The 72089-nt window shown below is 43.1% G+C and overlaps 2 protein-coding genes across 8 annotated transcripts in view; one reads left to right on the top strand and one right to left on the bottom strand.

The window, feature by feature from the left end:
* Positions 1–5921, bottom strand: part of LOC142140646 (ecto-ADP-ribosyltransferase 5-like) — a 20692-nt gene extending 14771 nt beyond the window's left edge. The window contains exons 1-2 of one of the 4 annotated variants that reach the window (XR_012688551.1): positions 3946–5921; positions 3466–3557 (exon numbers count right to left, since the gene is read on the bottom strand). Coding sequence is in view for 3 of the 4 variants with exons in the window: in XM_075198382.1 (XP_075054483.1) it covers positions 3466–3729 (264 nt within the window). In the remaining variant the exon portion in view is untranslated. The other 3 variants (XM_075198384.1, XM_075198382.1, XM_075198383.1) reach the window with 3 other exon arrangements.
* Positions 5922–23931: 18010 nt separating this feature from the next.
* On the top strand, positions 23932–40718 carry LOC142140645 (uncharacterized). Of its 4 annotated transcripts, none has more exons than XM_075198378.1 (3): positions 23932–24016; positions 33766–35021; positions 38772–40718. In XM_075198378.1, exons 2-3 carry the CDS (start codon positions 34059–34061, stop codon positions 39339–39341), a joined length of 1533 nt encoding a protein of 510 aa, XP_075054479.1. In that variant the 5' UTR covers positions 23932–24016; positions 33766–34058; the 3' UTR covers positions 39342–40718. The 4 variants fall into 4 exon arrangements, with proteins under 4 accessions (XP_075054479.1, XP_075054482.1, XP_075054481.1 ...); XM_075198381.1 differs by lacking the exon at positions 23932–24016 and adding an exon at positions 24147–24310; XM_075198380.1 differs by lacking the exon at positions 23932–24016 and adding an exon at positions 24684–24745.
* Positions 40719–72089: the final 31371 nt, after the last annotated feature.

Raw genomic sequence — 72089 nt, 5'->3', positions numbered from 1 at the left:
TTATCAGTTGGAGTACCACAAGGCTCAGTACTAGATCCTCTGCTATTCTCTATCTACACCACTTCTCTTGGAAAACTAATAAGCTCCTTTGGATTTCAGTATCATCTCTATGCGGATGATACACAAATCTATCTATCCTCTCCTGATCTTTCACCATCTGTGTTGTCTCGCGTTACTGACTGTCTTTCTGCCATTTCATCTTGGATGTCTTCTCGCCAACTCAAACTCCATCTTTCAAAAACTGAATTAATAATATTCCCACCCAAAAACAGAAGTTTCCTGCCTGACATTTCTATTTCCGTTGATAATATGACCATAAATCCCACCCCGCAAGCTTGTTGCCTAGGTGTAATCCTTGATTCACAACTGTCGTTTATTCCCCACATCAACTCTATATCTAAATCATGTTACATACATCTAAAGAACATTTCCAGAATACGCACATATCTGACACAAGACACCGCAAAAACATTAATTCATGCACTCATCATCTCCCGCATCGACTATTGCAATTCCCTCCTTACTGGTCTTCCCAAAGTCAGACTTGAACCCCTACAATCTATTTTGCACGCAGCTGCTAGATTGATTTTCCTTGCAAACCTTTATTCCTCTGCTGAGCCACTCTGTCAGTCTCTACATTGGCTGCCTGTGTTTCAACGAATCCAATATAAAATTCTTCTACTAACATACAAGGCCATCAACAAAATTGCACCGACATACATTTCCTCACTTGTCTCAAAATATCTCCCCACTCGACACCTCCGTTCTGCACAAGATCTACGTCTCTCCTCCACTCTCATCACTTCCTCCCATTCTCGGTTATTATTATTATTATCATTTATTTGTTAGGCGCCACAAGGTATCCGCAGCGCCGCACACAGTACTAACAGTAGACTATACAGGGTGAAACCATACAGAACAATGAACAAAAGGTACCAATACTTCAGAAACTCCGGCCAGTCATATGCAGTAAAGACGGAGCGGAAGAACAGGTGAGGAGACAGGAGGGGAGGGGGCCCTGCTCATACGAGCTTACATCCTAAGGGAGGGTAAACAGACCAGGCACAAGAGGAGCCAGTTGAGGCAAGAGGTTATAGGATTTTTTCCGCGCTGCACATACTTTGTGGAATTCCCTCCCTCGCACAGTAAGACTTTCCTCTAGTCTTCAAACCTTCAAACGTTCACTGAAAACCCACCTTTTCAGACAAGGTTATGATATTCCTCAACCACCACCTTAATTTCCCTAGATTACCCTATTACCATCCTCTACACTGCTAACGCAAGACAACAACCCTCTGACCAACATTGCAACACACACAGTCCACTCAATACTTTTACCTTTGCATTCTAGCTGGTCCAGTGTGCAATATGATGTAGCACATGCCTTTGTGTTTCAAACTCCCATTGTCCTATAGATTGTAAGCTTGCGAGCAGGGTTCTCTTACCTCTCTGTCTGTATGTATTACCCAGTATTGTTTTATTAATGTTTGTTCTCAATTGCAAAGCGCTACGGAATTTGCTGGCGCTATATAAATAAATGTTGATGATGATGATGATGTTGCATTGGAGGGGGAGGTAAATTTAAAATGTGCAGACAGATTTATAGTTGGGGTAGGACATGTCCTATCAACTTTAAATTTCAGTGTAAAAATAAAGCTATCAGGTATTTGTGTGCTACATGAAAAAACAGCCAGTATTTCACTTATGTGCAAAATAATAAACTAATTTGCACCCCTTGTATTGTAACATGGTTTGTCCAGGAGAAAACTTATTTTTTGCCAAATCTCTAATTGCCTGTTACCTCCCTTCTCTTTCCCATATCGGACACCTTTGGACCCATCACTGATATTTTTTCATTTTATTCCTTACCATTACAGCTTATTGTATTTTAGAATTAGAATTTCATAATTTAACATTTAATATTTGACTCATTATTTTATTCTGGGGTAGCTGCGACCGTTACGTTCTTCCTTCACCATTCTGCGGATGTCATTTCATTCTTTGTTGAACGTTTATCAGATTGCGTAGCATAAAATACGCTAATATGTTCTATACATGATTGCAAAACAGGTGGCACGCAAATGTCCGTGTGCATATCTGCTGAAACCTGACACTTGCGTCTGCTCGCTCTAACGTAGGCCTAGTACAGTACGGCGTGTTCGCATAACTGCGAGCAGATGCCGATCGCAACAGAGGCGCATAGATACCTGTAAAGTCATATCAGTGGCTGGTGCAAATACACCATGATGACGATGATTGGCTGATTGTAGATTCACCACTGAAGCCGATTGCTGCTTTCTATCGCATATATTATATGGTTTGTAAGTGTATTTTAGAGATATTTTTTTGTACACAAGAAGGAGAGTTAAATCTGCTGTATTAAAGATTTTCTTTATTTTACTCACACCTAAATCAAAACAAAAGCTTAAAAATTTGGGTGTAAGTGTATCTGATATACAACTGACATAAACCTGGCATATATTATTATTATTATTATTATTATTATTATTATTATTATTATTAATCTTTATTTATAGGGCGCCACAAGGTATCCGCAGCGCCGAACAGGTTACAAACAGTGGGTCATACAGGGTAGAACCATACAGAACAATAAACAAAAATACCAGGACGTCAAAGCTCCCAACACAGCTTACACATAGCAGGAGAATAGGTAGAAAGACAGCAGGGAAGAGGGCCCTGTTCGTGGGAGCTTACATCCTAAAGAGGGGGAGCAGACAGCAGGCACAATGGGGAGATAGAGGGGATCAATTGCAGGAGAAGCGAGTGGCGAGGTAGGGAAGAGAGGTGATGGAGTCAGGCATGGGGTGCAGGTTATGTGAACGGCTGGTAGGCTTTGAGGAAGAGGTGATATTTATGCTATTGGTGCAGATCGTGCAATCTTGTGATTTTTAGTGAACGCATTTTACATCTCTGAAGTTGGACGCAAATGCGTTCAAGCTCAGCATGAGGCCCTGTATTCATACATTTACATTTTGCAGAATTTATGGTCTATGAACAGAGCTGAGACGATGATGACAAGTTGACTTCTCTACACGCTGGGGTTGGGGTACAATTGGGAACTCTTAAAGCTAAATTCTGGCGGGGAACATGTAAAATTTTCCACCCAAATAAGACAAAAGTTTTGTGGGACAGGTCTAAATATTTTGCCCATCTCTGCTAAAGAAACAAGAGCGTATGGTGGTAACTGCCATATATCAGTAATGGTGGAGCATGACACGGAGTATACAGGTCATGTGTGTGTCTTCAGATCATGACAGTAACGGTTCAGAAACCGTTCAGAGATCTAACCTCACTAGAAAACCCCGGGAGAAAGCAAAGTGAGAATGCAGCAACTGGTTTGTGAACCTAAGGTATATTTAACGAATCATTAAAACAAAGCTGTGATCAGTTAGTAACACCTCATACAGGAAATTGTTTCATAAATTACAGATATAAATATCCTACCTGCATATTTACCAAGAGGCAGAATGCCGAGAGCAGGAGACCAGTCATTGTTGACAACATCTCACCCAAATAATTCAGATACGGGGCATGATCTGTACAAAAACAACCAGGGAGAGGGCATAAGAGACAGCCAGACATACAGAGAGGGAGAGTGAGAGGCAGACAGACAGACATATAGAGAGGGAGAGGGAGACAGACAGACATACAGAGAGGGAGAAGGAGAGACAGCCAGACAGAGAGGGAGAGTGAGAGACAGCCAGACATATAGAGAGGGAGAGGGAGAGACAGCCAGACAAATAGATAGGGAGAAGGAGAGACAGCCAGACATACAGAGAGGGAGAATGAGACAGACGGACATACAGAGAGGGAGAGAGAGAGAGAGAGAGACAGATGGACATTCAGAGAGGGAGACAGACGGACATATAGAGAGGGAGAAGGAGAGACAGTCGGACATACAGAGAGGGAGACAGACAAACATACGTGGGCTCTGCCTCTGGCACGGAGCTCATATCTCATCGGTTACTTCTGTTGTTTCCTGGCTGTACAGAGAAACTGTAAGAAACAATAAGTGAACTTTCCTCTCTGTGGCTGAGACTCTATATTTAGAGCTCAGAGTAACAGCTGCTAAAGCAAAAACATGTCAGTGTACAGTCACATTGTAACACTCCAGACTGGGGCAAATATCACTGTGTCACACTAAGAATGTCATTATATTGTCACTAAATACTGGAACAGTGAACAAAAGAGTGTGAGACCGAGAGACAGACAGTGTGACAGTGGAGACAGAGACTGAGAGACAGACAGTGTGACAGTGGGCACAGAGACAGACAGTGTGACAGTGGAGACAGAGACTGAGAGACAGACAGTGTGACAGTGGAGACAGAGACTGAGAGACAGACAGTGTGACAGTGGGCACAGAGACAGACAGTGTGACAGTGGAGACAGAGACTGAGAGACAGACAGTGTGACAGTGGAGACAGAGACTGAGAGACAGACAGTGTGACAGTGGGGATAGAGACTGAGAGACAGACAGTGGAGACAGAAACCGAGAGAGAGACAGTGTGACAGTGGAGACAGAGAGACAGACAGTGTGACAGTGGAGACAGAGACTGAGAGACAGACAGTGTGAGAGTGGAGACAGTGACTGAGAGACAGACAGTGTGACAGTGGGGATAGAGACTGAGAGACAGACAGTGTGACAGTGGGCACCGAGACTTGTGACAGTGGGCACAGACACAGACAGTGTGAGAGTGGGCACAGAGACAGTGTGACAGTGGGCACAGAGACAGACAGAGTGACAGTGGGCACAGAGACAGACAGTGTGACAGTGGAGACAGACAGTGTGACAGTGGGGATAGAGACTGAGAGACAGACAGTGTGACAGTGGAGACAAAGAGACAGACAGTGTGACAGTGGGGATAGAGACTGAGAGACAGACAGTATGACAGTGGGCACAGAGACAGACAGTGTGACAGTGGAGACAGAGAGACAGACAGTGTGACAGTGGGCACAGGGACAGACAGTGTGACAGTGGGCACAGAGACAGAGAGACAGACAGTGTGACAGTGGGCACAGAGAGACAGACAGTGGGCACAGAGACAGACAACGTCAGTGAGTATCTCATCTTCGTCACACTGGGCCTTATTCTTCTAGACACATATCTGGCGATTTTGCGCGTATAATATTCACAATCACTTTGCTCGTGCCCCGCACTGGCAGACACATCTGTGAACACAGCCCTGTTCAGTGCGCCTGGGAGCACAAAGGACACTTACTACAGCCTATGATTTTGGGGAGTGACCTGGGCAGGGAAGGGGAATTTTGCCGTAGTGAATTTACAGTAAGGTTGTGCCAATCTGGAGCGCACGCAGCTACATATGAATCCAGATAAGAGCATCTGAAAGTTACTTTCTCTGCCATATCTCTTGCTGCAGCTACAGGGCTAGTCTAAGTCCTGATCCGTAATGATAACAGTCATGTATGCATGCTATAACATGTGTTTGCAATCAGGAGCAACTGTAAAAATGTATTTTATGCTCAGTAGACATTGCGATCATCCTAATAACTGCATTTCATGGGGGAAAAAACACTTTTTTTTTTATTGTTTTAACATTAATGCCTTTGGGCCTGATTCATTAGCGATTGGATCTTATCTTTCCTCATCTTAAGTTGCGATGAGTACTTTAAGAAGAAACGGGCAAGATAGGAAATTCGCAATACAATAAGGAACGGAAAGTTGAAAAACACACCCACCTCTAGTCCTTTACGCAACTGAATATAAGATGCAACGGATCTTAAGCAATTGGCTTATCTTAACATCTTAACTTCCGCTTCTTATTTAAAGATAAGAAAGTGAATTACGTAACGGCAAATGTGGGAGGTGCGATCGGTTTGTTTACACATGTAAAAACACAACCTGAGTGTATTATATAGGACTATTGTAAACTAATTCTTCGTTTCAACACTGACATGTTGATATAATCTGGGAAAAATGACTTTCAAGTGTTTTTAATGAGCTAAATCAACACACCTTCCTATTCACCTACATGAAAGATCGTGTAATGAGTTTGATTTGAATGTGGATGCAAACTCATCGCATAATAATTCGCAAAACAAACAAAAAAAGATGCATATTACACTAAACATTAGTGTATTGTAAAAGTTAATATTATTAGTGTTCCAAAATGCATAGCGCACTCTTCCGTAATAGATACATAGTAGAGTACATACAACCTCCGTGCGCTCGGTCAGCACTCTCAGCTCTCTACGAGCAAATGTGGAGGACCTTATTTTGTATCTCTACAAACTGCTCTCCAATAATCTGGTTTCCGATTGGTTCGCAAAGCACGTGTGGGAGTGCTTACGTCATGCGAGGATCTCTTTGCAAAATGTCTGCTTGTCATTCGTTCCTCGTATCCCAGAAAACAGGGGGCGGGCCAATGCAAATTGTACTCCGCTATTTGCAATTACAGGCACTTGATTTAGAAGTGTGCTCGTTTTTGTCAAAGCTAAGTTGTAAATGTAAGTGTGAGGTGCCCACGGGGGGAGGGGTGGGGGGATGTCCGAGTGCCCAAACGCCACAGGGGGAAAAGGCCCCTGACTTCGTGTACAGGGCACTCGGTTTGCTGTAAGGGAAAGGGGGGGAAATATGGGAGGGACAGCTCCACAAGGTGAGTGCACCAAGGGAACATGCCTCGCCGCGGCTATACTCACGTACGCGACTCTCCGATGATGCCCCCTTGACTTCTGGCTGCTACCTTGTCTTCCGATCAGCACCTGCAAGACAAGAAAGACAACACCACAACAGTCCTTCCCCAACACCTCTGTTACTTACCCAATCCCGAGGGAACGCTATGGAACTCACCACACCGTATCTTGCCTCAGACCAACCTCTCTCGCGTCCTGAGACGCTGTGCCCCACAGGCCTACGCCCGTGGCCCGAGCCCCGGCCGTTAAGCCCGCCTTGTTCTGGGGCTCAGGACTTAGGTGCCCTTCCGGACGGATGGAGGGGGTTCTAACCACCGCTCCAGACTCTACTTTGTACCTATGTAGGAACCGAGTGTTCCCTACGCTGCGTCAGGACCTAGCGTCCTGCTAGATCTGGGCCGAATGCCCACTGTCAACTACCAGGGCCTACGGCCCGCTCACCGTCAGGGACCTTATGTCCCTCTACCAACAAGGACCCGGAGTCCTTGCTCAGCTACAGGGCAGCCGCCCTGCTACACTTACGGAAGCCTATCGCTTCTCTACCAGAGGCCTATGCCTCTCCGCACTAGAGGGCCTTGTGCCCTGCGGGGAAGCCGAGCTCCTACCTATTCTGGCCTACAGCCAGAAGCTACTTACGGGCCTTGTGCCCTTCTAACAACTAGGGCCTTGCGCTCTACTAACGAACTAAGGCCTTGCGCCCTTCTAACGAACTAGGGCCTTGCGCCCTTCTAATGAACTAGGGCCTTGCGCCGTTCTAACGAACTAAGGCCTTGCGCCCTTCTAACGAACTAGGGCCTTGCGCCCCTCTAACGAACTAGGGCCTTGTGCCCTGCTAACAATAAAGGGCCTTGTGCCCTTTAAAGACTAGGGCCTTGTGCCCTTTAAAGACTAGGGCCTTGTGCCCTTTTGAACACCTACAATGGCCGCCCCTACCTGCGTCACAGGCCTAGTGCCTGAAGGTGTCCCCGGCCTTGTGCCCGACCTAAAAGAGTAATTGATACTCACCTGCTACGCGCACGAAACTCCACTTGTCCCGCCATCTTGATCGAAGTCTTCGGGCGGTAGGGTAGCTCACAGCCCTTACAAGGGCTCCCTGCCGCTTCAGCCGCTGGACCTCTGGACGCGACGTCCTCCTTCTTCTCCGCCGCCGGACTCTCCTCGTGTCGGCGCCCGGCGGCTTATAAAGCCGTCGGCGCGCTGACGTCATCAGCCGTCGCCGTGAGCCCTGATTGGCTCGCGGCGGCGGCGCCAGTAGTTTGAATGGCCGGAGGCGAGCCAGGATTGGCTCGCCAATCCGGCCCCTGATTGGCCAGCAGTGGGAAGTGAGCCATGATTGGCTCACCCGCCCGCTGCCACCGGACCCTGTAAAGAGAAAAGGATACTCACCGCTGGACTGGTGAGTAGCTTCTTCCGGCGTCTCCTTCTCAGTCACCTCGTCGCCGGAGCATCCCTCCACATAAGTGTAGAAATAAAGTGTAACATTTTAAGGCAACTACAAGAAAAGCATACAGTAATTTATTTATGGTTTAAAATATGTGTCTGTAATTTAAGACATAACTTGGTGATATGGTTTTGATAAGATTCCAAGTAGCACATGTTTTGGGCCCTAGTTTGCCTCAGGAATCTGCTCCTCCTATCCTCATCATAAACTTACAGACAAATTAAATTTTAACAAACACAGAGGGTATAGTTGTGTTATTCACAGTGAGTGAGATTAGAGGCCAGTTGGTGACTCTGTCATGAGGGATAAGAATGATCTCTATATAGAACATGATTTGCTTTAACTAACGTTGGGACATCTATGAGGCAAATGCAGAAAGACAGTGGTTTTCAAACGATAGTGCTGTAAGAAATAGGTGAGAAAAAGCAATGTACATTTGGGTGTGTCGGATCCAAAGTAGGCTACCAATGGACCGATGCTTGATCCATACACAAACAGAGAGGATGATATCCTTTATACAGCCGAAAAACTAGAATTACACAACGCAGTCAGTGGTTGAATATTCCGCTCTGTTTTAATGCATACCAGGTTATACATTTTTATAGTACTTTTGAGGAACTTGTTGATGTGCAAAAACAGTTGATGAATCACAAGATCAGTTTCCTGACAAGCCTGTGGTTGTACTTGTTCTAGCGTTATGGTGCAATTCTCCAAGAAGCCTTTAGGTATTACGTTATTTGTAATCAGATACTTCTGCAGATGCCATTTTTACTTCTGCTTATAACATTCTATGCAAAACTTCTTACAAATTCTAGAATATATCCCTGAGCATATTAAAATGTGAAGCATTCTTAAAGGTACACTACATATTGTATAAAATACATTATCAGGTGTCCTCGGCGTAGTGATGGTATTGAAGGCCAAATGATCAAATTAGTACCCCAACACTAGAGATGTACATTATTAAAGCACAACATTTTGCCAAAAAAGGAGCCTTGTGAGACCTCAATAGAGAGTGCGCGAGTGGAAGGGAGAGTGTGCCAGAGGTACACTACAGGAGCGGTTAGAGAGATAGCAAGTAACCCAGGAGAGAACTGTGTCTAGATGGACAATGGAGGGAAGGATGTGTAGGAGAAAAGGGTGTTCAACAGTGTCCAAAGCAGCAGAGAGTTACAGGTGAATGAGTATTGCAAAAATAAAATATTTATTTATAGACACAATTACAGTAATCAAATGCCACAAAATGAAAACAAACTAAAAATACCAACTCCTTTGTAAACTAAAAATGATAAACACACGCATGTTGGTTTCATCCCATTGGTTAGAAGTGTTGCAAGGCAGGTCATGCTGGAACCCATAATGCCTGTCTTCTTTCTCTGTTAAAAATATAAGAGAAAAAAGCAACCAACCTTAGGCCATTTTGAAATAAAAACTTAGTTGATTGTGTACTTTGTACACACCTGTACTTTCAAGCAGTAAACTCTTAAAATTGTTGCCTTAACTTTAACACAGGTCCCACAATAACCTAAAAGGAACAACTAGATACTTACATGTTGCAAAAGGAAACTCTATGTCTTGATCCTTCTGCATGAAATGAAACTTGCCAATCCTCCTTGATTGCTGAATATTTTTCAGGTGAGGCAGACATGTCCCAGCTAAGGCTTGGTAGTAGATAAAGGAAAGCCTTTCTTTTGGTCTATTTTAAACAAAACTCTACCAATCAAGCTTCATCCTTATTTTTCTAAGTGCTATTGCTCTTTAAAGTCACATCTGATAATCTCAGCAGGGGCAGAGGCAGCCCTTACAGCACAATTTCATTTTTCCAAAATTCAAAGGTACACTTTTGTTTAAGTCCAAACTATCCGATGCCTGCATTTGTATATGTTTACAAAAATTAAACAGGCCTTTGCTTTCATCACAATACAATTATTTTTTAAGGATGTCAGAGAACTCAAAAATTGTGATATAAACCATAGTAGAAAGTGTTTTACCTTGCAAATCAATGTTGAACCTGAAGTGTTCTGCCTCCACAGTTTCTGCGGATCTGTTGGATAAACATGCAACATGGAAAATTTCCAAAACCACATACGTAGTATATTAATAGATATTAGATTGAAAAGCTTCACACCACCTTTCCCCCCAAAAAAACGTAAACGTGGGTTACAATTAATAAGACAAACACACACATTTTAATGCACAATACATATGAAAATAGAGATGCACTGTTATTTGTAAGATAAAATATCTTACAAACACAAACATGTAGAGTGTCTCTAAAAGAGCAAACTAAAATCTAACTCTCAATACAAATAAAAGACCACTATACAAATCCAGAGCAGAAAAACACACTATAGAGTCCTAACCAACCTCAAGTGTGCATTAGGCAGTCTTTTATAGTGGATTGTAATGCGACAAGTATATGCAGGTGTATAGGCCCACTGAGGTATCAGATGATGAGATCTGATGCTGGGACAATGCAACGCTGTTAAGAAAATCTGTTGATTCCTTTATACTGATTTAAATATGTTTGCATTTATTTCTGGTTGCAAATTATTCTGATATGCATTAGCATGGACTTTCTTAATTACATTTTTTAAAAACAAAACATGATGCTTTATGTCTGTTACTAAGAAGGTGTGTCCAATTGTTCATTTAATTATGGTCATCAACACTTTAGGATGCCAATAGTGTCTGTGTTGTGTTGTATGGGTGTTTTAATCTGAAGTATGCCTTACTGGTTAGAGATGTGAGCTGGCAACAGCAGGGTCATGAGTTCGAAACCAGAATCATGCCTGTATCTGTGCTGATTTTGTATATCCCCATGTTTCTGTGGATGTACTCCAAAGTGTCACTTATAGAACGCTAGAGTACGCTAGTATATGATTTGCCGTTTACTATGGCTTGTGTCGTGCATATTTATGATTGCGAATTATTAGCCGTTACATCCGCATCCACGGTTATTTACAATTCAAACTTACAGATGACACATTTTTCATGCTGGAGAACAAGAGAATGTGTGTGTGTAATTCTTAGTGTTTATCTTTAAACCTTCATGTTGGCATGTGCATGTACCAAGGACCGAGGGCTCCAATTGTGCATGTACCAAGGACTGAGGGCTCCAATATTTCATTGTAGAATTTATAATAATAATAGTATAATTAATTGATTGTTACATTAATTAAAATGAATAAAGTACAACTGTTTGTTATGAGAGAAATTAATGCTCAGCTTTTCCTTCTAGTCTGTTTCATGCACATACTGTTTCCACCTGCACGTTGGCGTTGTAGTTAGCCAATCCACTTTTCATCAGTGGGTTCATGAGTTTGATTCCTGCTACATTTTGTGGAATATGGCTAAATATCATGTTGATAATTGTGTGCAGCTACAACACAGAGAAGAAGCTGTTCAAAATAACTTGATTGCAAAGACAAAGGAAATATCCACAGATGAAAGCTAAAAAAAACCTAAGTGGCCAAAAATAAACATGAAAAGACAATCACTTTCAAGTCCAATTATTATTATTATGATTAGTATTATTAGCAGTAGTAGTATACATGACTGAAATTCCATATCCAAATATTTAAACTGTGAATGTACCAATGATTTATGTCTATAATATTTAAAAGTATAATTATTGACATTAATAAAAAATAAAAAAGGAAAAAAACTTGTTATGAGAGAAGTTGATGCTCTGCTTTTCCTTCTAGTCTATTTCATGCACATATTGTTTCCACTTGCACGTTTGGCATAGTAGTTAGACCATCCATTTTTTTACAGTAGAAACCTGAGTTCGAATCCTCACAAACTCCCTTATCTCTCTGGAGTATATATATCCTTCCCATGAGTGTGTGTGGATTTCCTATGTGCCCCTTATGGTTTAAGTCCACACACATTAACCGTACAATTCTCTTGAAGTAAGCTTATATGCTTATACAAGTTAACCCGTGCATGATACTCATGCATTCTAGTCAAATCAAGCTACTTAAGGTGTTAAAAAGGTTCTTGTCATGCATTTGGGCCTAGCTCAGGCCTCCTCAGGGGAAGAGCGTTACTTCCCGACGCAAGCGCCCTTTTTTAACGTGGTTTTGTCCACATGTCACCACCTCATTATTTTTCTCCATCACCTCATCCTTCATCTTTATCGCCACATCTATCCAGATGTCTATCCAGACACAGGGATCTCTCTCAGCGGTCCTGAGTATCACACTCCTCTCGCTCTGTCACCCCCGGCAACCACCAACCACTCCCCACTGTCACCCCCGGCAACCACCAACCACTCCCAACTGTCACTTCTCCTTCAAGAAATATATATATATATATTTTTAAAATCTTTATAAACACTTTTAATAATTAACAAATTAAAAACATCTTAGTATACCAAATTTCAGCTATTTCTGAGGTTTTTTTCCCACACACACTGAGAATTTAGTAGGTCAGTGTATAACTTCGCCCAGTAGGTGGCGCTGCAGCTTGGGTTTTTTTTTCACACACAGACACACGCCACTAGGCTTTTATATAGTAGATATTATTACTAGCGTATTGTTAGCTGTTTTTAACAAATATCAGCAACTAACTGTTAATACATCAGCCACTTTACAATGCGATTTATTACAATGGTGGTTGTAATTAAAAAGAGGTTGATTCTTAAAAAAGGAACACAATGTTTAATGTTTGATATAAATCTTAAATTAAAAAAAAATGTACATTTTTTTTTCTGGTGAAGTGTATTAAGATGTGTGTTGTGCATATTAAGTTGTGAGTGTTTTAAACGAACAATGCTTTTAGAACAGTTTATTGTTGTTACTCAGTGCTGCTGCTGTAGCTGCTTTGGATTTAAACATGACCCTTTAAGTTACAGCAAGGAGTTAAGGAAAAAAACTCACAGGTTTTTTCTTAACTCTCCAACAGATCTGGAGGTAACTCTACTTAAGTCAGTACAAATAACGCCTACTCTTCTTAACTTATTTCGGATCGCCGCCCAATCCCCTCCCATTCCCAACCCTTTTTTCTTAAGTGGTCAGAAAACTTCTTAAGTGCAATTACGATGGATTTTCATCTTAATTTAAGAAATTCTTAGCATACGCAACGGAATTTCCTTCGTATCTCCCTTTTCTGGGCATGCACAGAGAAGATTTTCGTAAGATCCACAAAAAACGGCAGATCCAATCGCTAATGAATCAGGCCCTTTATTATTATCAGGTAAAAATACTGCAAGATTTTTTTTTTATTTAGGCTCACAGTCAAGATAGTTAATCAAATTTGTTTGACATGATTTCCTCTTAGTAAATCAATCCTGCTTGAAAACTGATTGAATAATTTCATGAATGGTGTTAACCAGAAACGCTCTAAGCTCTCTTAGTATCCTGGGATGTGTCCTGTCATTGACTTGTCTACTTTCAGTTTTGAGAGTTCTCTTAGGATCTTCTCCTCTTTTTACTAGCTGTGTTCGCTTCTCCTATGAATAATGGGCATATGTATGCCTGTAGGACTATACGTATATAGGTATGTATGTGTCATCATGTTGAATACAAGGAGGAAAAAGGTGGAAAAATGTTAAGGCTGTGTATAGGGTAAGTACTTTAAAGAGAATGGTATTGTGGGAAGATGCTGGGGCATGCCATGGAAAGGCATTTTGGCATGGACGGATTGGGGTAGGAGGGGGCCCAATCTTACCTAGTATCTTGCCTAGAGTTCCATGAGGTCTTAATCTGGCTCAGATTGTGACTGAAATCAAGGGGGTAAATTTTAAATGTTTTAAAATACTCCAATAATTTTCTTACACACAATGAGGTTTTCTATGGAGAGGCCGCCATCTACTGTCAGCTGACGGTAAGACCCTATGCTGGCTTTTTTTTTATTTAACATGTGTCTCATACAAATGTTTTTTAAAATAAAAAAATTAAAAAGATTTATATAAAAATAGTACAGGACTCCCACAATACAAGTATGTAAGTGACGGTGCAGCCACAAAACTTTCACACACTGTCTATACTGCGGAAACCTTGTGGCGCCTTACAAATAAACGATAATAATAATAATAATAATATACAATATAATCAGGTTTTCAGCTAATAATGGTGGTCTGAGGTCCAGCGGGGTCATTCCAGAAAGATGAAAGATCCATTTATAGATGTACAGCCTCATTCTGTAGGCTCATGTGTGTTGTAAAATTTCACAGCCAAGATACCAGGGTGTAGGGCTGCGATCCACTAAGTAACCCAGAGAGGGCTGCCATCAGAAACTGTGGAGCCCAGTACTAATTAATCTGGCGGGCCACCTCCTCGCCATACATGTGCCCCCCTCTCCACACATGTGCCCCCCTCCCCATATATGTGCCCCGCACCCTCTTCGCCATACATGTGCCCCCCTTTCCACACATGTGCCCCCCTCCCCATATATGTGCCCCCCTCCCTCTTCGCCATACATGTGCCCCCCTTTCCACACATGTGCCCCCCTCCCCATATATGTGCCCCCCTCCCTCTTCGCCATACATGTGCCCCCGATCCCTCATCACAGTACATGCCCCCCCACTCCCTCATCACAGTGAATGTTTCCCTCCCCGCGATCACAATTAATGTCCTTCCCCCCACAGTTAATGTCCCCCTCTCCCCCCCAATCACAGTTAATGCCCCCCCCACAGTTAAGGTCCCCCTCTCCCCCCCAACCACAGTTAAGGTCCCCTTCTCCCTCTCTCCTCCCAAATTAATGTCCCCCCACCTCCACAGTTAAGGTCCCCCTCTCCCCCCCCCCAGAGTTCAGGTCCCCCAGGCTCTCCTTCCCCCCCTTCCACAGTTAAGGTCCCCCAGTCTCTCCCTCCCCCCCCCCCTCAAAAAAAGAATAGCTAATTAACTTACCTTCTCCTCCACGATGCTGCAGTTCCTGGTCCCTCATACAATGGGAGCGCGATGCACAGTAATGACCGTGCTCCTCTCCCAGCCTTTCAGAGTCTGGGAGGCGGAGCTGCAGCATCGCGGAGAAGGTAAGAAAATAAAAGGAGCAGCACGGTTGCCCGACTGCGGGGCCCGTACGGTCCAGGGAGTCCAGACAGACAGAGAGGTCTGTCCGGGCCCCCTAGTCTGTCCAGACCCCTCACAGCAGTACCGGCCGTACCCCCCTGATGGCGACCCTGAACCCAGGTATCTATGGGTTCAGGATCACATAGGCAAAAATAAGGTATGGATACAACTGTATCATTATTACAGATAACTGGAAACAATAGATTATATATATCGAAAACAATACTTCAAACAACACCCACTGCTCACCAACCTGCAACTCTCACCCAATAACACCCCAGTGTTCAATAACCCCAAATTGTTTATAAAGAAAATGGGTTTTCTTTACCATTCCAAGTTCTAGGAAAATGATGATGTCCTGGCCAAGCTGCAGGTCGTTTCCTTAGATTTGATGATCCCAACTGCTTCAGGTCAAAGCTCTCTACCCGCTTGGTAGGGAACTGAACCTCAGTCTCTTTGCTTCAGCGTGATCACCAGGTGAAGAGATCTGCGAGCAACTCCCGATGTAGCATAGGTTCCTGGCAGCAAGATGTAGCAGCAAAGATGGGCACCGAAAGCAGGAACTGGATCAGGAACAACCTTGGAGCTGGTAAGACACAGGACTCTTAATACCAAGCTCAGCAGAATCCACAAACATCCAGAAGTCTCTCCTGCAGGACTTTTCAAATTTCCCACACTGGAAATCCTACCTTGTATGGTTATTCACGGGTCGGCGATGCTGGGATTGGTTGGGAGGTGTTGATGGGATGAAGAAGGGCTGGGACCAGGATTCTGACCATGTACAGCCCTCCCCTGCTAAATTGATGCTTCACTCTCTGTCCAGAAGAGAACAATAATTGTTAATAAGCATCCTGAGTGCAGTTAATGAAGAGCAACTTCTCATTTGAACCCCTTGATAGCATGTATGATGTTGATGGGGTTGTAGGAGCTGATATCTTCCTGTGTTTGTGATGAGAACCGGATAGAGGCCAGGAAATAGGAAAGTCTGATGCAAGGAATGGAATGAATAGGTGTAACTCACCTGGATTATTTAGGGATTCGGTGGCATTCATCTGTTCATCCAAATAGTGTTTGTCCTTAGTCCAAAGTTTAAACTGGAACACAAAGTAATACTTAAATAAACATTCCACGTACACACGCTAACTGTTCATAGTGACAGATAGGGAAGATCACACCCACCGTGTCACACACTCTTGTGGAAATAATAATTCACAATAATCCATATTATCACAATATGTATTCATTATATACATTAACATATTAACAAGCACAGTAAATATTATGTTTTAATACTTGCACTTTAATAAATGATTTACTTATCTTAAGCAAAGTCTACGTGACCTGGGGGTAAATGTATGAATCTCCGGATTCTTCATCTCCGGCGTGTTCAGCCTCTTCAGCGCTTAAATTTAAAGCGGCGCTGCCTTGTAAAGGAAACTTCCCTTTACAAGGCAGCGCCGCTTTAAATTTAAGCGCTGAAGAGGCTGAACACGCCGGAGATGAAGAATCCGGAGATTCATACATTTACCCCCTGGTCTGATAACAAACAAAATAATAAATTATGTGGTCAATGTCATAAAAATGAAGAGCAGGATGAGGGGCGAAGTTCAGGAATAAGGAGTATAGACAGGATAAGGGGTAGAAATAGAAAAATGTCAGCATAATAAGTCTGATAAAGCCAGATAAAGAAATAGCGAGACACCTGGTCAATGTCTAAATTAAACGTGGAATTTTACCAAAAGTGCTGAAACAAACATTAAACGTCATTAAGAAGAATTTTGATTGGTTTAAGAAGATCATTATGTCATTTTGGATATAAAAGATATGTATACTAAAAATAGACTCTGTACCTTATAAAATCTCAGCTGATTCTGACACCTTTATGACATTCATGCTGTAACCTGTACCGAATAAACATCTATATTGCATCAAGGACTGTTCAGCATCTTTAATCAATATCGTTCCAATACAACACTCTGTAACACATATTGCGGATTTTGGGCAAACTTATAAACATCACACAAAGTACTGCTGTCGAAGTCAGCTAATTGGATAAAGTCATTTCAATTAATATCTAACAACTTGATCATCTTTGTCTGAAAATTCTGCGTAGAGCACGCTACAGCATGGGGAAGCATATTCCAGCCGCATCACGTGGCAATAACAGGTTTTACACATTTACATACATTCACATGAACATACACATATTTAATTAGTACACATTAATCGTAGTTGCAACACATAGTTATTTATGTCGAAATGTAGCAATATTCATGGTTAATATTATAAGTTATATACATGTTAGTGAAATCAAAGGATCAGGTTACAGGAAACATTTCATGTTTGGTATCATTTTAATCCCCTATTTATCCGCAGTTGTCCGGTCCATTCGCCGACGAGAACGCACATTGCATACTCTAGTTAGCGATATTAGGGGATAAATATTTAAAATGATACTAACTGTATAATGCAAATAGACTAGTTTAAACTGGATTCTTGGCTGGAAAATCGGAGCACATCCCCTGGAGAGTTGACCCCCACCTTTGAATATTTTCGTTTGAACTGGCCTACGACCTGCATTACACTGGACCCTCCTGAAGCCTGGATCAATAGAAGCAAACCACATCATCTGCATTGTTTTACTGTATTCACTGACTGTATATAAGCAGGGGCTCTGGACTTAGTGGACAGTCTACTTGACCACAGCCTTCAGACCTGAATGACTGTACACTGGATCCAGAGCGCCTGTGATAAGTAACGGCTGTACTTATTTTATTCTGATTTGTTATTCTGCTACTTTTGGCTATTAAATCACATTGTGCTTTGGAACCACATTACGGCAATCGACAATCGTTATTGGATAGCAACTAGACGTGCATAACACTGCCTACTACAACATTTCCCACCACGTAACCAGTAGGACATTTTCTCTTTTTTTACTGCTGATTTTTATTGCCATTTATATAATATATAATATATAATTGTGGCTAGTGATAGACCATCAGTTCTACATTCATTTACATTGTCACAATGCCCCGGTCTTCCCAGCATATGTTTGGTTCATCCGTTGGACTGTGCAAAAATGTGCCAATCAGCACCAAGTTACCCCGGTAATCCCTACACATGTAGAAACCGTTGCAACAATCCAAAAATAGGTTCAGGTTGTCACAAAGTAGCACATAACAGATTTTGTGATGTATCTTCTTACTTTGGGAATGTTCTACCAATATTTTATTTTTTGAAACAGCAGAAATACCGACAGTTATTCTGTCGACACGAAAGCTAAATGACGGTTTGTAACAGATAAAATACCGACATTGTGATTGCCGACAGGGAAAATGCAGATAGTCACAATGTATGATCCAGACTTGTAAGCTTTAATCCAAATTGAGTTATTAAAAAAAAAAAAACCCTCCAAAAACATTCTATTAGTGTCTTCGCAAACAAACTAATCTTGTCTGGCAGCTTGATCCCCAAAATAATCCAGCCAGAATATGCTTGACAAAAAAAAACAACTCTTCCGGAGACGTGAAATCTGTTTCTATAGAAAGCATATACAGCGAAACGCGCGTTGGGGTTTCCTGTCGGCTGACTGATCCGCAATAATAATTTAATTCCAGATGGTTACGCTGTCCAACTCCAAGTTAGATATTTGACAGGCAGTGAGCAATACAATAATATCTGATGCTCAAATCATAGCACTAGATTGATTAGCAGAATTATTTTGACATATTTCTTCTTATCTGGATTTATTAATAGAATTTAAAAGTAATTCAATCATGAGAAACTAACACGGCACTCACAACAATATAGTAGATTTACTACTCAGCACGTTAATTTAAAGAACTTTGTCTTCCCATTAACTATCCAGATAATATGTTCTTCTAATTAGAGGGTGATAACACACTTCTGCCAGAACTGAACAGACACCATAAATCATTTGCACAACCAGATGATGTTTTAAATAAAGAGATCAAAAGTCACATTCAGTTGTAATACACTGTTTTATTTTACACATCACATTTATATTTTGCTGCTTTTTATTGCTATTTTATTGATTAAAATAATAAAAGTGATATTTTAATGCGATTAGCCTTAAGCTAATATACGTGGGACTGTGTAGTGCACCCACAAAGTTCCAGCATTCTTCTTTTTCTTTCTTGACCTACAAAAACAACCAGCCTGCGCCTGGTTGGCATCCCGGCAGGGGGGCCCCTGCTGTGGGTTAACCTGCTATTGTGCCACCAGGGTCGGCTGGCTAAACCTAGGGCTGAAGGGTCCCCACGCTGTTTGCCCCCTCCCCCCCCTTCCCCGATTTATCTCTGATCAGCACTAGGGTTATCATTAACTTAATATTACCCCACACCCACCGCCCAGGGGTGTGGGAAGAGCCATGGTGCTGTCAGTACCACTAGGGAGGGGGCCTGCATTTATTTTTGTGGATCCCAACTCCCTAGGGAATCCAGCCCTGTGCCGACCAGCCTGGGGCTGGCTGGCCTCATGGCAGGGGGACCCCCGTCTGCGGTTCCCCTGCTATAGTGCCACCAGCTCTGGCTCGCTAAGACTAGGGCTGGTTGAAAGAGAATCGATAGGACTTCATACTGTTTGTCTCCCCGATTTTCCTCCAACCAACACTAGGATGGCAGCACTAGGGTTAATATGACTGGGGAGTCGGGGGGCACGCATTCTTTTTACATTTATTTATTTTTAACACTGTTTGCTGTCTGCAGGTCCAGGGCTGTATAGCTGCTGGATCCTCTGGCATTGCCATTTTAATGTCAGCATTGTGACTGTCTGCATTTTCCCTGTCTGCAATCATATTGGCGGTATTTGATCTGTGTCGCAAAAATTTACATACCGGCATTTAGGCTGTCTGCAATTTCATGTCGGCAAGATAAGTGTCTGTATTTCTTCCATCGAAAATTCATACCCAACCCCCGTAGACATAGATGCATCCATATATTTCATTTTACAACTGTCTGTGTTATAAAGTACTATGTGTTGTGTATCAGACATTTCCATTGATTATCTGACTCATTATGAAACATTAATGTAATATATAGACTATATATTAACAACAAATACATGCTAAGAAAACAATAATAGTAAACATAAAAAAAAATCTGACCAGTGCCAAAAATCTGTCCATGACCAACATTACGTAATATGGCCCCCAGCTGAGAACGGCCATGAGATATAATCTCTGGCTTTATACCTCCCCGTGTCCAGCACCTGTGTATGAGAAGAAACACTTTATTACAACAATATAGGTCATGTAATATCCCTTGTTCTGTTCTTAATATAATAAGGCATACTATAACTCCACAGTACGTCCAGTACCATTTCAAAAGACTGTGGGCTAGATTTACTAAGCTGCGGGTTTGAAAAAGTGGGGATGTTGCCTATAGCAACCAATCAGATTCTAGCTGTCATTTTGTAGAAGGTACTAAATAAATGAAAGCTAGAATTTGATTGGTTGCTTTAGGCAACATCCCCACTTTTTCAAACCCGCAGCCTAGTAAATCTAGCCTGTGGTATTATATTATAAGATTTGTACAGTATAGTTATTTTTTTGTTGTTTGCATCATATAATCTACAATCTGTTTTTCAGCATTGCTTATTAATATGCTTATTCATAAAGACACAAATTGAACATGCTCTATTGCAGAATGAACAAGTCTGTCCCTGAGAGCTTACTGAACTAGGGAATAACACTATTTTTGCACTATTTTATTTTATGAAGTTTCTTAGTAATAATCATGTATCTCACAGAATGGCAGTTTTTTGGAAGTGGCTCCATAAACAGTGGGTGAGTTAGATTTGAGAGGAAATGCAGCAACTGGGTTGAATAGTACTATATGTAAATGTCCTTCTGCACTTCTATTGGAGAAAATGTAAAATGCCTGAGAAGAAGTGAAGTTGCACATATACAGTCGTAAAGTGTTAGGCATGCACAGGAATAAGGAGGGGATGGTGTAGAGAAAATTGTTATGCAGTTTATTCCAGAATCAGAGCAAACAAGAAAAGCATAAACACAACATAAAAATGGAGTAATGCAGGAATGAATGAATAATTGCCATAATAAAACGCAAGAGATGAATAGACTTTTGTTGCATAACCAAAATAAACAATATCTCTTGAAGTATTACTATAGCAGATATTCAGTCTAGACAAGGCAAGATATTAAACAGTATTTTCTTGTAGTTGTACTGGAACAGATTATACAGTCTTTAGGCAAGGCAAGATAATGCACAATATCTCTTGAAGCAATGCTGATGAAAATTAACACAGAGTCTAGTAATTGCTGCAAAACCACTCTTTGTGAAATAATGTGTAATGCTGACATAAACAATATATCTTGAAGTTATACTAGAGCATATTATACAGTATTTTGGCAATGCAGGATGTCTCTTAAAGCAATGCAAAGTAACACAAAGCCAGTAATCACTGAAAAGCCCCTCTCCGTATAATACTGAAATAACTGGTATAATAATGCAGAGTGTCTCTTGAGGTGAGACTGGTGCAAATTAGCAGAGTCCAGTAATCACTGCAAAGCCCCTCTGTAGAGCAATGGATAGTTACCGCAGTCCGTGCCTGGGGATTCTGAGTTGTGAATAGCTTGTAAACGCAGACCAGTAGACAGAAGCAAGGAGACAATCAGAAACAGACATAAATGATGCCACCAGATATCCAGAGCCCAACATGAACGCAGATTTGTATGATGCAATCAAGACACCAGAATACAAATCATTTAGAATCAGAAACAAAGGGCATATCCAACACTATACAACTCTGAAAAGGTCTATTGAGATTGGGCTAATGTTGCATTTATAGTAATATTCGCATATTCCCATATAGGGGAGTCTATAATATGAAATACAGGGTTAATTGTGAAATGAAAAGCAGGACAATGATATTATTATGGATAATATATAATGGTGTAAGATAACATGGCATGTGTATTTCTATATATGTCAGGCGCCGTCCCCGCTTGTCCTCTACAGCCGGAGACGGACTCCTTCCTGGTGTTTTTGTGCACCCCGTTGCCTAGCAATGGGGCGCTTCCGCTCTCGCCTGTCGGGTCTGACACTAGGGGCGCATGCACGCCTGTTACCAGGGCAATGAGATGCTTTCCACGGCTTCCTGTGGGCGGTCAGCAATTCTGACCGCTGAAACTACTGTCCACCATTTCAAGTTTCCTCTATTTTACGGAGGCTCTGACACCATTAGGGTGAGTATCTAGGTCTCCCTGTGCTCCAGCGCTCCTGTATTTATTGCAGACTTCTGTCTGTCTTCCTGTGTTTTGACCCGGCTTCTCCTGACTATGCCATACATGTGTTGAGTGTTTTTCTGTTCACCAGTCGACTGAAAATTACGGAAGATCTGATTGACATTGAAGGTGATTGATAGAAGTATCAGTGAACCCCGATACCCCAACACCTATTGCCTACTATATTCTGTGACCAACAGATAAAAGCTTACAATCTAATCCGTTCCCTGGCTGTCCTGTGTCAACACTCTGCCCACTACCCTGCAGTCCTGATCCATAGTAAGTGGAAGCTGATACCAGCCAGCCCACAGCAAAGAGGCGCTGCAGCAGCTATACCAGCTGCTCAGAAGTAAGCGGTTCTAGGAGCCTTGATTTCTTAGGCTCAGGCCTACTTCCTGCTGGTCACTATCGTCACTCTTACTCTCTGTCCTGTAAATAACTTGATCTGCATTAACGTCTTATCTCTACTTTTGTTTATTCATAATATCAGGTCTTTGTATTTTGTTCTTCATGTAATGTGTGATGGATCACTGCTTTCTGTATATGTCATATAATGCGCTGCAGACCTCTTGTTGCGTCTAAATAAAAGATTATAATAATTAAAGGGCCCGGCCTTTGTGGAGAGGTTCCTTCTCCATCTCGATATTCAGACTCCTTAGCGCAGTCTAGAGCTATTCTCCTCCTCAATACTAACTCTGTGCCCTAGGGATGGGTCCCACTTCCTCAATATCAGCCACGCTGAAATTATGTTTTTATCTCCACCACCGTGTAGATGCTGCGACTGCAGCACCGGCATTACCACAAGGTGAATCTAGACAGTTGCATAGGGCGTCAGGGTGTATGGTACACCTCAAACACTGAATGAGTGCCATAATGTCACAGTGACAGCCCCACACTTACCACCCAACAGACGGCTGCTGCTCCTCCATGTTTGTAATGGACTGGGACGGGGCGCAGGGTTATGATGTCATAGCCCCGCGCCACACACCTAAGAATAGAAGGTGTTGCCCTGCCCACATTCCACACTAGGTAAAGAGGGGACTGTCCCTACAAAATAGGGACAGTGAGGAGGTGAGATGCATGTGAGCTATTTCTGTACGGTATAGATAAGCAACATGTTCAAAAGTATTCCTCAATATTTGCAATATTCTGTGCTTAGGAACAGAATTTCTCACATTTTTCCGCTATCATTTTTGCTCTGTGTGGAGATCACAGCTCTATCTCAGCCGCACAGCCAAACAAATTAACCCTTGCCCTCAACACCAGAGTCGGTCTACAGGTCTATGGCCAGACCCATTTTCATGGTAAAAATTATTTTCCATAATGTTCTTATTGTTACTTTTACATATTTAGAACAATCCCAGAAAATCACCCTGGACTGTATTTATCTAGTTCTCATGATTATAAGGATAACACATTTTATCTGCTTGTAACAAGTAACAGAGATAGGGATGTGCTTTACCTTGTTTACCTGTATTATTCTCTTGGTTCCTGTGTTACCACAACACATTAGAATAATATCTGATGTCAGGGGAATGTGAGAGGAAGCAGGAAGCGCACATCTGTCTGCAACTAGATCAGATGCTCAGGGTGCCAGGAGCTGTGATCAACTGGAAGGTGGGTGACAGATTATAGTGGGGGGTAAATCTAATATGGAATAAGGGTACACTGTATAGGGAGGTGGGATAGGGGACGAAACGTTAAGGTCAAGATCCCCTTTAAGGATTAATTGCAATAAACTAGTATGATGTATTGTGATCATGGTCAGAGGTGCGTCCCGCTGTCCCAGATGCGGTCTGGCTGTGTCCCAGGTGCGTCCGGCTGTGTCCCAGGTGCGGTCCGGCTGTCCCAGGTGCGTCCGGCTGTCCCAGGTGCGTCCGGCTGTGTCCCAGGTGCGTCCGGCTGTCCCAGGTGCGTCTGATGTCCGCTCCAGGAAACGCATTTACAGATTCACCTACAGCAGAGTCTGTGTTGTCCAATCCATCACTCATACCCTATAGCTCACGGATGCTGCCGGGTGGGGGTTATATTTTGTGTAACTAGTGTTGTTGGGGATTGTTATATAGCGCTACATTGTGTCTATTGTCCTGTGTGTGGTTGTGTCACATTGTATGGAAGGAGTGATGGTTACCCGGGCTGCGGGTGGCACCTCTGGGGTATGAGGTGCCAGGGGAAGACTTCTCTGCATTGGTAATTGGCGGTAAAGGGATTTCTTGCGCAATTATCACTATGTGCAGAACTTGTATAACTTGTTTACTCTAAAATCTGACGGGTGTGTCCGGGGAAGGGGGGGGATGTGAAAGTGAAACCTGCAGAGAGGTCTGAGGACTGAGTCAATCTGATAATGTGAGTAATATTCACATAGGTAAGATATTACTATTACTGCTCATATAATACACAGGGGAATCCCTCTGCCTTACGGGGGTGTCCTGGGAGGGGGGGGGGGGGGGGGGGGGCGATGGGAAAGTAAAATCTGCTGAAAGGTTTTGCATCGTATTCTGGGGGTGGTCTGTTGATAAAGAATGAATCTTATATTGTAAGTAATTATTATTATTAGTGCGCTTGTAACACACAGGGGTATAACTCTGCCTGACGTTATTATATGCTGCTGAGATCTGTCCTTGTCATTGATCATGGTCAGGCCCGGCGCTCCCATTAGGCAAGGTTAGGCACTTGCCTAGGGCGCCGGGCTCTGGAGGGCGCCACAGAATGGTAAATTACTTTAAAACTGCGTGGCGACCGCTGACCATACCTGTCACGGCCGCCGCACAGCATTCAGATGCACGGGGAGGGGGGGAAGAGGCTATTGCTCACCACCGCCGCCTCTCTGCTCCGTCTCCTCCCCTCCACTTACTAGTGTCAGTGAGTGGAGGGGAGGAGACGGAGCAGAGAGACGGCGGTGGTGAGACAAGGTAAGGAAAGACGGGGGGAGGAGGGCGCCGATTTTTGCAGGGGGGGGGGCGCCGATTTTGTAATAATGCCTAGGGTGCGATGGACCCTAGCACCGGCCCTGATCATGGTAACAATGTAACAAGATAACTACTAGATTAGGCCCCTCCCTCATTACATTTTAATTTTAAAAAATGCAAAAGAATACAAAACCCATTTGTTGGGCTTATATTAGCTTTATTACAGGTATTATTTACCATTTGAAGTATCTAATACTAAATATGTTCATATACATCTTGTGATGAAATTGGGGGTGAGCACAGGGGCAGGCTGGGCCCAAAGAGGGCTAGCTTGGGCTGGATCACTGGGCCACCTGCATTTTTTTTTTTTTTTCATTTAAAATAGGTTACTAAGTCGAGTCTTGCCCCCTGGGCTAAAGCTTGCCAGCCCTCCCCTGGGTGGGCAGGTTATGGGGGGACATCAATCTGTACTATGATCTACATGCAGCGCAGGCAAAGTGTCCTACAGAAAACACAGCGTCCCTTAATTAAGCCAAAAACACTTTTTTAAGCAGAACATCATACTAAAGACATCTCTTCATTAGGATGTTATCAGCCTCACAATGTTACAGTGTGACAGTGAAAATTACATGGTAACACATCCAAGGAATTATGCTACAATGTTACAAATATTTATATCTCCCAGTAAAAAACATAATTATTCTCACCATTATATACTTTTTTATTAGACCACAACTCTATAATACTATGGATGTAAAAGAAAGTCTGATGGGTATATTTACTAAACTGCGTGTTTGAAAAAGCGGACATGTTGCCTATAGCAACCAATCAGATTCTAGCTGTCATTTATTTAGTACATTCTACAAAATAACAGCTAGAATCTGATTGGTTGCTATAGGCAACATCTCCACTTTTTCAAACCGCATTTTAGTAAATATACCCCTGAGTCTACCCGATATTGTCTTTATAACCTTACTGTGTCTGTGCTATAGTAACATGTTCTGTGTACATAGCATACTGTTGGATATAATACTAAATATAACACATCTAATAAAAAGAAAAAACTTAGTGTATCCTGTGCACCGTCTATGAGCATCTTTACTCATTCAGAATAGGGATATACACTTCCCTATAAAATAAAATGTATCCAAATGACAGTGACTAAATATTCAAGCGTTGATAGTGTTTGTGGGCATAAATAAAAAGTGCTTAAAGTTCGGTGAAAAACTAATATTCTTTCCTATATAACAAACTAAATGATCCTCTAAAAAAGTGTTAAAAAAAATACCTTATTGATCATAAATCAAACATATATTCCAAGTGAATAAACATATGAATGAAAAAATACTGATGAAGATCTGTCCTCTACTCTTCTATATCATTCATTCATTCATTCACAAAGTCATATACATGTGTAAAAAGAAAAAAACCACAAACATAGCATGATACAGTATAATAACACAAATATTAACTCCATAATGTATTCCTTGTAATGATAGTTTCAAACATTTGTTGAATTCCTGCCCCCCGGAGGGAGAGCACTTACAAGAACAATGTGCTCAGTGTTTATCAAACACCTCATTAAGCACTTTTTATTCCTGTACACAAACACTATCAGCACTTGAATATTTAGTCGCTGTCATTTGGATAAATATAACACATCACTTACCTACCTTACCTATAAATGTGCACTAGGTGATAAGACCAGGTATATAGGACAATGATGTTATCTACTGCTGCACCTGAGTGAGGGGGAGAAGCCCCCAACTCGTTGTGCACCTAGTTACCTGTCCAGATAAAATACACTAAATCAGATGACAGGACACTTAGGTGCTGTCACACCTGTTTGGGGACCTCCTTCCTGTCTGCAACTTGGCTTCTGCCAGACCCCAGAAAAACCACCGGTCTTAACTAACGTACATAACTTATACTGAGAATACTCCCATTTGTGTATCACCCAGGACATACAAAGGATCAGTAATATGCCACCTACAGTACCTACCCTGCACAGTTAGCATCATGACCAGGCCGTGCCCCAATTACCAGATCTGCGCCCTAGTCTGATCCCGCACACACCTCCCTCTACCAGTAAAATCAATGTTGTTCCTTACAGTATTTCTGTGCGTTATGCTGTTCTGTAAATTATATATATATATATATATATATATACACAAGTTAACCCGTGCATGATACTCATGCATTCTAGTCAAATCAAGCTACTTAAGGTGTTAAAAAGGTTCTTGTCATGCATTTGGGCCATAGCCCAGGCCTCAACCACCAACCACTCCCCACTGTCACCCCCGGCAACCACCAACCACTCCCAACTGTCACTTCTCCTTCAAGAAATATATATATATTTTTTTTAAATCTTTATAAACACTTTCAACAATTAACAAATGAAATTAACAAATTAAAAACATGTCAGTATACCAAATTTCAGTCCTTTCTGAATTTTTTTTTCCACACACACTAAGAATTTAGTAGGTCAGTGTATAACTCCGCCCAGCAGGTGGCGCTGCAGCTTGGTTTTATTTTTTCCACACACACACACAGACAGAGAGACTAACACACGCCACTAGACATTTATATATTAGATATATATATATATATATATATATATATATAAAATGATTTACATTGTATTAGTTATATATTATTTGTATTTTATCCACAATTGCATTATCAGTAAATATTAATAAAAGAATTTGTAAAGAAACTAAAGCTGGGTACACACTACAGGTTTATCACCCGATTATTGGCCCAATCACACGATAAACGACTGTTAGGTCAGATATCGCATTAGTATGTACGCTCCACCATCAGGTTTTATCGTTCTAAAGCTCATCGCATTGTTTCATTTGATTTTACAACTGGACGAAAAATCTTTATAAACAATGGAACGATGTCAGTTGTGCAGTGTGTACATCCTCACAACCAGCAGTGTCCAGAGATCTCCCGTAGAAGCTACAGAGTCAGGATCTTTTCAGCCGACGGTTATAACAGATGAAGAGCACAGATGTGATGGTAAATCGTGTAAAACGTGTACAGTGTGTGCACAGGAATCGGCTGCTGATCGGGACTTTCAGTCGTTCGTAAAATCGCTACAGATATCACATCGGGAGAAATGTTCTGTAGTGTGTACTCGGCTTAACTCAGAAGAGCATAGAAGAATGTGTGGCATTTAACAAAGAGATTTTGAGAAATAATTGAAACTGAAACTGAAATTGCATGTCCTAGAGACACCCAATATGTCAGGCTTAAGGTGTATTGCTGAGGTCTCAATGCACAGTGAAAATATCATCATCATTTATTCATATAGCGCCAGCAGATTCCGTAGCGCTTTACAATTGGGAACAAACAGTAATAAAACAATACTGGGTAATACATGCAGACAGAGAGGTAAGAGAACCCTGCTCGCAAGCTTACAATCTATGGGACAATGGGAGTTTGAAACACAAGGATAGGTGCTACATCATATTGCATATTTGTCCAGCTAGAATGCAAAGGTTACAAGGTATTTAGGGGGCTGTGTGATCAGTCACACAACTATGTTGGTCGGAGGGTTGTTGTCTTGTGTTAGCTGTGTAGAGGGTGGTAATAGGGTAAACTAGGGAGATTAAAAGGGTGGTTCAGGAATATTATAAGCTTGTTTGAAGAGGTGGGTTTGCAGAGAATGCTTGAAGGTTTGAAGACTAGAGGAAAGTCTTGTGGTGCGATGGAGGGAATTCCACAAAGTGGGTGCAGCCCGAAAAAAATCCTGTAACCAAAAATTGGAGGATGCGATGAGAGTAGAAGAGAGACGCAGATTTTGTGCAGGGGAAATATGGTATGGGAAAGAAGGCAACCTTACCTAGTAACGTTAGATATAAGAAAGCTACCAGAAATTGTGACATTCATCGTAATTTGTGCTAGTTGATCCTGCCAAATACTTCACATCAAGAGAGAGAGCCTTTGCTTCTATACTACATGTTTCATATGGGCGGATACATTTAATGAATTTAATATTTTCGCTACCTGATAGAAATCCCGCTTGGTCCAGGTGAACTAAACCAAGGATCAGTGAATGTGAATGATTAGCTAGTAATTTAGCACTGATTACTAGATTGTTGTAGCAAATGGAAGCACCTATGGTATCTATGTTATTATATATATATGGTATTACCTACGGTATTATAGCTACATGTGCAGACAGTAACATGTAGATCATTCATCTGCAAAAGTTTAATAATAATCGCTGGTTAGACATGTGCTGGTTCCATTAGGGAGTAGAAATGTCTGCTCGCATCCTAGTCAAGAACAATGCTAAATCTAATGCATCTGCCTATTCAAAAGTCATCTTAGGAGACTAATGCTATAGAAGTGTGCTCTAGAAGTGTGCTCTAGAAGTGTTCTCTAGAGGTGTGCTGTAGAAGTGTGCTCTAGAGGTGTGCTGTAGAAGTGTGTTCTAGAGATGGGCTCTAGAAGTGTGCTGTAGAGGTGTGCTCTAGAGGTGTGCTGTAGAAGTGTGCTCTAGAGATGGGCTGTAGAAGTGTGCTCTAGAGGTGTGCTGTAGAAGTGTGCTGTAGAGGTGTTCTCTAGAGGTGTGCTGTAGAAGTGTGCTGTAGAAGTGTGCTCTAGAGGTGTGCTCTAGAGGTGTGCTGTAGAAGTGTGCTCTAAAGATGTGCTCTAGAGATGTGCTGTAGAAGTGTGCTGTAGAAGTGTGCTGTAGAAGTGTGCTCTAGAGATGTGCTGTAGAAGTGTGCTCTAGAGATGTGCTGTAGAAGTGTGCTCTAGAGGTGTGCTGTAGAAGTGTGCTGTAGAAGTGTGCTCTAGAGGTGTGCTGTAGAAGTGTGCTCTAGAGATGTGCTGTAGAAGTGTGCTCTAGAGGTGTGCTGTAGAAGTGTGCTGTAGAAGTGTGCTCTAGAGGTGTGCTGTAGAAGTGTGCTCTAGAGATGTGCTGTAGAAGTGTGCTCTAGAGGTGTGCTGTAGAAGTGTGCTTTAGAGGTGTCCCTCCACCAATTCCATCCTGTCCTGCACAACATCTCCCTTCAATGAATGAAGGGCTGTACACATTTTTGTTACTGTCATAAAACTAGCAGTTATAATGTAGTATAATCTACTCATATATTTTTTTAAAAAAGTCACACATATATCCCTAGAGGAAGGAGAACCACTGTCAGCCAAGGTTGGATCTAGTATGATCAGGATATAAGAGGGATTGTTAATGTAGAACCCCCCCCCCCCCCCCCCTCTTCCTTATTGTTGTCAAACACAAACTTGCTGCAAAGAAAAAACATCATTCTTAGGGGGAATTCAATTGGCCGCGTTACGGGTAAAAGTAACGCGGCGTGAGCATTATTACCATTATTACGGTAGTTTCAACGCCGGCTTTTTGTTCACAGCTCCCTGAAATCCGTACTTCGGGGGGGTTGAATTCGTACTTCGTAATTGAATACATACTTCAGGGGGATTGAATTCCCCCTTAGATTTAGAAGTCACGATATTGTGTGTGGTCACATGATTTCAGTCAAATGGATCACCTTCCAGTGTTGGTACCTGCACAGGGAACAAAGGTATATTTAGCCTTATCTATAATGTGAGTGTGAAGTATCTGGATGTTATTACTATTATTCTGAGAGCTATTATCTAGCTCCCCCAGTTGTTAGAACATGAGTATAATGTCTGAGGTTTCCTTAGGAAGTTCTAATGATCTGTTTGTTTGTTTTTATTTCCTGTACCAATGCGCTAAAAACCTTGTGGATGGCACAACATTTTACATAAAACTATGAGGACAAGTTTACTTCAACATACTTGAACATTTGGTCAAACAAATCTCGAAAATAATGAAATAAATTTTTTGTTCGATCACCTCATTGCGCATTTCCTAACTGCTAAGTAAGTAAGTAGGATAGGAAGTTCTGCTTCGTAGCTTGCAGTTAAAAGTGAACAATAATCTATGAATGTTTCTCTTATGCCTATTCAATCGGAACGGTGGGGTACGGCATATCGATGGCGAGAAGCCCGACAAGACTTACCCCACCTTGAGAATTTCGAAGGAGCTGCTTCCCGACCTTGACCGATGATGACTCCTCTTCACCCCGACTTCAGCCAATGACGATGAAGAAAGAATATGGCTGCAGATGATGACGTCATTGAGCATGCCGATGCGTTTATCGCTGTTGTTAAGGGGGTCATGTAAGTAAGTTTACAAAGGCTTCTAAATTGTACATGGGTGCATACTTACATTAGCCCCTTAACAACTGCGATAATCGCGTCGGCATGCTCAATGACGTCATCAACTGCAGCCATCTTCTTACTTCACCGTCATTGGCTGAAGTCGGGGTGAAGAGGAGTCATCATTGGTCAAGGTCGGGAAGCAGCTCCTTCGGAATCCTGTTGTCGGGGTGAGTCTTGTCAGGGTAGTCAGCATCGATATGCTGACTAACACCGAATCGTAAATGGTTACATATTCTCGTATTTCTTTAATGTCTAGAATTTCAATAGTGAACATGACTGTATAATAGTTCAAATCCGCTGTTCTAGTGGAATTTTTTTTTAAATTCTATGCAAACCTCGAACATGTTGAACATGTTCACCTCGCTCAAATTTAGCTTAAACTATCTAAAGATCAAGAATTTATCACAATTTTACAAACTTAATAAAGTGAAAATACTTGACTGTCCAATCCAGTTGTTTGAAGGGAAAATAAATAAATACATTTATTAATCAAACATTAGTTTAAATATGGTGTTACGCTGTCGCAGCCAACGTTAGCTTGAGAGAGTTCAATACTGACCATAATAAATCAGACTGAGTTCTATACTATTTAAACAATGGGATCAGTTCACACATATACATAAGTAGAATTTTAAATTATTAAGGATTTAACAACAGATATGATAGTGACATTTAGCAAGACTCTAAACCTTTTACTTATTACAAAGCTTATTAGGAGAACAATCCCCCAGCACACCGTTGTTAATCAGTAACAGAGTTGCTATTTCTACTTGTACCTAAAATGCAGAATCCTTATTTACACAAATTTGCAAATGCACGATAAGCCACCCGCCACGTCACAGTGCTTCTGCTAATAGGGTGGTCCTAACTCTAATCAATGAGAGTCCATATTTTTGGGTAATACACATATGTGTTTTTAAATTGAGAGTTTTCTTACCAAGAGGTACCCCAAGAGCCTCCAAATGGCAGAGCATGCCTCTCAAACATACAAAACAGAAAGGAAAGTTGCTCAATCAATTTATAGGTTCATAGTAGGTGCTCGAAAGGAGCAAATACAAAGAAAAATTCCCCAGCACACCGCTGTTAACGAGTAACAAAGCTGCTATTTCTACTTGTATGTAAAAATGCAGAATCCTTAGTTACACATATTTGCAGATGCGTGATAAGCCAAACGCCACATCACAGCGGATAACCCCATCCTTCCAAGCACCTGCTGTGAACCTATTAACTGATTGAGCAACTTTTCTTTCTGTTTTACATATCTTATTATTAAGATATTGAACATAAATTCTAGCCTATCTCAGAATGTTAATCTGGTCTCAGTGAGGAATCCTATTTATCACTGTGTTTACATATGAATTGAGAATACAACCAAAGGCTGTGTTTACACTAAATATGGGCCTGATTCATTAGTGATCTTATCTGCCGTTTTTTGCTTATCTTAAGCAAATCCACTCTGTGCATGTTTAAAAAAGGGAGATAAGAAGCAAAATCCACTGCGTAAGTGAAGAATTTCTTAAGTTAAGATGAAAATCCATCTTAACTTCACTCTTATCTCCCCGTTTCTTCTTAAAATAAGCATCTTAACTTTTGCACAAGATAAGATCACTAATGAGTCAGACCCAATATGTGTAAATCTAGTTTTACATATAGATTAGGTTTGACAAGTAATACATGAGACTTTAATCAATATTCAAAGTAGCCAGTGACTGAAAGGAATTTGATTCAATATAGGAATCTTAGTTTTTTTTTTATCTTAATTTTTAAGGACAAATATAGCGTCATAGTGAAATACAATAAAACTGACGATTGAAGATACAATCATATTAATTTATTAAAAATGACAGTTTAGCAAACTTTAAAACCGGTGCGAGAACCACTTGGAAAATAATTTTGATCGCCTCTTGTAGCTAGCCTTAGAAATCCCTGGTTGGGATCCATGGCAAATTGTGTGGGCTGTATGATAGGTAAAGTGATGCCTCTGATATATTTCTAGAGCAGTAATAAGGGCTGATGGAAGTGAACAATCACTGGAAGCATGACAGAACCAAAGGGTGGGGATAATGGGGATGAAAACATCCTGAATTATATGCACATTTTGATACCTACATAAGTCACAAGTGACTTGGAATGTTTTTAAATCAGTATACACAAGTGTAAGATAAGTCAATGTTACATTCCAGATTTTATGGAAATGCTGGGTGTTGTCTTTTAAGTTAATACATTTTTCTTTGCTTCCAGTCTTCAAAGGTTTTTGCTTCAAGTGATACGAAGCATCAAACAACAAGAAAACATGTCTTGCAAAGAACCCTAATACTAAAATCAAAAGATAATTTCTTTGGTCCCTTCTATCGCTACCATCTGTGTAATAACAGGAAATGTTCCACAACCTGTCACAGTCTCCCTGTCACCTCGCCCGGTTGAGCAACTTTCTTAAAGACAGTCATCTGAAAACGGCATAATTACAACTCGGCGAAATCTTGCCAACATCTGTGCCCACAACACCTCGAGCACTAGTAAAATCGTACACAAACATGGCGTCAGTTTTTCAATCATCAGGAAACACAATATCTGCGAGGCCGCCGCAGTGTGAACATTATTATCAAATACCAGCAGACGCAGAAGTGAAGTCTGTCCCAATTTCCTCATTGCCTCCCGCCATCCAACAGAAGATTCAATGCCTGGACGGCTGCAATGACATCACCAGAACGTCTTCCGTTATATACGTATCGCCGGTTACCAAAAACATCTTCCCAGTGGGCTGCAAACCGAGCAGGGTGATTGGAGAAGGAGCGACTACACAATCACCCATGGTGCAGACACAAAATCTGGTGTCTCCTAGCAGACCAAACACAAAGTCCATGGAAGGAAACCGAGATCCTATGGTTTGTTTTGTCCCTATAAAGACCTCCAAAGAAACGGCTTCCACCATATTAAAATTATTAGAGACAAGTAATGAGAAGCGTAATCTTCAATACGTAGAAAATTCGCTTCCAAAATGCAGTGATTTCCTTGGTTTTAATTTAAAAGTTATTGGTATCAAAGCCAATGCTCTGTGCATGTCCAAAAATAAGATGTATCTGATGCCTGAGCCCAGGGCAAAGGATTCCAATGCCGAAACTGAAGACCAGGAATTAATCACCAGATCCCCAGGTGAAACCACATCCCGCCCAGAAACAATGAAAGATACTTCCAATATAAGAGAGGAAGGTATTATCATCAAAGACTCAGGGTTTGAGATTAAAGAGCTGGGTCCTACCAGTGACACATGGGTCCAGCAGGACGATCTCGGGAATATGACAGCAGACAGCAGCTCAATGTCACAGCAGCAGCTACGCAGCAGAAATGGCAGCAATTGCTGGGACATTGGAGATGAAGCCTCAGTAAAACAGCCGGCTGAGGCCAGTTGGGATCTACCAGAAGCAATTGATCCCACTGAGCCAAATACTTCTCTAAGATCACCACAGCATCTTCGTCTTTCTGTGACAAAGGAACAGGTAAGGTTTGCCAATTCCTAATTCACTAATTCTACAGATGGGGTCATGTGAAATATGATGCGCTAGACTTGTAAGCTGCCAAAATGATGGTGGAACAAGAAGTGAGTTCTCCGAGGAGGAGAGCATGAGCGGCTCTATAAAATGAGAACATTGATTTTATATGTACCCAAAATCTTAGTTCACGATGACACTTCTTGTTACAGCCCAACAAGTTCAGAGCTCCCTGTGATAATAACTCTTCCATTGATTTACATTGCACTCAAAACGTTTATAACGTTTCCTTAGTAGGATAAAAACGTGATCAAACTCATGGCACTTATCGTGGGTCATTGGCGACCGATAAGAGGAAAATGCACAAAAATGCACTTTTTCTTGTGTGCTCCTTGACCTGTTCTTACACATATGCACAATCAGTACATGTTGTGCTGTGTAAGACAGGACTGCAGTTCCTCTTTCATGTCCTACATAAGCTAAACCTATGTGCTTGTGCACATACATGTCACTATCTACATCTCTAGGGCTGCCCACCTTTATCAAACCAACGTTTAATGAATCCAATCAAACAGCTCGTGGAATGAGGGACGGTAGGAGTCACATACGCATCGATAGATTGCTCTCTGACAGTAAATGACTTCTGTAAACCTGTTTCAAAATAATTTAGTATAGACACAAGACAATCAGAAAAATGGGTCCTCATCTGTTTAGGCCAACTACTGTAGCCAATCATGGCAGAGGGGCCAGTGGCGGATCCAGGGGGGGGAGATCCGGGCGATCGCCCCCCCTAGCAGGGACTTGCTGCCGACAGCTGCACACTGTGCAGGTCCGTTTGGCAGTGACAGTGTGTTTAAAACACAATCAGAGCAGCGGGACAGCACACTGTCACTGCTGAACGGACCTGCACATACTGTGCAGCCGCCGGCAGCCTTAGAAGTCGGAAAGGGGGCGGGGCCTAAATCGCCCCCCCCCCTACATCGCCCGGGGTATAATAATTTCCTAAATCCGCCCCTGAGAGGGGCTGGTTACCTCCGTTACTGAGATTCCTATGAAGAAACCTTTATATAGCTTATATAAGTTGATGTGAAGTTGCTGGAATTAGCACAACAATAAAACACAATAAACAGTAAGTTTAGTGGCTTATTGTTAAGCAATTCACAAACTCACAAGATTCACATTACACAATTCACTACTGTTGGCCGACTGTGCTGTTTATACAGGAAACATAGCGATTTAACCCTGTGATTTGTTTGTCCAACATGGAATCTAAGACCTCAGATCAGGTGACAAATCACAATGACCAATAGCTGGGTACAACAATGATTGCAGTTTGTCTGAGCCAGAGCCAGCCATCCAATCAGAGTTATACGATTTCTGCAGAGGTTGTAGTAAGGGTTGGCAGCATGCTCCCCTCCATTGGAACAAGCTCCCCCGCTCCATCAGAACTTCCCCTAATCTGTCCTCTTTCAAATGAACATTAAAAACCCACCTTTTCCTTAAAGCCTTCCAGTCTCATGCCTAAACTCCCACCGGTCGGCTACCTCTCTTTCTCATCCCTTCTTCCCTTCTCCCCCTTCCTCGACTCCGTCTCCGTTTCTCCCGTCTCTCCGTCTCATCCATGTGTCTGTCTGTCTTCCCCTCCCTTTAGATTGTTCGCTCCTTTGAGCAGGGCTCTCCTACCTTCTGTTTCCATCACTTTTAACTGCGCTCTCCAGCTACTCAGCTCTCCTCCTCTCAGTCCCTCTGCCCTCTGTCTCCTCTCGCTTCTCTCCGCTCCCCTCAGTGACTCTCAACCTGTCATCCGTGCCCACCCTCTTGGGCCATAGTTACCTGCCTATACTCACTCTTCCCCTCCCTCCCTCTCTTTCATGCTGTGCCTGAGCCCCCAGAGTTATAGTGATTACTGTTACTTGTACTGTGCTGTTTCACCTTGTACTGTGCCATTGTTTGTCCTTGTACGGCGCTACGGATACTTTGTGGCGCCCTATAAATAAAAATTAATAATAATAATAATAATGCTCTGTATAAGCAGATAACCTGCCTTCTAAAGTGTCTTCATGTCAAGTTTTTTCAAGTTATTACATCTGTGAGATCATCTGGTCCAATAAAATAATGTCCTCATTTGCCTATGAAACCACCAGATCCCATTATTTCCAGAGAATAGAAACTTAAAGGGCCACTAAATATAATATCTAAGATCCTGTGTATAAGAACTACTGTTAACACCAATACATATATGGGTAAAGGTCTCTATACCTTGACAGAATGTGAAATATAAAACATTACATTCATATTTGCTCTGCAGCTAAATTTGAGCTATTGTTCTGTGTTATCAACCATATTTTCTCTCAAAGTCAAAACTTTATCTCAAATGTTTTCTATTCTGATAAACCCTTAATATCCCTACATTAAGGGCTGTGACAGGATGGACGTCCTATGCCACCCTGTCCATGTTGCTGGGGACTGGCTGGGTTTCCCTTGCCACCGTCCGCTTACTTTATCCCAAATGTGCCCCTCTATACGCAGTAGGAGGAGCTTCTGCTGCCACCACAAGGCTCCTTCGCCAGCACCTAGAATCGATTCCCTATGGTTAACTGTCGCTGCTAGTGTACCCCCTTGCTGGGCACCTGGGCTGGTACCCCTGACCTCTTCCTTCAGATCAGGGTTGTTGTGGATGGTTCCACCTGGCCTATCACACTGGCCAGAGCTGCAGGTAGCAGGCAGAGCGTTGGAACTGGATGCTGGGTCCCAACTTTAGAACAGCCAGATGACGGATTAGATCTGTCTAATCTGTAGGTCACAGGCAATACAGCAGGTGAGTAGACGTCAAAGCAGGATTTGAAGCAGTGATGTTTTATTAGCTCAAGTAATCCTATTATGGACAGTTACAGGCCAGTCTGTGGTACTAGCGATCTTTCCAGAAGTTATAGATGGAATGATACATTACATGATCTAACAGTGTTCTTTTTATACAGATTCTGACAGTCATGTTGGCCGTGGGTAACCCAGCCCTTGTCACAGCTGGGACCACAATGTCTGATATATCATATTCAATAATTACCATTAGGATGTAATATATCCTCTAACCTTGGAGCTAACGCAATTAAAATTTTAACAAAATTTACATTAATCTGTGATTCCCTAAATCTTGGTGTTATGTTTCCTATATTACTTGCAGTCTATCTTAAGAGAGATAGCAAGTCTAATTACCCCCTCAGGCTATATAATGTGTTGGACACTCAAACATCAAAAGGTCTAATTAGCATGGAGGACTTTTTTTAGAAAAGTTACAAAAAGCTTCCTCCCACAAATGGCTATTGCATCAGAAATCAATACATGAATATGAAAATAAATACATTTATACTCCCAGTGCCACAGTACCCATACATTAAATATTTATGTTTAAATTAATAAATATACCCTTTAATACATCTTTAAATCCTTAGTACTGAGGTTTAAACCAATTGGCTCAGCAACATCAGGTATCAACCCATTCCATGCTGCAGCAGTCATCTTGGCCAGGAGGGAGGTGAGGGAGAACGGCCACATAGCTCATCAAATATTTTATGTTTAGTGGACATATAATTACCATGCCACAGCTGGAATTTGGTAAGCTGAGACACAGATTAATTTTCATTATGTACCGTAAATCTTATACAACCGCCCAGAGTAGGAGCTATCACGGAGCTGTCACTTAATCACAAGCAACGTGGATAACAAATGCTATAACTTGTGTTTTTTCTTATTGTGAAATAGATTCCTCTGAGGATCAAACAACTCAAAAGAAAACTATCAACTCTGGATATTGTTAAAAATCTTAAAAAGAAAAATACACTTGATGGCTCCGAAACAAAACAAGATACCGAAACTGTATATACGTTCTCTGTCACATCCTCTTCACCTACATCTTCTGCATCTCCTCCTGTGGAACCACTAAGTTGTCCTCCATTGCCGTTCCTGCCCTGGGAGGAATCTACAAGAACCGACCATCTTTCTCTCCACAATCCACTTTGCAGTCTCTCCCCAAGCCGTATGCCTTCACCTTCAGGAGAGACTAATACTGGTGAAGTAATTAGCCCTTCTCTCCATAATGAAGAAACATCTAGTTCATCTTTCTCTTCCCTGACAAGTGTGTCAAGTCCTACCAGCAGCTCTGAGTTCAGCCAATGTCACAGTATACCTTCTATTGAAAGGTCTCCAACTGAACTTCCATCGTTTTCCGAGCTCGATGAGACCACCATGGACGAGAGAGCTCGACGGCTTGAAGAACGTGTGAGAGAGCTGAATATGGTAGTTGAGGATATGCGGAAGAGTAAAAAAGACTAAACTCCAAAATGTTATACATTTTACAAAAGGTGTTTTAAAGAAACCCTGCACTTATGGACTAAACATGCTTATTTCTTCCTTTTCATTTTGTTTTCTTTGTGACATCATTCAGTGCAAGTAAAGTACAATGCAGCACAACAAGCAGGGGCGCACGGAGGATTGTCGAGGGGGGGGGGGGTTTCCCCCCCGACCCAAAAAAAACATGCGCAGCAGCTCCGTTTCGTCAGCTCTGTCCTATACAGCAGCCGCGGCGCTGTCTAAGAAGCATCCGCGGAGGTGCTGTATACACTACAGCACCGCCGCAGACGCTTCTTTGACAGCGCCGCTGCTGCTGTATAGGATTGTGGCCACTTAGTTAGCGCAGGGGGGGAGGGTTTCTAGAGACTCAGAAACCCCCCCTGCGTGCGCCACTGACAAGAGTACATGGGATGGCTACACGGGACAATTGGAAACCACAGCTTTAAAAATCACGCGTATAATTACATGAAATAAATAGTATATTTTAGAATAAATAACAGCACACAATCACAATATTATGGAGCTACCTAGGAGGTTACAAAATCCCTTACCATGCTGTAGCTTTGTCCAGAAATTCAATACTGATGCATGTGTTTAAGAATTTAACATGTTTTATGACAAATGTCTAATTATCTCTGTAGAACAACTATTGTGAAATTTTAAGACACTTCTGGTTCAATAAGGAAAATTAATAAAAAAATTGAGTAAGTTTTCTTACTCAAGTTTTCTGGACAAAACCATGTTGCAATACAACGGGTGCAAATAATTTTATATTTTGCACATAAGGTAAATACTGGCTGTTATTTCATGTAACACACAAATACTCAATAGCTTTATTTGTACACTGGCATTTAAAGTTGATCTAGGACATGCCCTACCCCAACTATAAATCTACCATCACATTTTAAATGTATCTCTCCCTCCAAAGCAACATGGTTTTGCCTTACTTGATTACTTTTGCTTAACTTTCCTTGATGAATCAGGTCCAATGTCATTAAAATATTCAACAGTCCATTTAATAGTACATAGCGTTACCATTCAACGTGTCTCTGGCATGTTACTGATACAGACTTTGATAATGAATACAAGGTTGCTCATTTTATTTTAACCTGAAATGTCTATTTTCGCTCTAAGTTGGGCGCACAAACACCACAAGCTGTGATCCTACCACATACATAACATCCGGGTACACACAGTTCAACCAGTGCTATATTCAATGCTTAAGTCTTATGGATTGTTTTACTGTTGCACCAAAATAATCTGCTGTTCTATGTTTGTAGGGTGATAGTGAGACCAGTGAATATCAAGGGGGAATTTGTATAGCTGAATTTCCATGTAATAAAATCAGTAAATTGTATAGCTTGATGTGGAAGTCAACCTGGTTCATTTTCCTTTACTTTAAGGACCTCTTGTGGTTTACATGGAGAATTACATTTAGATATATATTTTTAAATATTTTTTTTAAGCATATAATAAACAATACATGTTTGAGAACTATAACATTACATGCAGACTCGTTCAAACTAAACAATAAGCACCTATGGGCTCATTTAGTATTGATTACCGTAGCTTAATACATATTGTCTCTTTTGTAACCCCATCCATCCATTACAAAACAAAGACAATAATAAATAAGACAAAATACAATGGCAAAGTGACTGGTGGTTATTTTCCTTACCCAAGTACCGTGCATCAACCTAATCCAATTCTAACGCTATGGGTGGATCTTCAACACACATACCTGTTCCATACCTAGTGTGGCGAAAGCACTTCCATGCCTGTGTCTTCATTGTTTCTGAGATATCAATAAAACTTTCCCATGTCCATAAGGAATAAATGAAAGATCTTCTAAATAGTGATAGGGGCAGAGGTGTCTTCTGGACCTAGAACTGCAGAATGCTTCTCCGTGCAGCAGCTGAAACTACTAGTAAAAGATTTTTACCTTTCGGGACCTTACGTTCCTTAGGCGAAATTCCAAAGGTCGTCTATAAGGGGGAAACATATTGACTAGGTGATCATTAGAGAATTTCCAGACCTGGGCCCATAAATTTTTAATCAAAGGGTACTCGCAGAGGCAATGTACAAGGGCCGCTCTCAGAGAACTGCAGTTTGGACATAAGTGGTCAGTTGTTAGACCTATTTGATAGGGATGGACAGATTGAATACGTCTATAAACATTTCTGCATATGTCATGGCTGAGAGAATTCCTAACTGTACTGCTAACATAATGTTGGGATTGTATGAAAGTCATATTATTTTATCAACTTAATAAAGCCCTCTCCAAACTGTCTGCGATAAAGTACTTCACCTTAATACGGCCATGTTACTGAATCACAATCTCTGAGCATCAAGACTGAGAAGAATATGACCATGGCATCACTGCTGCAATTGCTGTGTGAATACCCTAAACTGGGTGATCACCCGCTGCAAAACCCAGGTCACGCTCTGTCGACAAGGAAAGAAGAATGGATTGCAATCTACTAGCCATCATTTTCAACAGCAACTTAAAACTGTTAAGCATATTTAAGAATGTACAGTGCAAGTGTATTGTAAAGTGTGTATGTTATGCGCCGCGTTATTGAAGGAGAACATTAATAGAAAACAAACAAGTACAAAAATGTGTAAGAGTGAGGAGGAAAGACCATACAAGTTGTCTAGGAGGTAACCAAGAGACTTCAGAATGAGACAGAGATGGAGCAATAGCTGTTTCTCAAATTCATGTGAAGAAACTGGTCATAATCAGGATGTCACCGGTATCCTAAATGCTTCGTACCTACATCATATAGGTCCTTTTCAAACCATCAAGAAATTGGTAGATTTTGTTCTGCAAGAAAGAGCTCCTCAAAACAAGAGGTTGGTTGAAAAGGCCCACTGTGACATATTCTTCCATAATTGTCAAAGTTAGAATCTTTAGAACAAGAAATCTTCAACAGACCCATGAAAGCTGTTTCTGAGTTGAAAAGAATAGTTTTTATTGAAGAAAATGATGTGATCACTCCGTACAAATGCAAGAATTGGAGAAGGGGTCACAACAGTAGCTAGCACTGGAGAAGTAGCTTGGTACCTCGGAGTATGCATGACAGTCAAGACATTCATTTGATTTACTACATTATGTTGTTGTTTTTTGAGAGATCTGCTATGGGAAACTGGTCAAAGCAATGAAAGATTATTACAGATAAGATGGCTTTTTAATTCTGCTTGGTACTCATTATCACTGCTTTTTGACATTTACAATAATAATAATAATAATCTACCTGTCATAATACACTGTGGGACTCGTGTAGAATTGTACGCAAGTCCACTGGCGTAGTGTAAAATAGGAATTTCACTACTGCTCATACCCACGCCTCTTTTTGTTAATAGAGGCAGATCAGGGGAGGCAAGGGGCAAGGTACAATAAGGATGTGTAAATGCAAATGTAACCAAGGTTGACCTGGACACAGACATGCCTGTCAGGAATCGCATCTGTTGCAGGTGCTCTAAACCTGGTGTAAGTTACTATGTAGAATGAGTCTTTTTCCAGGTGCAATTTACACCTGCATTTTAAGAAGGAAATTACATACATTACATACTACTCCTCATGAGGACCTGTATGTTTCTTTCCAAATCCTATAATTCTGAGTGATCCTTATGTGTTTCGGAAGAAGATCATCTAAGAAGATCTGTTGTGATGATTTGGGGTTCAGATGAGCCAATTTCATGTATTTTTTAGGGTACTGAGTTACCTTTATCATTTTGCTTTTGCGTCAGTAATAACTGCTACACAATGATTGGTGCAACTTTGTCTTTGTAATTTATATTTCAGGAGTTATATTAAAGTAACGTAAGGCAAAATGGTAACTTATGATTTGTGGAATTCAATAAAATCAGGATGCACCACGGGCCATTTTAACGCTTGGTACATTATTAGCAAGTTCATAGCTTGTATTAAAGTAATTTTATTGCTTACCAAATAAACATTGTCCAATGCGATTATTGTGGTTCCAAAGCACAAAGATATTTAATTGCAAAATATAGCAGGATTTACAGCAAGGCATTATCATGCATAAAAGATATTACAATAAAGCAGGAAAGTATAAAAACACTGAATACATCACATCTCCTCTAACGCTTCATCCCGGCCCAGGAATAAGTAATCATGTCTGCTGTGGTCAGGCTAAGAGAGCTAGCTGGGGGAAGCAGCTTGATAATATCCAGTTTCAGTAAAGAAAAAAACTACTGATGATGTCACTATGTACACAAGCATCACGTCTAGGGGTCTTCATTGGCTCAGGGTTAATGATGTTACAGTTGCCTGCTGGTCATAGGTTAATTTAAAGGATTCCTTTGATAAGGTGTGACCACCTCACCCCCAACTGCTGAATACATGTTGTGACTAGGGAACTGACTTAAACCAGATTCTACCAACCTATCAGCTTTCCAAACACAATGTAATTTTGATCATTAATCTTTTATCTTCCATAACTATTGATCGCAGGAAGCTATCGCAAAGCCGGAAGTAGCTGATTCGAGATGGTAATGTGAAGATCAAAAGGACAATAAACATGACACATTTCTTATATCCTGAGCCTTAGATACTTTTAATATATTATCATTTATGTATAAACAATCTCTAATACATTTTACTAATAAATAAATGTGGATTGGAACCAGTGTTCCCTCTAAGCTGAGCAATCTGGGAATGATAGAGTTAAACCTGTATCTTACTAGGAAACATCCTGCAGATTGTGAATGCAAACCTTTCGGGTGGAGCCCTCATTAGAGTGACCTTTTAATTCTTTCCTTTCCAGATTACTCAGCTTAGAGAGAACACTGATTGGAACCTAAATAAATGTGTATTATTTACAAGTGTAAGTGCGAATGTAAATGTGTGTGTTATGAATCCGTGCAATTGTGTCAATACATGTGACGTGTTAATCGCAAACGCACAATAAAACAATATTAATCAATTTGGTCTACTTTATCCAATAATTTGACCTTCACACTTGGAAAGAAAACCATTGGATGCATAGAAAGGTCACATTTGTGTTTACTGGGGATAGGCATTATTATAGGCAAACTACAACAGAGAAAGGAGTGAAGCCCAACAATCTTGGGTATAGCTGGAATAAGTAAAACAGAGCAGCTTATTCTAAGGCTTGGTTTATTCTTTCTGTCTGTCCATAAGATTGAGGATAGAAATAAGATGTTAAATGAAGATTTAAAGGCATCTGCAGAAAGTTGCCCAGAAAAGAGAAGTAAATTGAGACCTTCTCTCTGAGATAACTTCATCAGGACTCCATAAAGCCTAAATTGAAAAGCAACAAAGTAGTTTTCGTCAGATTGCCCATCCCTATTATCAAGACAATATGTCCTTTGGCTGCAACAAGTTCCACAATAATATCTAAAGATACTGATACTTCGGAATGAGAAGCAATAGGTTAAGATTGTACAAGGCTACCGGGTAATTGTGGAGGAGTATTGTGGTGGGCACAAATAGCAAAAACCAAACAAATTACTGTCTATGCGGAGACAATTTTATTAAGTGGCCATGTGGAGAATTTGTCTCCCAAACTGTGCATCATCAGATGATGTAATGTCCAGTAGGTAATATCTGGTAAAGGTGTGCACAGATGATCAGACCATCCAGCTGCTTCGCAGAGATCCACTGTTGAGGCCTGAGCCCTATATACCAAAGAAGTTTCCCCTGCTCTTATTGAGTAAGCTTTCAGGATTTCTGTCATCTTTTGTCCATTTTTCTTGTAAGCCTGTGTAATGACTGATCCATCTCAATATAGTTTGTTTGTATCGGGCACACCTTTTCCTGGATCCTGTTGAATATTATACACAGATATTGCTCTGACTAAATCCAATGTATGTAGCTTTCTTTATCATTAACTGATTGTGAACAAAAAGGATGGTAATATGATTTATTGATTAATATAAATATTAGATGCCACTTTAGAAAGTATTATAGTTATCTTATCGTTTACCAATAATCATTGTCCACTGCGATTTGTGTGGTTCCAAATCACAATGCGATTTAATAGCAAAAGCAAAAGAATAACAGTTCAATAAAAAAGTACAGCCAATACATACGCTGTGCCCTGCTGGATCCAGCTTACAGTCATTCAATCCTGATGTCTGTGGTCAAAGAAACTGAATGCTGGCTCCAGAGAGCAATATATATACATTTGGTGTTACAGTAAATACAATACAGATGACTTGGCATGTTTCCATAGGTTCAGGCTCCAGGACAGTCCAGTATAATGTAGTTCATAGGTCAGTTCAAACGATGTCCTCCAAGGGTGGGGGTCAGCTCTCCGATCAGATGCATACTAATTTTCCCGCCGAAAGCTGGTTCAAACTGGTCTATTTACATTATACACACAATACCATTCTGATCACTAATTCCCTACATTCCATAACTAGCATACACGAGGTGCATGCCGATGGAACCAGATCACTAACGATAAAAAGGGGATTAGAATGACACCAAACATGATATGTTTCCTTAGATTTCACCAAAGTGTATATAACATATAACATATAAACTCAATAACATCTGTTCATAAACGACTGTGGGTTGGAACTATTATAAAAATGATCTATGTACAAGTGAATGTGTAAGTGGATGTGTGCATTATTTATTGTGCGATTGCGTCATAAAAAGTGGTGTACTGATCGTAATCACACGGTAAAAAAACATTAATCAATATAGTTTCTTTCTTCCAATTATTTGACTTTGACAATAGGAAAGCTGGATTAGTTCTCAGTGCTACCTTATCTGTGTAGACATTCAGAAAGGTTTCTTTAACTCACACAAAGACAGTTGTTGTCAGCCCTTAACACTGCATATCTGTGTGTATCTAGCAATATGAAAACATGAGGTTTGGGTTCATATTTTGATCAAAACATTTAAGCCTGCATCCCAGCATCAAGGGCACCTCATTATATGCAGGTCCTACACTTAGCTATAAACTTTAAACACCATTAAATGTAGCTAAAATCAGAAACACTCTCCTCCCAAGTATAGGGGCTTACATCTAACAAGGGCTGGCTTGTGAGCCAAACCTAAATGAGCCTTAAATAGGCTTGATGGACAGCTGCTATACATAAGGCAATATTTTGAGACAAAACCAGACCATCTAGTCTCCTTGGACTTAGACTAGATAGTTAATTAACATGGTAAATTCTGTATAACATAGCCCCTAAAACATGTTGTGGGCATCATATATCAGATACATTCTAGTTCATTGTAGTTATATACAGACGGGACAATGTGCTGGCAATATAAATAAAACATTTTCCCCATTCAGTGAGGGAAGAAATACTCAGCATCACCTCAAACGAACTATTGAAAGTAATTAGTGAAGTATAAATTAACAAAAGAAAATAAAAGAAAGCACGGAATGTAAATAGGGGCACTCTCTGAGTGATAGAGTAATATTTAAAAATAAAAAACTTTATTGGATATATATTAAAATGATCACTAAATGGCCAATAAGTCACCAGTAGCGAAATATTTAAAAACAAAAATGAACTGTGACAAAAATGCAAAATGCATGATTAAAATTGGCAGCTGCGGCTATTTCTACAGTGGAAAGCAGAACTGATACATGGAGACCCGTCCCTGCTGCATTGAACTGGATCTCTGTGGCTGGCGGAGTGTGTACTGTTGGAAAAAGTGGTTGTAATGTAAGGTCCCTATCGGAGATGTGCCTCACAGGGCGACTAACTCCTAATACCTCCGAATTTACCACGATCCGCGTGGATGACTGGATCCTACCTCGGTCCCGGATTGGGTTTTCCCCGGACGCCCGCAAGTAACACCTAAGAGGGAAAAACACAGTTAAACCGAGTCTACCAAGTAAGGGCTGTCCGAGACTACGGCAAAGAACAAGGGCACAGTCAGTCCAAGCTCCTTGCCGCCTCCTCACTTTGTTCTTGCCAAGACGCGGGGGACTACAGGCACTGAAGGCCAAGACTAGTCCGAGGACTAATCCCGCCTCAAGTACCTCACACACCTGCCGGTGAGGGCCTAATCGAAAGGAGGAATCGAGCGTGATACTCACCGGGACACTCCCACTTCCGATCCGGTTCTCCTGCACCTTCCCGACTCCTGCGGATGACAAGAACACACAGCCTCCCACTACGCTCTCCGTGAGACTAAGATGGCACCCACAAAACTGGACTGACTGCAACAGCGACCCGACCCTAACAACGTTCTAATGGTCGGCAACGCAACTAGTCAAAACACTAGGACTAACTAGGTGTGGTGCACTAACGGAACTGCTCACTTACACGCTACGGGGAACACCAGCCGGTGTTCACAGGCTAAACCGGAGGGCGGTTCCTAACCCCCTCACCCAGGTCGTACCAAGAAGCTGCCTTCTTGCTAGGGGTCACCCACGGACCCTAAGGACCGGTTCTTTAAGCCCGGCTGAGGCTCAGTAGGACAGCACACTAACCCGCGGGCCGACTGCCGCACGGAACAGCCGATCGAACTGAACCACCTGACTGCCTGTACTCGGGTATCTCACACGCGTCCCTACGTCCGGAACCACAGGTCCACCTGCACGGAACCGGCCTTGAGGACCCTTGATCAGAACCACGGCCGCCCCTGGAACTGCCTCAAGGTGTGCTGCACTGCCACCGATTCACTCAGCCACCCCCTCTGGGTACCAGTGTGACCCCGGGGACCTAAGGGACAGGGAAACTACGTGTGTTCTCCCCTGACTATGTGTATGCTGGTAACTACGCTTGTCCCCACAACACGGGTTAGCACAGGAAAACCACAGGAACAAGAGCCTACCTTTAATGGGGGCCTGACGTCTTGCCCCTGGACACAGTTATGTAGCACACCCCAAAATACCGTAATGTAAACTATACTCGCCGCACAGACAGAATAAATACAGTATACAGTACTTTGCACGCTACTTACCCGAGCACACCGCTGCTAGCCAACCAGCAGGTTGCTACAGCACCACAGGAGCCTACGCTCAACTGTACCTCCTAACCACGTGTGCTCACCTCACACAGGACCGCGCCTACACTCACGAGGCTCCCACGCCTCTACCACACACCACCAGGGCCTTATGCCCTACACACCATGGGTCTCTGCCCAGCTACACACAGAGCCTTCTGCTCTGTTTCATGGGCCTCAGCCCCCTCTCTACCTCAGGGCTCTGAGCCCACTAACTAGGGCCTTGTGCCCTACTACCTAGGGGTCCTAGCCCCTGCCTGAGGCCTGTGGCCTCCCTAACTGACTGAGGGCCTTGTGCCCTTAATAGCAGACGGGCTACCAGCCCCTAACCAGGCCCTCTGGCCTTCCTATGGCCTCTAGGCCACTAACTACCTAAGGGCCTTGTGCCCTTGTACCTGGGCTCTCACGCCCCTGTCTAGCTAATAGGGGCTTGTCCCCTTTATCATATATCCTAATGGCCTACTGGCCCACTAACTTCGTTGGGGCCTAGTGCTCAGGTCCCTGGGCCTTGTGCCCCTAATTTAGCGTGCCCACGGGCCTTGTGCCCGACTGTGCCCACGGGCCTAGTGCCCGACTTTATTTCGTGTGCTGCGGGCGTGGGCCCGGGAGAGGAGTTGCCTGGCAAGGCCTTACCTGGGGCTGTCTTCGGGGAGCTTCTCCTGGACTCCTTCCCCGCCTGCCGCTGCTTCTACGCTCTGCCGCCGGCTTCTGTTCTTGATCACGCCAGTCTTCAGGCAGCAGAGGCGCTCTTAGCCCTAACAAGGGCTCTCTGCCGCCACTGCTGGTCTCCGCTGGCTTCTCTTCTAGTCTTGATCCCGCAGCTCTCCGCGACACGTCCTCTTCTTGATCTCTCCGCCGGCGGACTGAACATGGCGGCGCGCGCGCTGACTTAAATAGTCGGTGCCGTGCTAACGTCATCACGTAGCGTCGACGCGACGCCACGTGATGACATGGCGGACCCTGATTGGTCCGTCGCCATTTTTCTTTTTGAAATGGCCGACGGCAACACTTCCCACCGATCGCTGAGTTTATTTCCCAGCCTCTTAACTCTTACCAGTACCCGCTGACCCACTATGAAGGGGGAAGCCGTGCTGTTGGTTGGCCCGTGATGGACTTTGGACCGTAGCTGCCCCCTAACCACGTCCCCGGCAATCTTCAGCTTCCTCTTCTGCTCGGTCACCCAGCCGCTGGGAGTCCAACTGTCCGCTTCTTCGGGGACGGACAACTCCAAATCACGCCACTCCCTTCCAGGCCGCCCAAACAAAAGGAAGTATGGGGTATAACCGGTGGTACTATGTACCCGGTTATTGTATACCCACACCAAGTCCTGCACGAACTCCGGCCAGCGGTTCTTTTGCCCAGCCTCCAGAGCCCTGAGCATTTGCAGCAAGGTCCGATTGAACCTTTCACAGGCGCCATTACCTTGAGGGTGATAAGGAGTGGTCCGGGACTTCTGTACCCCATAAGTGTCACACAGACCCTCCATGAGGCGTCCCTGAAAACAGGCTCCCTGATCCGAGTGAATCCGCTCCGGGCACCCATATCTCCGAATGAAGTGCTCCACAATGGCGCGCGTAGCTGCTTCCGCAGTCTGGTTTCGTGTGGGCACGACGACGGTGAACTTTGTAAAGTGGTCGGTCATGACCAACGCGTAGCTATGACCACTACTTGACTCCCCAACCAGGACGTAATCAATCATAAGCAGCTCCAAGGGTCGCCCCGTCTGGATGGTTTGCACGGGCGCATGCTGCTCCCCAGCCTTACTTACCCCACATCGTGGACAGGCTCGGCAGACCTCTTCCGCCAACGCCTTGTCGCCAGGTACGCAGTACTGCCTGCGTAGCCATTGATGGGTCTTGGCCGCCCCGAGATGAGCGCCTTTTTCATGGGCTTCCAGTACCAAGTCCCGCGCCATGGACTCAGGCACCACCACCTGCCATACAGGACGGAGCTCTTGCTCCAGGTAGGCTCGGCGAACTAGCACCCCTTCCCTCACTGCCAGTTGATCCCATCTGTGCAATAGCCGTCGTCCGGCTATGGACAGCCGACGCCGTTCTTCACTAGAGGGCCAATGTCCCTGTTGCTTCCATCGGCGGACACACCGCAATGGAGCATCCTGAGCCTGCCGTTCGGCCCAATCTACGGTCGTCTTGGGCACACTCAGAGCACAAACAGGAGATGTCAACTGGGTCAGATCCGGGATCTCCTCCCCTTCTCTGTCCTCATCACTAGGCCCCTCCGGCCCTTGCAGGGGATAACGGGACAATGCATCCGCATTTCCATTAGCCTTTCCGGGTCGATACCGGATCTTATATCCGAACTTGGCCAACCGAGCCATCCAGCGCTGTTCCAGCGCCCCTAACTTGGCCGTGCCCAAGTAGGCCAAGGGATTGTGATCGGTCACTATGTCGAACTCAGTGCCGGTCAAGTATTCCGTGAACTTTTCGGTTACTGCCCAAACCACTGCTAGCAACTCCAGCTTAAAGGAACTGTAATTATCGGGGTTTCTTTCTGAATCCCGCAGACTCCGGCTTCCGTAGGCAATGACCCGTTCTTTGCCGTCTTGGACTTGTGCTAGCACGGCCCCCAGGCCCTTGAGACTTCCATCAGTATACAGAACGAAGGGCTTTTCGAAGTCAGCGTACGCCAACACCGGAGCCGTCGTCAGGTCTTCTTTGAGCGTCGTGAACGCCTTTTCCTGAGCGTCTCCCCAGGCTATGGCTTGATTCTTAGCCGTAGTGGCAACGCCCCTCAATAATTCGTTTAGCGGGCCAGCCACCTTCGCGAAGTCTTTGATGAATCTCCGATAGTAGCCCACTAACCCCAGAAATGCTCTCAGTTCCGTCACCGTTCGAGGGATCTTCCAGTCCAACACCGCAGAAACCTTATCCGGAGTGGGGCTCACCCCATCCCGGGACACAATATGTCCCAGGTATTCCAACCGAGATTTCAGAAGATGACACTTTCGCGGCTTCAACTTCAGGCCGAATTTCTCCAAGCGCTGTAGGACGACGTCGAGTCGATCCAGATGTTCCTTGACCGTGGGAGCGAAGATGATGATATCATCCAAATAGATCAGAAGAGCGTCGAAGTTCAGGTTTCCCAGACATCTCTCCATTAACCGTTGGAAGGTGGCGGGAGCATTAGTGAGCCCAAAAGGCATCCTACAGAACTCAAACAGACCCATTGGTGTGATGAAGGCCGTCTTCTGCCGGTCCTCTGCCGCCACTGGTACTTGCCAGTATCCGCTGGCAAGATCCAGAGTGGAGAAATATCTCGCCTTCCCTAGCGCAGCTAGCGATTCCTCAATCCTGGGCAATGGATACGCGTCGCGGACAGTACAACTATTCAACCGCCGATAGTCCACACAGAACCTGATAGCGCCATCTTTCTTCCGTACTAAGACGATAGGAGCTGCCCACGGGCTCTTACTTTCGGTAATCACGTGGCTATCCAACATCTGCCTAATCATCAGCTTGACCTCTTGGTACAACTTGGGCGGGATTGGCCGATATCTCTCCCTAATGGGCAGACTGTCTCCGGTACGGATATTATGTTCCAGTTCCTCCGTGTACCCAAAATCCTCTTCACTTCGGGAGAACACTTTCTGTCTGGCCCACAATATCTGCTGTAAACGGGTAACATCCCGAGGCTCGATCCCTTCTAAGGAAACATCCATTTGTTCCAAAATGGTGTTGCCGTTCCATTCGCGGGACAGGCTATCGTCACCCTCCACCTGGACCGCCAAGCCCCCTTGTTGTCCTGACGCGGGTTTGAGAAGTATCTGCCGGTCATCTCCAATCTGTTCTGCTTCTACGGCGATAACTCGAGCGACAGTCGTACCAGGACCCATCGTCTGAGTATGGTCCTGCACATTACATAACCGCACGGGTACCCTTCCTCGATGTACCCTGGCCAACGCACGGGCAACAAGAGGTCCTTCCGCCGTTCGTTCCGGACTGACCGGTTCCACCAACACCACTCTTCCCTCTAATCTCCGGTTTGTCCTCACCTCCATATATTGCAGCACCTCCTGACCAGGGGGTACTTCGACCGTCTGTCGATAGTTGGTCCGTAGGTAGCCAAGGAGCTCCAGTCCCGACTCAGTCGGTTCTTCATCACACCGTCGTACCATCCTCTGGAAAACCTGCTGCACGGGCCGGGGTACGTCCAACTCTCTCCAGTATCGAGGCCCTTTGGCGTGGAATAAGGCCTGATCCAAATTCTGTAGGGCGTTCATCCCCAGGATCACCTGGCCATGACGAAGCTCTTTTCCACCAACCACCAGAATGCCCTTCTTTCCCAAGGTCTGTCCGCATACTTCAATTTCCAACCAGACTACTCCCACGACAGGGATGGGCAAATTGTTGGCGGCGGTCAGCTTAATCCACGTTTGGGCCCGGCTCTTCTGCAGGTGAGCGTAGTTTTTCAGGAAACACCGCTCCGACATAGTGGTCACCTGAGACCCCGTGTCCAGCAGGCACTGTTGCGGTTTACCCCCTAACGTGGCTACTACGGTAGGGCACTCCCCCACCAAATCAGCAGAGTTGGTGAAGTTGGGGTTTGCCCCCATCTCCCCCGCGGGTGGCCCCTTCACCGCGAGGGACTCTAGTTTAACGGTGCCTGGTTTGGAGGTTCGGGACAGTTACGGGCATAATGTCCCACGCGTTGGCATCTCCAGCAACGAACGCCCGGTCTTGGGCCCTGCTGGGACCTGGGGGCGCTTCGCCGTTCCTCTATAGGTCCCCCTTCACCTCGGCGATCCCTCGGCCGACGGACTTCCTGCCGCAATTGGGCGACTTCTTCCTTCATGGCTAAAAGAGCTTCCTTTAGATCTTTCACACAACTCTCCAACGGGTGGGCCTCTGCTTCGGACGGGCTACTGGTGAGCAGGACCTGCTGGGGCGCTACCGCATAAGGCCCGTAGTGATCATCTCTGTCCCGGGACACAGCCTCCGCTTGTATTTCCTGGAACGCCAGGTGAGGTTGGTCCCGCACCTTGTCCAGTAGAATGTGCCGGAGCGGCACGTTCCAGAGCCCCAGGGCAAATTGGTCTCGCAGTAGCACATCCGAGTCTCCCATGGCGGCCGACCCCCGTGGGTCTCTCTTCCAGAGTTCTCCCGCCAATTCTAGGAGAGCGTTGCCAAACTGGGTCAGACTCTCGTCCTCTCTCTGCACACGCCCGAAGAACCTCTTCCTCAGAACTGCCGCAGAGGAGGTGTCACCGTACAATTCTCCCAAGATTTTGAAGATGGCGTCCAAGGTTTCCCTATCTGGTTTGGGTCAAAGAAGAACCGTCTTCCTGGCATCCCCTTCCAGGGCGTTCAGAGCCAGCTCCACCTTCATGGCACCGGTGATATGATACAACCGGGCAGTGCCATGCAGCCGTTCCTGCCAGTCGGCGAAAGCAAGATTCTTTCCATCGAACTTCGGCAGGTGGGACAACGCGGCACCCACAGCCATCACATTAGGCGGGTTGCGCTCGGGGGGAGGCGTGGTTGGTCGTGAATCTGTCATCACGAACGCGGATCCTGCCGACTACGCCAAAATGTAAGGTCCCTATCGGAGATGTGCCTCACAGGGCGACTAACTCCTAATACCTCCGAATTTACCACAATCCGCGTGGATGACTGGATCCTACCTCGATCCCGGATTGGGTTTTCCCCGGACGCCCGCAAGTAACACCTAAGAGGGAAAAACACAGTTAAACCGAGTCTACCAAGTAAGGGCTGTCCGAGACTACGGCAAAGAACAAGGGCACAGTCAGTCCAAGCTCCTTGCCGCCTCCTCACTTTGTTCTTGCCAAGACGCGGGGGACTACAGGCACTGAAGGCCAAGACTAGTCCGAGGACTAATCCCGCCTCAAGTACCTCACACACCTGCCGGTGAGGGCCTAATCGAAAGGAGGAATCGAGCGTGATACTCACCGGGACACTCCCACTTCCGATCCGGTTCTCCTGCACCTTCCCGACTCCTGCGGATGACAAGAACACACAGCCTCCCACTACGCTCTCCGTGAGACTAAGATGGCACCCACAAAACTGGACTGACTGCAACAGCGACCCGACCCTAACAACGTTCTAATGGTCGGCAATGCAACTAGTCAAAACACTAGGACTAACTAGGTGTGGTGCACTAACGGAACTGCTCACTTACACGCTACGGGGAACACCAGCCGGTGTTCACAGCCTAAACCGGAGGGCGGTTCCTAACCCCCTCACCCAGGTCGTACCAAGAAGCTGCCTTCTTGCTAGGGGTCACCCACGGACCCTAAGGACCGGTTCTTTAAGCCCGGCTGAGGCTCAGTAGGACAGCACACTAACCCGCGGGCCGACTGCCGCACTGAACAGCCGATCGAACTGAACCACCCGACTGCCTGTACTCGGGTATCTCACACGCGTCCCTACGTCCGGAACCACAGGTCCACCTGCACGGAACCGGCCTTGAGGACCCTTGATCAGAACCACGGCCGCCCCTGGAACTGCCTCAAGGTGTGCTGCACTGCCACCGATTCACTCAGCCACCCCCTCTGGGTACCAGTGTGACCCCGGGGACCTAAGGGACAGGGAAACTACGTGTGTTCTCCCCTGACTATGTGTATGCTGGTAACTACGCTTGTCCCCACAACACGGGTTAGCACAGGAAAACCACAGGAACAAGAGCCTACCTTTAATGGGGGCCTGACGTCTTGCCCCATGACACAGTTATGTAGCACACCCCAAAATACCGTAATGTAAACTATACTCGCCGCACAGACAGAATAAATACAGTATACAGTACTTTGCACGCTACTTACCCGAGCACACCGCTGCTAGCCAACCAGCAGGTTGCTACAGCACCACAGGAGCCTACGCTCAACTGTACCTCCTAACCACGTGTGCTCACCTCACACAGGACCGCGCCTACACTCACGAGGCTCCCACGCCTCTACCACACACCACCAGGGCCTTATGCCCTACACACCATGGGTCTCTGCCCAGCTACACACAGAGCCTTCTGCTCTGTTTCATGGGCCTCAGCCCCCTCTCTACCTCAGGGCTCTGAGCCCACTAACTAGGGCCTTGTGCCCTACTACCTAGGGGTCCTAGCCCCTGCCTGAGGCCTGTGGCCTCCCTAACTGACTGAGGGCCTTGTGCCCTTAATAGCAGACGGGCTACCAGCACCTAACCAGGCCCTCTGGCCTTCCTATGGCCTCTAGGCCACTAACTACCTAAGGGCCTTGTGCCCTTGTACCTGGGCTCTCACGCCCCTGTCTAGCTAATAGGGGCTTGTCCCCTTTATCATATATCCTAATGGCCTACTGGCCCACTAACTTCGTTGGGGCCTAGTGCCCAGGTCCCTGGGCCTTGTGCCCCTAATTTAGCGTGCCCACGGGCCTTGTGCCCGACTGTGCCCACGGGCCTAGTGCCCGACTTTATTTCGTGTGCTGCGGGCGTGGGCCCGGGAGAGGAGTTGCCTGGCAAGGCCTTACCTGGGGCTGTCTTCGGGGAGCTTCTCCTGGACTCCTTCCCCGCCTGCCGCTGCTTCTACGCTCTGCCGCCGGCTTCTGTTCTTGATCACGCCAGTCTTCAGGCAGCAGAGGCGCTCTTAGCCCTAACAAGGGCTCTCTGCCGCCACTGCTGGTCTCCGCTGGCTTCTCTTCTAGTCTTGATCCCGCAGCTCTCCGCGACACGTCCTCTTCTTGATCTCTCCGCCGACGGACTGAACATGGCGGCGCGCGCGCTGACTTAAATAGTCGGCGCCGCGCTAACGTCATCACGTAGCGTCGACGCGACGCCACGTGATGACATGGCGGGACCTGATTGGTCCGTCGCCATTTTTCTTTTTGAAATGGCCGGGAGGTGAGCCCTGATTGGCTCACCGTCCCGGCTGAACGGAGGGAACCGCCGCCCGAGGGATGACGACGGCCCCGGCCAGGTAAGTCCTCCACATTAATACCAACATCTAGTTCTTTGAACACACTATTAGGTGAAAAGCCAGGTAGACATCACTGAAACTTGTGTGAGATTTGAGTAGAGTGATTATTGTGGTCATCCCGTCATTCTCCATAGTTTCAAACCCTGGACCTATACTGATTTCTTTGACACTGTTGAGGTTGTCAAATTTCAAGTTCCTCTTTCCCAGAAGAAAGATTTTTGGAGTTTAAAAAGGAACTTATGCTTCTACTTACACTTCTACTGTGCAACCCCTGGTTCTTTGGTTTCTTATGTGCCTTGATTTCCAGCTCCATGTGTGTGACTGGATGCTTACGACCCTGGTTCTCATTGATTCTGGGTCCATGAGGAAAATTACGGACTAGAGCTGTGTTGCTAGCCATGGAATTCCCACAGCATAGACTAACAAGCCAGTCCCTGTAGAAACAACAACTCTCCAGTGTCCTCCGGTCCTGTCACACTAGCGACCATGTGTGGCTGGATCACGTAGAAATAATTTATTGTAGAAATGTATTTTAGTTAGTGGTGCAGATGCGATTTCAGAGATAGTATGTCATGTTTGAGTTTTGTAACTTTTGTATAGGAAGTCCCAAGCAAGCATATGAGTGGAAGGGATGTGTTTTTGCAACTGTCTGAAGATAGGTAATCTCATGTTTATTAGACCTTTGCATTGCTGAATGACCAACACGTCTGTGAAGCCTGAAAACACAGGGAAGGTAATCAGACAGGCTGGTAGACTTCCTATGTGTGTAAGACTCAAAATGCAAGCGATCACAGATTAATATGAGTTCTGCAAGTTAAATTGCGTAAAAAAAAGATTAGAGAACTGTTATATCCTGATGGTGTGTGGTGCCACACACAGCAATGTAAAAAGGTGTTAAACCCCTCTAGGCTGATTGGTGGAATGTAAATCGGGGCACTCTTTGAGTGATGGAGTAATATTTAAAAATAAAAAACTTTGTTGGATATATATTAAAAAGATCCCTAAATGGCCAATAAGCCACTAGTAGTGAAATATTTAAAAACAAAAATGAACAGTGACAAAAGCGCAAAATATATGATTAAAATTGGCAGCTGCAGCTGCCCCGGCTTGCTATGTTGAGTATATTTTGCTAGTGAATCAATAATCAAAATAATGAATTATTATGAGGTCCTAAATTGTTAATCTCTCAATAAACATTATATAATCTCTTTTAATGTCCTAATTGATACAATATAACAATAGCTATTTATAATTTAACAGACAAATTAATATTATATCTGAAAATTAACTAGGTGCAAGAGAAAAAAGCCATTGAGAAATACACTGCGTCAAGTTCAGACGGCTTTATACAAATACCAACCTCTGTATGGAGATGGCACTAAGTAAAAGGCTTGTCCCCTTCCTAGTGGAATGCTGTGATACTAACACTCCTAATTCAATGCTATCTTAAGAGAAGCCTACTTATAAAAATAGAGAAAGGCGATTCACGTCCTGGATATACCAGGGGTAGTGCCGCTGAATACTGTTATCTAGGACTGAAAAAGAAAGGATCTATTATAATGAAGCATCGGCGAGGCGACCGCCAACGCGCATTTCGCATACTCGCTTTAACAAGGCTAACCGATGAGAACCAATAGCAATGCTTTTAAAGGGAAGAGACATCCCCTGTGATTACATCACAATTGTTCAGGAAATCAGATATCCTGAATATCGGAAAATACCACTGAGGATTGACAGATGTTTAGACCTATCCTGAAGCTGAGAATGAAATTCCCACCTTACCAGTTAAAGTAACTTGTCAACAAAACAGGTTAATATAACATATATTTATTACTTAGATCTGCAAGTAAATCGAATGTCCCTGATGAATTGGTCCAGGTAAATAAACAGACCCCCGTTGTGATAAATAGTCTAGGCAAAAAAAAAATTAAAAAAATAAATAAAAATGTAAAAATCTTATACACAAATTTGAATGAAAAAATTAAAAAATCTAACCATAATGGTGCTAAAATATAGGTAATAATGGTTAATAAACCCTATGAAATATATTCTTATGGCTGAAAAAGCATGGCCATATTATAGTGAAATAAAGGAGTGTAAGATAAGGTGAACATTGAGAGTGTGGTCAGCTATGAACCACGGAATAAATATGAGTAAAGTGAAATAGTGTGAATGCTAAATATTAAAAGAATAAATGAAATAAAGAAGTGAAGAAGAAAAAAAATAATAAATAAATATGAACTAGAGCAACAAGTGAAATAAGTGTGAAAAAGGGTGAAATAGTAATATAGGGCCACGATAATTATTAGAGAACATTTGTGTTTTTATATAGAAAGGGCTCATATTGAATCTGATCCTAGATCCTATCCCTTGGTACCTGAAGTAGATTTGAGGTATTTAAAGTACCATCCCTCTCTCTGGGAGAAATAATAGATGTTCCACTTTCTGAAGAGTGCACTTCAGAGGTACTAAGGGAGTTATAAGTTCCTTGATATTTCTGTGTATCCCATTTAAATATTTTATTGTGTGCATAGTCATTGCTATCATGTATGAACTTTTTCCGTTTCTTCTCCATAATGATTTTATCAAATTCAACGAGGTCCGAATTAAGATTACTAATCTTCAGTTCTGAATTAGCCCCTGTTCTGTATACTAAGTGACCTGTGGCTCTCTGGGGCAAAATGCACTTTACCATCTTCGAGGCAGAATGATTCATGAGAACTCACCTACCGATCTCAGTTCTCCTAGAGTAACAGTTTGGGGGGATAATATTACCTGTTCATGTAACCTTCACAGTCCCTCCTGGAGCCTCTCCTCAAAGTGGGAAACGTTCTCCACTATTATGAAGAATCGGCTCTTCCCACCCCTCTTTCTACAGTTATTAGAATGAATCCCCCAGAAGTATATAGAGACAGGTACAGCGGTCACTGACACAGAGCCCCCTGCTGGCGGTATTGTATATAACCAGACACCAGGACACACCTAGAGACAGGTACAGCGGTCACTGACACAGAGCCCCCTGCTGGCGGTATTGTATATAACCAGACACCAGGACACACCTAGAGACAGGTACAGCGGTCACTGACACAGAGCCCCCTGCTGGCGGTATTGTATATAGCCAGACACCAGGACACACCTAGAGACAGGGGCGCGGGTCATGGAAAATCGTGACGTTTTGGCCGTGCCCTGTGACAAAAGCGTTGCTTTGTCGCAGGGGGAGGGACCAAAATTACGTGATTCACCGCTAATTGCATCACTGAGGCTCCCAGTGAAGAATTGCCTGCTCTCCCGGGAGTCCGAGAGACCTACCCGGAATTCGGTAGTCTCCAGGACATACCGGGAGAGTAGGCAAGTATGATATTATATCTTGCTGGGCATTATTACTAACCATGTGACATCTTGCTGGGCATTATTACTCACCATGTGACATCTTGCTGGGCATAAACATAGTTGATGAGGTTGAAAAAAGACACCAGTCCATCAAGTTCAACCTATTTCTGATCTCCTGCGATCCTTCACTTATATTTGAAATTGATCCAGAGTAAGCAACCGCCAATCTGTTTCAATTGTGAAAATTCACCCAGACCCAATATTGCAGTCCTATTTTTACCCTATATCCACTATCCTTCATTTTAATTAACGGTCATATCCCTGAATACACTTTTCCACTAAATATTTGTCTAACCCTTTCTTAAACATATCTATTGAATCTGCCATCATAACCTTCCCTGGCAGTGAATTCCATATCTTCACTGCCCTTCACTGTCCATTGCTGGTTGTGAAATTTCCTCTCCTCTAACCTTAGGGGGTGACCGCGTGTGCTGTGTATAGTCCTTGGAGTAAAAGGTTCCCATGAAAGTTCTCTGCATTGACCCTTAATGTATTTGTACTTAGTAATCATATCTCCTCTTAGACCAGGGGTGTCCAACCTTTTAGCTTCCCTGGGCCACATTGGAAGACGGCGAGTTGCTTTGGGCCGCACATAAGATACACTAACAATAGCGATAGCTAATCATCCAAAAAAACATAGAAGACATAGTTAACATATATATATATATATATATATATGAGAAAAAAAGTGATATATATATATATATATATCACTTTTTTTTCAAATCCCCCTCTACTTACCTTTCAATCGCCCTGTTCAAAAAATCCTCTCTAGTTATTATACTATAATCACTTTTTGTATTGTTTCGATGCAATATCAATAAAGTGCATTTAAGCCAGGCATTGTATATCAGGGTGCCCTGACCAGGCCTGCGGTACCTGACATATACATCACTGTGACCGCAAATTGTGACCGGTTTTGCTAATTACACCACTATGTTAGTTAAGGGATAACAACTTATAATGGGCCAAAGAGAAGAATATATAATGCCCTATTAGTATTACAAGTAGAAGTATGTAGCAGGGAGTTAAGGTCCATGATGCTCCAGGACCAGGGGACTTTTATTCACTGGTCAGCGTCCCTTGAAATAATTAAAAAAATCCCCCTTAACTTACCTTTTAATCGGCTTGTTCTCCTGTCCTCTTCTCTTCTTTTCTCCAATTCTGTGCTGCTGATTGTTCTTCTCGCGCGAGTGACTCCTCTGTGCTGCGCTCCGCAATGGATGTTGGGCGTGATGACATCACGCCCGACATTCACTGCGAGCACCGCACGGAGGAGGAGACAAGGGAGGGAGCCGGAGTACCAGCTGACGTGACCGCGTGACCGCAAGGTAAGTATTTTCTTTTCTTTTTTTTGCAGGATTTTTTTTTCCATTAACAGTGTTGCCCCCTTGCCACAACCAAAACTACCTCTGGGCCACATTTACAGGCGTGCTGGGCCGCATGCGGCCCGCGGGCCGCGGGTTGGACAACCCTGTCTTAGACGCCTCTTTTCTAAAGTAAACATGCCTAAACTGGCTAACCTTTCCTCATAACTGTCAAAGTCGTATAATTGGATGAACAAAAGTATATTGGTTAATATTGTTTTACTGTGTGATTGCGATCAGTACGCCACACAACACATGGCACGGCGCGATTGCACGATAAAATACACACGCATACACTTGCACTCACATTCATTTATTTATATATTTCATATTTATAATGGTTCCATTCCACATTGATTTATGAGCAGATGGTATTTAGTTTATAGTTATATATATTAAGGTTATATGTACACTTTAGTGATATTTAAGGTTCAGGTTACAGGAAACATGTCATGTTTAGTTTCATTTTAATCCCCCACGTGTCCGCAGTTGTCCGGTTTATTCGCCGAAGGGATCGCATATTGCATACTCTAGTTAGCGATGTTAGGGAATAAAATGTTATTAACTGTGTATTGTAGATAGACTAGCTTAAACTGGTTTCTGGGCGGGAGAATCATCTGGAATGTTGACCCCCACCCTTGGAGGAGGTTGTTTGAACTGGCCTATGACCTACATTACACTGGACCCTCCTGAAGCCTGGACCTATAGAAGCAAGCCACATCAACTGTATTGTTTTCTCTGTAACACTGAGTGTATATAATACAGCTTTGCTGGGACCAGCTTCAGTCATCTCTGACAACAGTCTTCTGGGCTGAAGTAATGTAGCTGGTACCATCAGAGCGCAGCGGGCATGGCGGTATGTATGTATTTGGTATCGGCTGTACTGTATTATAATTATGTATTGAACTGCTAAAACTTTTGCTTCCGCTTAATAAATTGTTTGTGCTTTGGAAACACAAGAAATCGCTTAGACAATGCTTATTGGAGAATGATAAAATTACTTTAATAATTTGGGGCTCATAGCTGGTGGTTACGCTACCGGATGATACGCAACGCATACGGATTTTAGTTCCTCAACAAAGGGTGGAAGGCGCGTCACATATAGGAAAGAACGCAATGCATTCAAAACCTGTTGTTCATTCTGTGTTGTGAAACCGAATGTCCATTGTTGCATAATCTAAAGGAGCGCTAACTTGAATCTAGGCACAAGAAAGAAAACTGTTTCTTTGTATTGTTATTTTGTCATTTTAAATGTATTGCATTGCATAGTGTATGTGTACTTCCTGCATTGAGTATGTGCACTTCCGGTGATATTGCCACGTGTTTAAACGGTCGTTTTTATAGTTTGTTATATGTATAGTATAATGACTTGCTAAAGCCTCTGAAAAGAAATTACTATTGTTTGGGAAATTTATTTTCTGTGCAGAAAACAAAAGGTTGTATGTGTATGTGAATGGTATGCATAAAGACAAGAATTTATTTACTGTTGAAAAGAGACAGATAAGAGAAGAATTTGTATACTGTTGAAAAGAGACAGACAAGAGTTGAGTTACTGTTGAAATGATACAGGGCTGGTGTTCAGGTGTGTTTGACGAGACACGGTAAAAAGGCCAAAAAGTTGGCCAATTGTGTGCTGCCTAAGGAATGGCCGGTTGTTGCGGCAAAGTATGTTATGCATAATAAATATGGTGCGTACGCAACGGCGTACTGCGATAAATGAGTCAAGATGACCCGGGAGTGTGTGAAACCTTTCCCAAACATCGGTAGTTTTGAGTCAGAGGTGTTAAATAATGTTAGAGATAAAGCGTAGTTGATTAAATCAACAAAAACGAGAATAGAATATGATGACTGTTTAAAACTGTGACAACGAGAAGGGTACACGTGGCAAGGGAGCGCGTGCTCAACGGAAGTAGGTGTGGCGCAAAGCGCGCGCACAACAGGACTGAGCGTTGCAAAGCATGATGAACTGAGCGCATGGACGCCCTTGCCGCCAAATGCGGTTGGGGTGGTAGGTATAGCCGATAACAAAAATGTTAAAAATGTAATGAGTAATGTGTATGATGTATTAAGTTATGATGAGAGTAATGTTTCAGAAGAAGAAAATGTACCCACCGTCATTTCAGCCATTGCCCATGCCAGTACCATACAAGAAGCAGTACACGGACAAGGAAAGGGAACGGTTCCACCAGCAGAGGCAGCGGCTGAAATCGGTGAGTATAATATAGAAATTAATAGAAAGGGGGACATTCATTATACAGCAACAGCAATTACAGAAACTAGTTCAGGACATAGTGAATGGTAGGTTTGCATCCTGTCCGCACAATAGCAGTTCCCAACGGGAAGGCAGACAGAGATGGCGTAGTTCCCATAAAACATGTAGCAATGCATTTTCCATGTACTAGGACTGAACTGTTTTCAATTATCTCTGATTTCCCTGATCCTAGAAAAGATTTTGCCAAGTGTCAGAAATTTGTTAGACACTTAGGTAATGCACATTAGCCTACTAATAAAGATTGGCAAGTGGTCTTCCTCTTGATACTGATATACAAAGGTTCATTAAGGATTGTATGTTGGAGGATAAATCCTTAACTGATGATAATCAGGAAAATATTAGACATATAATTTCACAGTTGGCCATATATTTTCCAGTGATAGTGGACTGGAGAAAAATTTTCACTATCAAACAAAAAGGTAGTGAGATTACAGCTGACTATTTCGCTAGGGCTCTGGCAGCCATGACTAAGTACACAGGGATACCAGATATAAAGGAAAATGTGGAACACAGGTAAGTAACTGTTGCAGTACTAATGGATGGTCTCAGGGAGGATCTAAAGACCAGGATATAAACCTCGTTGCCTTATTGGAGAGGTCTCTAGAAAGATTACATTCACAACCTCAGATTTATAAAAACCACTATAAGGGACGAAAGAAACAGAAATCTTTGAAGTGTTTTAACTGCCTTAAGAAGGGACGCTTGAGGAAAGATTGCAAAGAAAATATTAGAGCGAAAGCTAGAAAATTAGGACCAGGCAAGGCAAATGCTAATCAATGGTAAGTATCAGGGTGCAGGTTTAGAAAGAAATTGAGTAAGAAAATATATATATATTTTGTTGTTAGTGCTTGTTTGTTTTATGTTGTCTTGTGTTTGCTTTCCTGATCGCTGGCCGATGGTAAGGAATGAAAATGTTTGTTTCCTTTGTTGTTTAAAAATAACTATCTTGTCTTTTCTTTTTCATAGATAAGGATAAACAAAAGACATATAGGCTTAGTGATTAAAGGGTGGGATGGAGAAGTGGAAAAATTACTCTTGAAAGACTAATTAACAATTGATCATTGTAACACTCTTTAATTTAGGCTGCAGTGGCTCATGATACTGTTTGGCTGAGAGTCATTATTAAAAAATGAAGCATGTACATACTTTGCTCTAAATGTCGTTTTATGTATTTCAGATAGAAACACATGTGAGATACTAAGTATCAGTCACCAAGGGTTAATTTTTCACTTCTCTATTATAAGCCAGGAAGTCTGTCACAAAGGTATATAGTTATGGTGGTACCGAGTTCCATATGAGCTAACAACGGACAACACTGGATTGCACGGTTGACGTAAGAGCCCCTAGTTAAATATGGGGAGGGGTCATAGTTTAGCAAATAACTAGGGGGATTAGTCTAATAAAATAGAGCCATTTTCCCATAGTGTCCAATCCAGCTGTCATGTTTGCTGTAAAATCTCCTTTTCTGCTTTTCTGTTTGTTGTCAAATCCTTGTATTCTTATTATTCGTTGCTCTTCTATTTCTCATTCTTTACATCTCTGTTAGTATCTCACTCTTTTCTTGTATAGAGATACAAAAAAGACGTAGACACGGTCTCATTCATGGGGCTAAGACATTTGTGACATCAGACGGAGTCAGGGATACACACACTAGATTTACATAAGTCACAGAAGCAGCTAGGGGATTGTTTTTACGTGTATAGAAGCTGCTGATTTTAAGCATAAAGGTTTTTGTTGTGGGAATATGATTCATGTTTTATAGATTGCAAATCTGCCTTTTTGTCTCCTGTGCAAAGTGTGCCTTTATATATATGCACAAAGGGTGGGACAGGAGATTGCTGGAGGTTAGACATATAGATATGCATCTCTGTGTAGAACATTGGAGTACGATTTTTGCCACAAGATATGACATAATGTGAAACCCTAGAAAATGTAAAATTTTCATGTTTTATATTTTTCACTGTTAGACAGACATGTACTGGATACTGTTATATTTGAAGAAAGTGTTATAGAGATAGACCCCTTTGCCCTTCTCACTTTGCCAAGTAGCTGAACGTGTGGGATTGAAAATGGCATGTGAGTTGGCACACGGAAAATCAATTGATATACGTTGGTCTTCAGCATTTTTCTAGTCTAGGGGGTGATGTTGAGGCGACCGAAAAACTTTTATATAGCAATGGTAGTACATGAGTAGAACATTACATGGAGGACTTGTGACAGTGACACAGTTATCAACTAAAGTAGCTGCTAGTAAAGTCCACACTTACACACACGACTGTACATGGCTGTCAAAGAGACAGCAGGGTTTTATGTGACAGCTGACAAATCTATGTTTTGTTTTTCATTGAATTGTTTTAAATGGTGTACACACACACAAATTAGTTAATAGATGAGATTTGTGTTACCTGAAGAATAAACAGTCTGGAAGGTGAAGAGATGTGGTCAGGAGTCTGGCGGACCCTGGAGAGATGGACAAGGTAGACCAGTAGCCCCCAGAGTGTATCTTCCAGACCTAGCGGAGGCAGCACATGGTCTGGCTCAGCTGGGTACAGAAGGTATGTGCAAGCTGGTAAGAGTGTATTGGGGTGCACCAGACGTTTCTTCTCATCCTGGTAGGAAGGCAATGTCCTGTCTTGATTGAGAGAGTGTCAGGAAGATGATACCAATAGAGCCATCCCATACCCCTCCTACAGATGAACTTTCTCCAGGTAAAACAAATCCACATCATCCAATTACCACATTGCAGGATCCTCAAGTATACACTGGTGTACCAATGAAATATATCTGGGTAAAGGTGTATTGAAATGTTTCTAATATATTACTGCATCATAATCAGGGCTTTTGTTATTCAATGTGATAGCCCTAGAGTTATAAAAGGTGATGGGGGTATTCATGTTATTGATAACAAATGTATAATGTATGAGTAGTGATAACAAATTACATACTTTTTGATTAGACACAAACCAGTGTGAACATAAAGTAATGGTACTAGCTAGAACGAATTGAATAGAATGAGGGTTGAAACTTGATTGAAGTGGCTGGTAGCTTTGGCCACTAGTCCTCCCCACTATCAAGATTACACCTGAGCTGCCTCTTAACCTGTTGTCTTTTGAAATGTTTTTGACTTTACTTGTGACGAGTTTGTAACTGAAAGACTGGTCTAGACCTTGAGAGGAAAAGTAAATATTGAGACAGCAACCGAGAATGTTCAAAACACTGTCTCCTGAGGTATTACACTAACTGTCAGGATGTTGGACCGGGAGAGTAAGTTGTGGAACAGTAATTTCCTATACTCAGATGGTTTGACAGACAGGTACCAAGTGTTGACAACCAGCATCATGTCCTTAGGGGTAGCAGAGAGACACTAGTACCCATTCCATCCACTGCAGAGGGGTCAACACCCAGAGAAGGTTCCAATTACACTCGTGAATCTGTTCTGGGAGGCCCCGATTGCAGTTAGTAACACCTGAGCCATGACTTTGCAAAGACAGTTGTCCAGCATGCAGTGGTAGTTTTTCTTGTTCTATGTTTCTCTCATCTCATTCTCTTTTCAGGACAGTCAATTCTTTCGATTGTAGACAGGTGACAGAGGCTGGTTCAGGTAGTGATATTGAGGAGTTGGGGATGAAGGAGAAGTTGGTAGCACAATCGGTCCAACCAATTACTCTATTCAATTCAGGGGTAAAGGAAAATCTGGAAACCTTGGAGCTTGGAGAAAGTGTGAGGGGCTATTGTCTGAGGAGTATTACATCCGTAAGTACGTTGACCCCATAGTTGAAGAGAGGTACATCCAGTGATGCCAGTCCAGTAATATTCGGACTTGAGCAGGCATCCTTGGGAATGATTATTATTCTTGGGTGGGTAAGGTTTTAGACTAAACGAAGTGCTGGGTGTGCTCTCATGTGCCTCAGAGATTATATCGAGTAGGACTAGTTCTCTTTCCACTATATATTCCTGAGGAACCCGAATTATGGGGTGGGAGGTCACTAGGGGAAAGGTAAAATGGCTAGGTCCCTTACTTTGGAGTCTCCCAATATTTGGCAAACTTACCACTGTTTCACGTACAAGGAAACTTGAGTAGTTGGGAGACTGGGAAGAACGAACAGACAATAGCCCGCCCCACAAGTGTTGATGAAAAGAACTGTTGACATTATTAGAGTATATACACCAACTCAAGCTGAAGGAGATTGTATATGACATTGTTGATAGATATAGGATGATGTTATTGATGAACATGTACTATCTAAATGTTGTCTGAGATAAAAGACATGCTTTGGACGGATGAACCTGTTAGACATGAAGAACTGTAGCAGAATATTCTATATTGTTGATACATGTTCTATCGTACCCTGTACCCTTCCAAATAATGCATTATATGTTTTATTGCACCCTTGAAAGGCATACAAAAGGTTATCTCCAAGCTCCAGAGGTATACGGTCTATAGTAAAGGTAAAATTGTTTCTAGGATTAAGACTCTCTTATGGTAACCTGTCTGAGATCTACAGACAGCATGGTCATACACCAAGGGGGACTTACATTGCAAAGCAATGAAACATGATACTGAGATCCTGCATATAAAATCTTTAAGGTGATAGCTTATTATACTATCAGTGGGTGGAACTGTCGAAGTCGTATAATTGGATAAATAAAGTATATTGGTTAATATTGTTTTACCATGTGATTGTGATCAGTACGCCACACAACACGTGGCACAGCACGATCGCACGAAAAAATCCGCACGCATACACTTGCACTCTTACATTCATTTATTTATATATTTCATATTTATAATGGTTCCATTCCACAGTGATTTATGAGCAGATGGTATTTAGTTTATAGTTATATATATTAAGGTTATATGTACACTTTAGTGATATTTAAGGTTCAGGTTACAGGAAACATGTCATGTTTAGTATCATTTTAATCCCCTTATGTGTCCGCCGTTGTCCGGTTTATTCGCCGAAGGGATCGCACATTGCATACTCTAGTTAGCGATGTTAGGGTATAAAATGTTATTACTGTGTATTGTAAATAGACTAGCTTAAACTGGTTTCTGGGCGGGAGAATCATCTGGAATGTTGACCCCCAGCGGGCGCGGCGGTATGTATGTATTTGGTATCGGCTATACTGTATTATAATTATGTATTGAACTGCTAAAACTTTTGCTTCTGCTTAATAAATTGTTTGTGCTTTGGAAACACAAGAAATCACTTAGACAATGTTTATCGGAGAACGATTAAAATTAATTTAATATAACTTAATGACTCCATACCCTTTATCAATTTTGTTGCCCTTCTCTGAACCCTTTCTAGTTCCAAATTATCTTTTTATAGAGTAGTGCCCAAAACTACTGCATATTCAAGATTAGGTCTTACCAGTGATTTATACAAAACACTGTCTTCCCTTGCATCTATACCTCTTTTTATACATGCCAATACTTTGTTTGCCCTTGCAGCTGCTGCTTGACATTTAGCACCATTGCTAAGTCTACTGTCTACGAGCACTCCCAAATCCTTTTCCATTATAGATTCTCCTAAATTAATTGCATTTAATTTATAGTTGCGGTCTTGTTTTTGATCCCTAAATGCATAACCTTACATTTATCTATGTTAAACCTCATATTCCATTTTGCCGCCCAATCCTCCAGTTTATTTAAGTCCCTCTGTAGAGAAGCTACATCTTGCTCTGATTTTATTACCTTACAGAGTTTAGTGTCATCTGCAAAAATGGAAACTTTACTATCTAAACCATCACCAAGGTCATTAATAAACATATTAAAAAGGAGTGGCCCCAGAACGGAACCTTGAGGTACTCCACTTAAAACTTATGACCAATTAGAAAATGTTCCATTTATCACAACTTAGTTCCCTATTCTGTACCCAGTTTTCGATCCAAGCATTATTACTCACATGACATCATGCTGGGCATTATTACTGACAATGTGACATCTTGCTGGGCATATTGCCGCGCTTACCCTGCAATAAAAAATTATTGAAAACTTCTTCCCCAGCAACAAAAACCCATTAGCTGAATAGCCGACCAATTTATTCCTGTTTATAGCGCACTCCAGTAATTGCATTTATGTGCAATAACCTTTTAATGTAAATGTTATTCTAGGTTTTCAACACAAAATTAATACAAGTTATCATTTTATAATGTAAATGCTTTATTAATGCTTCTTTCATTGTATATAATAGCAATGAAAGGAGTCAGAATCTTGTTGGCATTGCCATATTATAGAAGAGGTTCCTGGCATCTCCAAGTTCTTTGTCTTTTTTAGACATTTCCTAGAAAGTTGGTCTCTTTCCACATTATTCACCTTCCATCTCTTCCACCAGGGTCCTGTATGACTCGCCATTGTTTCAGCCGCTGGTCTCAGGCACTTCCACTTTCTTTCCAGGAAAATGGTTGCTGTCTTCGCAGGTTTATTGATATCTCTGTGTGGGTGAATACGTGCTTTCTCAAGGCACTTATGTATTTTGTTATAGTCTGATGTACCCAACTCGTTGTGACCCACGTAGTCATGTACTTCTATTACGAATCTAACTAGTGCCCCATTGTCCATAAATATGGAGAGGCCTTGCACTGCTTCAATAAGCAGGGGTTTGAGCAGATGTGTCCTGGCCAGGGCACTATAGATCTCATGTCTCCAATCACTGCCTCCATCCAGTGCTGTGGCCTTGCAGCCTAGGTGTTGAATGCACTTGGAGAGACAGACAGCTGCAGCCGATGATATGTCTGCATTAGAGCTGTGCAGCAGGACCATCAATGTCAGGCACTGCTTCTTCACTGTGGCGGTTATATGGCTACAGGGATAGACACTGTATCTGCGCACTATTTCATCATACTGTCACTCACCGGACCTCTGGGTCCTCTAGGCCAAGATCCAGTTCACTCACTGCCCTGCCGGCACCCGTGCAGCACCACGGCCATCCACCATCTTAGCTATGCTTCTGCGCAGACCAGACTGTTAAAACCTTCTCTCTCTTCTCATTGGTTCACTAATTGCCTCTCCCTATTTAAGGCACCTCTGACCTATTTCCCTTGCCTGTTCTTAGTCCTCACTCTGCCGAGGTAACCAAGGGGTTCTCACTTCCTGGATCGCGTTACTTGTCAGCCGCAGTACGTCTCCAAAATTACCTGCTACCGCACCCGTCGTCTGATATCTCATCTCCACGCCAGTGGTAATACCTGTCAGCCGCAGATATCTTAACGTTACCTGGTATCGTACCTGCCACCTGGAAAACCTTATCTCCACATCAGTGGTAATACCTGTCAGCCGCAGTACGTCTCCAGTGTTACCTGCTACCGCACCTGTCGCCTGATATCTCATCTCCACGTCAGTGGTAATACCTGTCAGCCGCAGTACTTCTTCACACTACCTACTACTGAACTACCGTCTGGATAACCTTATCTCTTCATCAGTGGCATACTTACCAGCCGTGGTACACCTCCAGTGTTACCTGCTACCGCACCTGTCGTCTGATAACTATCATCTCCACGTCAGTGGTAATACCTGCCATCCTCTGAGCATACTCGTTATTGTGCTCATCATCTGCTGACCACAGAACAGTCTCTCTTCTCCAGTGACATTCCTTATAGCTTCTGAGCTTCTCCTACAACCTAGCCTGCGCTAGCATCTGACCACCCTCTTGTGTAGCTGTAATCCGCTAACTCTGCCATACTCTCCAGATAGCCGTGACCAGCACAGTGGAAGCCGCTAAAACCCATACTCCCTTGCGGGAGTTCCTGGAGAAGACCAGCCGCTGTGTTAGTCTCCGCGCCTCTGGTGGGTAAAGTCAACTACTGGCAGATTCAGGGTCGAGACTCCTAGTGACTGTGACACATACAAGATGATGGCCTGCAGGTTGATGTCCTCATTATCGTACTTCAGGTACCTCAGGATGTAATAGAGCAACTTATCAAATTTGTGTGCGTTAAGCCCACAGCCTGGTCTTTTGAGGCCAATATGAACTTTCGCACACAATGAAGAGCTTGGAGCCGGATGTCGTGGTTTTCATCATCCAGCATGGTTAGGATTCCATGCCTGACCATATCATAAGATTCTCCCACTATACAATTCGGGTGCGCCAATAAACCTGCTGAAACAATGGCACCCATCAGTTTGTTGTTGAAATCACTGGAATTGTACAGTGGCCTCCTATCCTCCATAATCTCTCCATAGATCCCGCTCTCGATGATGTTGTTGACAAGGTCTTTAGTCAATGCGCATGTATCATAAACACTGCCAGATGGAACTGGTGGTTTGTGTTCAGCAGTGCTTACTGAGAGCGCAGAGGATTAATTTCCTACCTCACTTATTGCCTTCTCAGGGAATAGCTTTGCAGCGTCCTCTCTTGATGTTAAAATCATCAACATCATCTATTTATATAGCGCCACTAATTCCATAGCGCTGTACAGAGAACTCACTCCCATCAGTCCCTGTCCCATTGGAGCTTACAGTCTAAATTCCCTAACACATACACACACACAGACAGACTAGGGTCAATTTGATAGCAGCCAATTAACCTACTAGTATGTTTTTGGATTGTGGGAGGAAACCAGAACACCTGGAGGAAACCCACGCAAACACGGAGAGAACATACAAACTCCACACAGATAAGGCTGTGGTCGGGAATCAAACTCATGACCCCAGTGCTGTGAGACAGAAGTGCTAACCACTAAACCACCGGCTGAAAAAATCAAATATGATGTGCGTGTCCCCTGCAGCCAACCACTCAGAACTGAGAACATTATTTAGTTTTACAATCCTGCTCATGAGTTTTTCAGATGTCCTTTTGTCGATGATCTCCGACAGA

This window comes from Mixophyes fleayi, chromosome 2 (genome assembly GCF_038048845.1).
Source record: "Mixophyes fleayi isolate aMixFle1 chromosome 2, aMixFle1.hap1, whole genome shotgun sequence".
Classification (NCBI taxonomy): Eukaryota; Metazoa; Chordata; class Amphibia; order Anura; family Limnodynastidae; genus Mixophyes; species Mixophyes fleayi.
Note: the sequence above shows the minus strand (reverse complement) of the source record. Positions and strands in the feature narration are given on the sequence as shown.

Excerpts from the sequence above, each read along its gene's own strand:
- LOC142140645 (XM_075198378.1), top strand. The coding sequence starts at position 34,059 with ATGGCGTCAGTTTTTCAATCATCAGGAAACACAATATCTGCGAGGCCG. Across the intron at positions 35,022-38,771 it reads TTTCTGTGACAAAGGAACAG|ATTCCTCTGAGGATCAAACA; the intron begins GTAAGGTTTGCC and ends ATTGTGAAATAG.